Here is a 72,089-nt window from a genome sequence, read left to right as displayed (position 1 = left end):
TTGGAATGACTGGGCTGGGCAACACAGGAAAAATATTCAGAAATGCCTGAATTCCAGGAAACAGAAACTCCTCTGTGAAAATGTCTTTTCAATCAATTGTAATTACAGCTGTCCACTGATAACCTCAGGGCTGGGATGAGACATTAGATTAATGCCATCAAGTTGCTGGACTTCACAGCCAGACTGATTTAATGAGTTGCCTCAAAAGGTGTTATAACGGATGTGAGTTAATCTCCTCACTGCATGACTGGATCTCGTTGTTCCAAATCAAGTTCCCTAGTCTGGCAGACAGTGCAGCCTGGAACATTAGCTTAGCAAGAAGGGCTAAGCCATTGGAAAGCATCTTTTCTACAGGCAGAGGTAGAAAATGCTGCTTAAATACTATTTTATTAATTCTTTGATTCATGAGGACAATAGGGGATACTGCCAAGTTTTTAGGACAAACACAATCAAAGTTTTTTTTAGTATTGATCTTCTCAGGAGAGCAGAAAACCCTACCTTGCATGAAGTTTGCCTATTTCCTCACTCCTGTGTCCTCATACGTTTTATTTAGATACATACTTCACATGCCACCTTCCCTTTATGAATGATCAGTGGGAAATGCACTTCACTCCCAGAAAAGCATTCCTTACATTTCTTTCTTTTGTTAGCTCTGTCCTGACACAGGAAAAGCCAACATGGAACTTCTTGTGTGCACTGGAGGACTTGCGAGTGGAGTGATCCTGAGTCAGTGCTGGGAAAGAGATGTATGAGATGAGACTTAAACAATATGCCTTTCTGTTCAAATTACACTCCGCCTGTACCATCAGAAGACCCTAATGAAAGGGAAAAATAAATCAAGGGTGTTGATTTTTGCACTGTCAGTTGAGACTCTGTCCAGGAAATGGAGCGTACTTGATAATATACACTTTCGTAGATACTTGAAGTGTGTTGGATTATGTTGGGCTTTGTTAATGGTAAAAATTACCTTCTTAATCTTTTGTAACCTTGTTATCACTGTAAGTAATTGGGAACTTTTTCACTGAAGTTCACCTGATAATTTTGAAGCATTTAGACAGGTTTGTTTCAAGTTGCTATTATCAATGTCACTAGAATATAAAGTATGTGTCTGATGCATAGTTAGGCACCAGAAACAAGTCAAGAAGGCCAGCTGTAGAAATAACTTCTTGGTTATCCTTCATATTCCACATGGCTTTCTGAAAATCAAAAGGCTTTATACATGAATGGTAAAAATGTCTCACTTCATGCACAGGTTAATTCCATGTTTTTCTCTTCATTCTGTTTAATAAAAGCTGTAGTTTAACATTAGTTACATTAGTTTTGCACATTTTGGAAGCTATGGAAAGATGAAGAGCGGCAAGCAGATGAGATGCTCAATGGTTTTGACCAAAGTCATCCCTGTGGCATCTCTCTGCCATATGCCCCTTATGAAAAATCCAGTAATTCAGGTTACTTTTTTGATAAAAGTTTTTGCTTCAGAAGACAAAACATCTGCTCTGAGTCTATGCAAGGAGTTTGTGATCTTTGCCTGTCAGAAACACCTTGTGTACGTGGCAAAAGGTTGGGCACTTTCAGGGAGAAAAAATACAGATAATGTCCCAAATTCAGGCAGTGGTTACATACGTTTTTCCACCTTAAACTGCTTAAGCTGATGTGATGATGCATTTTGGAGCAGTATTGCTGTGGCATAGCAAAACCCCTTGCAGCTCTTCCCCTTAGATGTTTGTACTCTCATGCAGGTAGTAAGTGCGTTGTTGATTTATGTCTGATTCACATTCTTAAAGCGCCCAGGAGAAATCTGGGAACAGAGCATGGAGTAATAATTCATTGATGAGTCTGGCCCATGGATGAAAACCAAGACACCAATCTTTCAGCAAAAACTAGATGGCCTAGGATGAAAGCCTAGTTGGACAATTTAAGCTAGATATCTAATTCTTGGATGGCTGTAAAGAGAAAATATCTATCTAAGTTCTCATATGTTGGCCTAATCTAGTTTCATACTAGAGTAATTCAAATTATACATGCAGGCATGGGAAGAGAATGAAATCCTTAAAATAATTACAGATTTGTAAATATGGAATATAAAACAGGTTTTATCTCCTGTCTTTTAATTGTGTGTTAGTTCTTTATGCAGCTTGAAAGCCTCATTCAAGGGTCTTGATAACATTAAAGCACCACTTTTACACTGTAGAGTATGAGACTGTTGCCTCTGTCTACTTTACTATTTTCAAAGGAACATTGTGTGAACTTAGCAAGAACCCGACTTCAATTTGAGTTTTTCACTTTCAAATTGTGGCAAGTTGTGCTTGAACTTATTATAAATGTAGCAAAGGAAGAAACAGGCTTTTTTCTACTTTTTTTTCACAGGCATGACTTTGTGTCTACTGAGATAGTTATGCCAGGAAAGAGTCAAACTTTAGTTTGGTGGGTATGGTCTCGTTTTCTAAAGGGCAAGTGGTTTTAGAAGTCTCTACTTTGCATTTTTTTCCCTGGGAGGGATGAGAGTGTGTGCCTGATTTGACAGCTCTCTACATTCACATGCATGACATCAATCTTTTTTTTTTTTTTTTCATTTGGGCTTTTCACACAACATAGCAGGGAAAAAAGCATTTCTTTTAGTGAAAAATATGCCTGTGAATATGTAAATTATCAGCAGGCTACAGGCACAGTTTCCTGTCTTCTAAAAGTAATAGTAACTCAGTTCTACATGGCAACTGATATTGCCCACTTAATTCAGCACAGAAGTTTTATACTGATTTCTAAAGCATCACTTACAGTTTCATTATCTAACTTAAATAGCAAAAAACAACATAGATGAGTTATGCTTGACCCTGAGGAAGCACTAAAAGAACATACGCTTATTAATAAGAATCCTACTAAGCTATTTTTACAATTGCTTCCGAAACTGGAAGTATGTACTCTTCAAATGAGCCCTTTTCCCAGAAGCTGTTTAGAGCTGTGGCTGAAAAAGATAAATTGGCCAACAGCAGGCTGAAGCATGAGCGAAGTAGTTCTGAGATGTAGTTATGCTTCTTTCTTCCTCATGGGTAAAAGCCTCCTAATTAAGAAAAATTGATAGCAGTATTGACTTACTCATAGACTATCTGTGGGTGAATCTTGCACAGAAAACACAGCCAGTTTATTCTAGTCTACCAATATCTGTCTTAGGAAAGCATGGTTTTCTCAGCTTTTAGTATTTCAGGAAATTGCAAATTATCTTTACTACCCATTCAAATGTAAAGTTAGTGGTTTGAGATACAACCATTTTATAAAGCATATTAAATTACATATTTGTACACAGACTTTGTCCTAATATATATTAATAAATCTCATTATATCTGGAATAGTAATGAAAATTGTTTCTGAATTTTGTAAGTCTGTCCTACTATTTATTGTAAAACATTTCTTTTTATCCAAAACCAAAATTCCCTATGCAAGTTTTTTGATTGGTTGTTGTTTGGTTTTGCATTGGATTTTTTTTTTTTTTGCCTGAAGCCAAAATTAATGGACCACTCAGAAAGAAACAAGCTGTCAGGAAAAATACAAATCAATCATCTATGCGTTGCTGATGTCCCCATATGGTCGCTTGTGCTGGACAGACTAAGGTGGATGGAAAAAATATCCCCTTCTGCTGACTTGCTCCATCTTGAGGAGGGCAGTTTGCCATTTCCTGCCCAGTGGAACTGTCTCCTTTCCTATCCTACCCTTCAGAGCAGGGTTGTTCACTGTCCATCTTGCTCAGATTTTTAAATATCAGATTTATTTTAATCTGTTTTTTAATCTGGGACATTACAATGTGACACCACAGGTTTTATTTTCTCTTAATCTCTACAGTTCTCCATTGTCATCCATTTGCAGCCCACATTTCCCATCACAGCTATGTCTGTGTTTCAGTACAGTTTCAGAAGTCTTTAATAGAAATTCTGTGTTAGCTGTGTTTTAAATGGCTCTTTAAAACCCTGTCTGGCTTGGGAGATGCTGTGTCATCACAGGAGGGCTGTGGTCAATCAGTAGCTCTCACCTTGCCTAAGAGCACAGACAATTTATTTGCCAGTTCATCCCCTCAGCTCCTCCTCAGGGAAACAGCCACGACTATATTTTCTTTTGCTTGTTTTGCAGCTATTCTATGTAAGACCATAAACTCCATGGAGTTTGCAATCTTTTGCACTCCCCAAAAAATTTAGCTGTCTCAGTGTTACTTTTACAGATGGCTCTAACAACAGTTCTATCAGACCTCCTTGAAACCTGAGATCAGGCCTAATGAAATACAGTTATTTGAAGAGGGGTTTATTGCTGACACCTTTGTCACTAGGCTAAATCCCTCCACTATTTTCTGATGAAAAACCCTTCTGGTTGCAATAAATAAAGCTAAGGCCTGATGTTGCATTGCCTTAAGCTAGGGATAGTGGCTTAATTGACTGCCTTTTGAATTGTCGTATTTTGAACAGGCACCATCTATCAGCCCAAGAATGGAAAGAAATGTGAGCATTTCTTAGTTTAGTTCTCTTGAGGTGAAACATTCAGTGTTTCTCTGCAGAGAAGACAGCCCATCTTTACCAAGGCAGGCGTTCTTCATTTGAACTTACGGGCTTTCTTCTTGTAACAGGTGATGAGATGGTAATAAGCAAATACATTCAGCTGCAAATTTCATGTAAAATGTAGTCCATGGACCTTTGCAATCCAAATAATATAAAAATCCAGTTGGAAGCAGCACAAAGAGATCAGCTGAACTCTGCATACTGTCAAGACCATGGCATCCCCATTTGTGTGACTGGTCATGTGTGACTAGTTTTATATATATATATATAAAATACTAGAGCTGGAATAAATGTGACTGTATGGTAATACAGTAAATTAGAATACATGCCCTTCTTGGAGACATATGGTACTTGGCTATATATCATCCCTATTGTCTGACCCTGCAAACAGGGTGTATGAATGCCCCATCCTGCTGTAAAAGGGGAGTTGGGGAGGATTCCTATTGATAGACCTCTCAGATGAAAATAAAGCACAAGCGCAGCAATATTATATCTGAGAACTGTTTGTTGATAAAGCAGGGTAGGTGCTGCTGCCGAAGCGGGACAGAATGCGGAGCAGGGAGGGGAGAAGAGAGAGGGAGCAGGAGCAGCAGGCCGGGCCAGGCCGCTGCCGCCGCTCAGCCCCAGCCGGGCGGGCGGAGCGGGCGCTGCGAGCGGGGCCGGGCCCGCGCAGCTCCGGGCGCGTTCCCGAGCGGGGCAGCACCGCGTGCCCGCGCCGCGCCGGGCCGGGCCGGGATGCGCACGGGATGCCTGTCTGTCTGTCTGTCTGTCTGTCTGTCCTGCCCGGGAAGCGGCGGAGCCCGGCGGGACAGCGCGGACAGCGAGCGAGGGGCGAGGAGGGCCGGGCTGAGCCTCCGGGCGAGCCCCTGATCCCTCCAAGGCAGGAACCCAAAGCAAAATGGCATCGGTGGTGTCGCAGTTCATTGCCTTAATGTGCTAAAGCTCCTCCCGCAGCCCGATTTCCCAGGCGGTTTGTGCCAGGCACCCGGGCATCAGCATCGCCCCCAGCAAGTGGGGTCACTCGCAGCCCGAGCGGGGAAGCTTTGTCTGGCCTGAGGGGCTGCCAGGCCAAGGCTCCCCGGGACAGGGCTCCCCACACGTGTGCAGTCCTTACAGTGATGTTTCACCTCATATATACCACATGGTGAGCCATAAATAAAAATCAAATTGGTCCCTCTCACCATGGGGTTTTTTTCACTCTTACCCTTTCCAGTCTCTTCCCCATCCCACTCTGTAGAATTTCAATTTGCCTAATTACACATGTGAAATTATATCTGTTTTCCTAATCCTTTAACTTACTGTCTACACTCCATGCCACATCTTGGAAGCTAATGGGCTTGGAAGAAGCAAAGTTTCAGGGATGACAGCCTTTCCCCAGGAAGGATGTGTACTGAATGTGTTCATCTGCAGATTGAGCTCAGATGAAATGTGAGCTGGCTGACTCTGGTAGCACATGCAGTAAAGGCAGGCACAGGCCACCTCCCGGCTGCAGCCTTTTCCCAGTGCTTTGTGTCGTGGTCAGAGGATGCCAATGTCACAATCGGAAGAGGGGTCTGGTACCATGACAGCTACTCCTGACAGCCATGCAGGAAGGAAGCTGTAAATCGGCACTGAGTGAAACCCTGACAGACACCAGAGACAGACTGACGTAGGACACCCGTCACTGAACAACCTCCTTCCCAGAGCTACTCCACCTGCCAACACTAGCCTGACCCAGAAGCTGCCAGCTGAAATTCTACCCCTCAAGCAATGCAAGCTGAACCGAGACCCTTGTGGGCTGAAAGGTAGGTGCATCCACAGGTGCAGATGAGACAGAAGTGTGCATTATCCTATCTCACAGCAACTCCACAAATAATTTGTCCCCGTTGCATCTTGCAGACCTGGATGTGTATGCTGGGAGTTGACACAACTGGAAATCCTACAACATGTCCAAGAGGATCCCTGAAGGTCAAAGAGCAAGGCACACAGTAGAGAAGCTGCCCCCTTCTGATCTTTGTCATATTCAGCATTCTTTCTGTGAGACCATCTCTCATTGTAGCCCAGCTGCTTTTAGCTGCTGCTCCAGCAGGACAGAGGTCCCTCCAAGGTGGTGTAGCCAGGGGTTACCTTTGGGCCTCACATTGCTTTTAAGCAGAACTACAGAAGCAATAGGCCACTGCTTTCAACCCTGGTGTTGAAACATCCTTACTACCTCAGTGATTATGACAGGGGCAAGTTTTCTGAAGGCCTGGAAAGCCCCCTATTCAGAAGCTCTGACGCTCTGATGTGACAGCCGGCTGCAGTCTGGCAGCAAGGGTCAGACATGAGCACTGCAGCTGATTTTACAATCCACAGGAGTCACACCAGACCATTAGAGCTAAGCTCAAAGCAACACGCTCTTGCTGCCAGGATTGGACTGAGACCTGGTCAAAATAACAGATGCAAAAACACATTCAAAAGGAAAAGCAGAACAGGCACCACTGCAGCTATGGGCTTTCTATCTCCACTCGCTGTCTGAGGTTTTAACTTTTCTTTCACTACAGATAAACATCAGCCAACACAGGTGTCACAGGCCTGTTAGGCAATGGGGAGGTAACCAATTACCTCAGTGGGGGTGCCTTCTCAGCTATTCAAAACAACATGTGCTATGTGAGTACGGCCTGCCAGTGCACCTGGCACATCCCTGCTCTGAGACCCTCCCCACCTATGGGAGTTCAAGATCCAGGAGTGAATTTAACCAGCAGGACAAAAAAAGGATGTTCAAGATTAGCAGGTCTAGGAAGACCATGATAAAATTGTGTGTTACCAGTGTGGTTTTTCTTGGAGGACTGTGAGAACTGGAATCATTCAGGCACACCATATCAGAGTGGTGGCAGGGAATCAGCTCATGCACCACTGAGATGTATTTGTCACTGGAGGGAAGTGCAGCAGCTGTCTAGTCATGTACAGTAGCAGTGTGTAACAGTCTTATGCTAAGAATGCCTGAATTAATTGGACCTTTGGGGAAGCTGGGGAAGGCGAAGTGTAGTTACTAGAGCTGGAATTTATCCAACTTGAAAAAATTCCCGGTTATTCCTGGAAAAAGTATTATGTGACCTTCCACAGTGAAATCCATTGTTTAAAAGGACCCAGGATGCCGGGTTATTGTGTCCTATTAAAAGTTATCCTGTGGTGTAAAGAAATTCACTTTTCAAATATAAGATAATTGTAAGAGGCTAATCTCATGCAGGCAGGTCTGATCAATGAAAAATGCAAATCAATATATATCAATTGACTATCAGAATAACAGAGCTCTTTGCACTGATTTATAAATGCTCCATGCCTGGCTGAGGTGTGCTTACTAGTTTGTTTATAACATATGAGTAACTTAAATAAAATAAATAAGCATTATTTTTTTTTCATTCCTCTGGCCACCCTGAAGGCAGCTGTCATGTTGTAGATGCAGAGAAGTCTATTGAGAAATGATCCAGAGTTAAAGTCAGACTGTGAGCTTCTGAGCAGGCACAATTCTCTATCATTCAGTAAATTTTGCACCAGATATGATTGGTTTCTTATTTAAATTGAATTAATTAAAGAAATATTAAGGTAATGGATGAAGGAAAGCCGCTATTAGGCTAGTGAGTATTTTAACCAGTACAAACAAGGCAAGTGAGCCAAGCTGAACTGATCATGCTTTTGTGTTTAGACAGAGAAAAATGTTCAAACTCAGTCCTGAGACTTACTTTTCAGTGGCAGGGTCTCTGCAGACAGCTCACCTGGACCATGTGGTGCTCCCCATAATTTCAGTTATGGGGCTGTCTATGCAAACCTATGCAAACCACCAGCTGTCTGAGCTGCGTGCATTGCTGGAGAGCCCGTCAGCAGCCTGGCACTTGCTGACAGGATGGGCTGGTGCTGAACCTCCTGCCAGAAGCCGCCTGGGATCTGATGCAGCTTGTGTGCAGCTGACCTTCCAGCCCTGGACTCTTCTTGTCTTGTTCAGAAATGAATGCAGTGGCAAAGAGCAACTTAGGGCATGCTCTCATTGGGGCTCTGCTGTTCAGGAAGCAGGAGGACATCTTCCAGGACACAGTGTCCCACATCTAAGGCGAGTGGGACATTTTTAGTATTAGAAAGATTATTTTTATATTTGCAAGCTTAGAAAGATATATATTAGAAATATATATATATATATATATATATATATATATATATATATATATATATATGCAAGCTTCCACTTCCAAGTTTTACACTTGCTTTGTGGAACTAAAACTCAGATACTATTCATACTGGCTTTTTTTGTCACATGCTTTTGACAAACACAAACCTGGCAATTAAAACCTTTATTTAACAAAACACCAAAAAAAGGGCAAAATTTGCAAAAACGCTACTAATATTTTTCCCACATATTCATAGACAGGCTCGGGTGAGCGCAGGACAAACTTTTAGCTATCATGTGCCTATGGATAGCTGGAATTCATGGAACTCTGATATCATTGAATTACTGTTTTGTGCAGTTAGTCGTGATAGTTGGGTGTTCCATTTGACACTTAATGTCTCAGATATACATTTAAGAATTTGATCCAATTGATAGACACTTAGGCTTTTATCCACTTAAAATCTCCCTGGGACATATGGATTGACAAAGCTGATGACACTGTCCCAAAATTGGCTCTCAAGTGACACTGGGCAGCTGTTACACAGCTCAGTGCTGAAAGCTGATCTGGCTTCATCTGCAGGCAGCCATGGAATTGCCTGCCCTCCAAACATTTCAGCAGAAAGAAAGAGGGATCGTAGCCAAAGGAAATGAGAAAGTGATAGGCATAAAAAGTAGAATCAGCTCAAGTGCCACAGAGGGTGATGGAATAAGTCTAAACACAGGCACAACTTTGCTCTACTAAGAGGCTTAGCACTGTCTTCCCAGAGCTAGCTTTCACACAAGGAAGCATTTAAGAAGAAATGAAGTGTTTAAAGGCATTTCAGGAATACCAGAACAAATTCAGTGCTAACATGACGGGGGAAATAGTTACCACCAGCAAAACATTTGCTCTGCTAGCGCAGTCATACTGCTGAATTTCATTCCTTTTCTCTGAGTACATTTGAGACACACTCCAAAAATAAAAATTTCAGGGGAAGACAGAGCAATTATCTCAACACCCTTTCACCAAATCTCCTAGGAATGAATAAAAAGTAGTGGCAGTTCAGCACCAGGTTCTGCAGCACCAGTGGTAACAGGGACTGGAAATGCACAGCTACAACCATGGACGTAAACTTAGCTCAGCTCCCATCTAGTAGGAGCCATTTTCCAAACTCAGGGCTAAATGTATGATGATGAGAGAAATTGCTACAGCACACTCCTCTGACAGGACACCAGCTCCTGTCTCAGATGATTACCAGTTGCGAGAACAGACACCATCCAAAGAGGAAGCATAACACATGCCTTGTTCCCTCACCCAAAGAGTAGACAAAGGGATTTATCATTTTTTTTGAAGCTGTAATGTTGTAATGGTCTTGTCCACTAATCAGGGAGAATAATATCTTGGTCTTCTGAGGTTATTAGTAAAATTTCCATTAAATGTAACAGGATAAGGATAGGGCCTTTGATCACAGGGGATGAATCTCTCTAATACATGTTGCTGAGGAATGTTTAATCCAGTCTTTGTCCCTGTGACAGATTATATGTTTTGCAGGTAGCACCTGAATAGGAAATGTGGAAAAGATCCTGACAGGGATGTAGGGTCGGAATGAATGCTGAAACACTACTAGAAACTTTATTTGCTGGCCACAGCAACCCTGCCAAAGGCCATTGGATAACATGGCAGCTGGTGGCTCCCCTTGGCAGAATAGGGTGGGATTTAGGGCAGGAATTCACAAAAGGAAAACCAATGCCCTTACTAGAGACACAGGATCATACTTACAGTTTAAGCCCAAGGACTCCATGCCTCATGGGCTGTTCCCAGTGTATTTAACAGGAGATCATGTTATTCCTGATGATAGCCCTGGCCCTAAAAGGAGCTAGAAGTATAGAAGGAACCAAGTGCTATGCCTGGGACCCAGGGCAAGAGAGCACCTAGGAATCAATGGCACACATTTGGTGAGAGTCTGAAAATCAAAACTTCAGAACCTGGTACAATATGCTGTTCAGTGTTACTGATGGGGCAGAGCAAGCCTCTGCAAGGAAATATGTAGCATGGGGGGCTGTGGTCACTTGGTCTTCAGATGTAGCTCATCCACAAGACCTTGCCATGATTTCATGTTCCCATAAAGAATTTCTGCTTTGGAAAATTATCAGCAGATATCAGGTCAGCTTCAGAAGCCAGACAGACTCTCAGGTACTGCAACATGCCCAAGTACTCCATCTGCTAATACACCTGTCATGGTTTAATGCTGGCACAATGCCAGTGCCCACATGAAAATACCTTCTGCCCGGTGTCTGCTGTGAGATATGACCAGGAATAGAGCAAAGTAGATTCCAATTTAGGAATAGAAGGAAAAAAAATTTTATTAACTTACAATATATAAAAGAAACACACAGAACTGAGGATGAAAACCTTCCAAACAATCCTCCTCCCCCCAACCAAGTTCCCAATACATCACAGTAAGACAAAACCTTGGACTCTCAATTCAGTTGCCACCCCTCAGATCACCAACTCTTGGTCCATCACCACCCTTTAGATAATCAATTCTCAGTTCATCAAGAGGAGAGGAATCCTTCTTGTGCCATAGGCTTCCCCTGGAAACACTGTTGAAACCTTGTGTGTTTCCATGTCGCTCGTGGCACTGCCCAGAGAACATCTGCCATCGTGACCTCTTCCTTCCATGCCCAGTGCTCTCACCACTGCACATGGACCAGAGCTGCTTCTAGGGTCCTTTAAGGGTGCTTTGTCCAGTTCCAAAAGGAGCACAGTCTCACCTTTGGGACACCTGTCCCCCCCAGATTTCACCCCCTGGGGCCGAGGGGTCTCAAGAACAGAGATCTTCTCCACTGAAGATTGAGGGCACCAACCACCCTCTTCACCCGTTGTCTCTGTTCACGCACTCCTTCACATAACATCACCGCACTCCCTTGGCTCCGAGCCATTGCCTCCCCCTAAATGCAGTCTCTGTGTCACAGGAAAAAAATGGTTCTGTCCATGGCTATACAAGAAAAGTGCAGCCAAAGGCCACTCCATCATCTCCTCCCACCTAAGATTCTTCTCAACTTCTCTCGTGGCCCATTTCCTCTTATCTCATCTCTATCTCTCTTCTCATCCAGCTCCAGGAGGATTAGCATTTGCAAGGTTTCCATCATCCAAGAAAAGGGTTAAAAATCTCAGTCTCTGCCTGTCCAGAACTCCCACGGCTGCCTTGCTGGGCACCTTCTCGCTGCATCCCTCCCCTTCTCCTTCTCGGCCAGCCCTGCTATCAAATTTCAAGGTGGCCCAGGCACAGACACGGCTCTCGCTCTCTCTCTCATTCCTTCACTCCTTGGGGGGGAAGGGGGAAGAGGTGGCTGCCCAATGACTCTCCAGTGTTCCTCCACCCTTCCATTCTCGGGGCCGCTTCACGTCCCCTCTCTGTCCCAGTCCCGGCCTACCTCACCCGGCCGCATGGCTGCCCCTCCCGCCCAGCCCACAGCCGGGCAGGGAGAGCTCTGAGCTCTTTCACCACCCGAACCCAAAAGGAGTTTTCCTGGGAGTTCTCTGCTTTTAACCCCCGTGTGGTCAGAGGCGTATCCATGTCCCCAGTGGCCACACCAGGTGCCAATATTCAAATCTGAGCACCTATTGGTTTGACCACAGCATCCCAAAAAACTCACTTCCTCTCAAACCACAACACCAAAGCACAAAGGACACATGAGTTTACACACAGCATCCTTAGAAACCACACAATATTATTGGAAACAGATATTTAATAGTAAATAAGAGTACAAAAAAAAAAGACCATCTGATAGTTTGAAAAGGAACGACAACTGCAGGTCATCCAGTTGCACCCAGGTGTTGACATGAGCACCCTGGTAGACAAAGTTGTTTTTTGGCAGGCTGAGCTCACCAATGGAGTAGCATGCCAGGTAGGAGTCAGCAGAGCAGTGCCAGTGACCTCAGGAAGGCACCATGAAATGCCCAAAGGACCGCCAAGAAAGGACAGAACTAATAATTTCATCAGTGTGACACAGGCTACTTGTATAAAGCTACTCCTCAGGAAAAAAAGCTTTAGAACCCTCTGCCTAATAGTGCCCTTGGAGGCTCCTGGCAGGAAGAAACACAAGCTGATAGCACTGAGCCACTATTTACCTGTGAGGAGTGAGTCAAGAGCACGTTTTGTCACACGGCTGCAGCAGAGGAATCTGCTGGGGGAAGTGCACAGTGTGCATTTCAGATGCAACTGCATTCAGTCCTCACTGCCTTCTGGCTGTCAGCACTCGGCTTCAGCAGAGCTGCGGGGTGCTGCAGCCACCCTCTGTTCCACGGGGCCTTCAGCCTCGGGAAGTGGGTCACCAGCCTCCCAGCATGCAGCCAAGGGGGAAAGCAGCCACAGCCCGAAGGATCAGGAGGCAGAGGGCAGATAGCTACAGCAAATGAAGTCACATTTGATATTTGCTGTAGCTGCTTGCATCCAAAAAGGCTCAGACAGGACTGGGAAGGAAGTGTTTACACTCAGCCAGACTGCAACAAGGGATAAAAATCATAATGTGTGTGGCTTTGTGGAGCCTCTACAGCATAGCTCTGTTGCCATGAAACAGGGGAAGTGTTCCAAATTCTGGTCACACAGAATTTCTGGGAGCAAGGGAGAGTGAGGCAAGAATTACAAACAATAAGGTGCTGAGAAATGCAAACTGATAACCTCACTAATGTTTCTAGTTTTCACTTCCTATGTGTTATTCTAGACAAGAATATAGGGATTTTAGTTTGGGTAGCATTTTAGAAAGAAAGGCATGGAAGCACTCTTCTTCATCAACAAACATTGATGGTTTGCGTGCCTCTGAGCAGGTGGCTCTGAGCAAATGACTTGAAGGGGGCAGTCCCAGTTTAGCAATTTATCCAATGAAATTATGTATCCAAATCCGAAAGCCAATTTCAACCAAACTTGGAAGCAAAATTAATCTCTGAGGCAAGGCTTTAACCTAAGTTTCCCATGGTGTTTGAAAGCAGGGAAATGTTAGTTAGTACCCCCAGGGAAAAACAAAACACATCAGATGTTCGAAGATTCATTTCAAAGAGACTTTCCCAATTAATTCTAGTGACAACGAAAAACCTGATCTCAGTCATGTGGAGAACTGCATCCTGCTGAAAATCACCCAGAGTATTTAGTTGCTGCTGCGGCATCACCCTATTCCCCGGGCAAGCCCTTTCAGCTCCCGTTCTTTGCTCTCTTTCTCCACCCAGAGCCCTAGTCCCCCTTCCAAGCTGTGCAATCATATGCAATGTAAGGTCCAACCTGCCACCTTTGCTGTCATCCCCTCTTAATTTGGAGTCAAATACTTCACCCTCACAATTATAACTTGTGAACATGAGGCAGTGCAGAGACAAAAAGAAAAAGTAAAATCCTCCTGCATGTTTTCCCATTAGGACAGATTGTGCAGAGAAAAACAAGCTGCCTCTGGATTAATTTTCCACCCATGTCCCTACTTTAGTCCGGGCTACATCTGGCACTCCTGTAGGCTCCTAAAGACAAACTGTGGTGGTGCAGTTAGTTAGGGTCAAGCTTAACATTTGAAAGTTAACGTAGAAAGGATGGATACTCCTTCCTGCCATTTCAAGGATTTAGGGCCCTTTTCTGATTCTGTTAGGCTTTGTGGGAGATCCTGTGAAAACCTTGGAGTTGTACATGTATCAGCATTTTCCATAGTCATGGATGCAGGGATTGTTGGGCTGGCAGGAAGTTTGGTTCCTCAGTCCTCACTGAGAAGCAGACAGCACTGACACTGTGGTGCACTCAGCAGCCCTGGTGCTCAGTCTGCAAGAATCACAAATGACTCTGATGGGCAATCTCATTCAGGAGCATTAATTGGCTCCTAAGAACCTGCGCTTACAAGGTCACCTTCAGTTTTCAAAACTTCTGGACTTAGGTTAAGGCGACATATGGAAACAAATGACATGACACAAAATATCAGAAGGAAGCATATGTTTTGACTCGATAAAATTAGTGCACTCTTTGGCAAAATTGTATTGACTTTTGGTAGCTGGGAATTCAAAATGTCTATTCAAGATCCTGCTGTTTGCCACTCATTAATCTAATGAGTTGCCTGTGAAATTAACCATTAGAAAAGCCCTTGTTAAATTGTATCAAAGTAAATGGTTATCTAAAATAGACACCACAGGGAGGTTCCTAATTAGTCTGTTGTCAGCTGGGACTGGAAATGCTTGCAGCAGCATGAGGCTAATTAATTTCTCATCCTGCCACATGGCAGCTTCCTGTCAAAGCACAAGGTAAGACTCAAAACACACCAATGGCTGGTTGCTCCTTTCCAGAGACCATGACAGCAGCAGAGGAGGGTTCCAGCTTGGCCTGTGCTCACTTTCCATAGGGAGAAGGATTGAGGGTGTGTCCAAGCCAGGTGACTGTGCCTGTCTCTGATGCCCACATTCCATTGCTTCAGCTGGACATTGCTTCCTGGATGGAAAATGAAAGTTAGTCTTGGGAGGAGGGCCTTTGGAATCAACGGGAAGCCTCAAGGATGTGCTTAGGCAAGGGTCAATGCCCTGTGTCAGGGTGACACTGATGAGTTGTGCCCATCTGATTGTGGGGTGGCAGTCAGGGAGGTGGGAAGGACGCTGGCTTCTCCTGCAGCAGTGTCCTTCTCCTGCCCCTCTGACAGCTGTCCTGCTGTAACAGGGCTTCTGGGAATGGGCCAGCTAAAGAGACAGTGCCCACACACCCTGGGCGCCCAAAATGCCATCAGAACCTGAGGAACCACTTGCGCCTTGCAGGAAGGAGCAAAAAGTTACCAAAATTCTGTTACCATGTCTTTCATACCACCATGCCAATGAAAAATGTTTTCTTTGGTGGAAGTGATTTAAACTGTTTTGTACATGCTTTGGACAGTATTTCACCACAACCCACAGAGCAAAAAAGGAACCTGCCATGTGGCCCTCTTTATTGACTGGAGATCCCTCAATAGAGGATGGAGGGTACCTGATGCCTGATGCTGGATGCAGAGATGGAGCCTCTCTCACCAGGGAATGGCTGGTGATGGGCTCTGAAGGGCCAGCAATAGTAAACACTCTATTGGGTAAATACTCTCTGCACCCTCCATACCTGCTATCTCTGGAATGTAGTAAGGAACATCACTGCTCAAGTGGAGCTGCCCCAAGTGGCCTGCACTGTCTCTGCTCCAGGCAGAGTGCAGGGGAAATGACCGTGGGTAGAGGAACGGGTCTGGCCCTTCTGAGCCTGTTCTCAAGGCGTGGTTTGCATCAATCCCTCACTCCTGCAGGATGGCTGGAGACCTTCATGTGCTCTGCTCCTCCTCTGCAACATTTGTAACTCTTTTTACAGCATCCTTCCTCATCCTTCTTGTTTCTTCAGAGACACAGGTCTGTTCTACAGAAAGGGAGTGAAAAGCAGTGTATTTACACCCATACTCACAATCAGGAGCCATTTGATATCCCCTGATATCAGCATGCAAGGTTGTTATCAACTCTAAATGTTGCAAGCACTCCAAGTATACAGCAATAAAAACTTTATTACACCCCTGCATCAAATGCCTTTGAAACACAAGAACACCCTACTGCATTGAAATGTGTGTAATGCTGGCAAAGTCCTCCCCCATCACTGCCCTTCACACCTTTGTGGTTACACACCTCCTCATGTAGGAAACACCAGGATCTGGTCTAGACATAAAGCATGCCCAGAGCTGTGCTCCCAGCACAATGAACACACAACCCTTCCTTTAATACTGCTCCTGGACACAGTACAGTACCATGACTGACTCATGCTCGTTGTCATCTCACCATCTGCAATGCTTAGTAAGATAATGGATACTTATGGGTGCAGCTTATGGGAGAAGGGAACAAGTCCATAGAAACAAATATTACCATCTGTGAAGCTGTCCCCATAAGCTGCTTAACTAGTCGGTAGGGCAATAAGGTTAATCAAGTACACATTTAGCCACTCTTATGAGTGATGTCTGCACAAGTCAGTTCGTAATTTTTAGACCATGGTGGCATGCAAGGGCCATGGTGATGCACATGCATTTTTCTTTGGACAACAGAACATACAATTTTTCCCCACTCCATCACAGAGGCCTTACCACTACTACCATTTCCTACCCATTCATTGCACTATCCATGGAGGAAAACAGCAAGTTCCTAAAAACCATTTCTGCATATTCTTCCCCATAACCCCTCATGGAGCGTACCTTTGGGTACAAACTCAAGCACTGTTTCCTCTGAAGGCACTCTTCAGCAGCATGTTCACCATGCTGGAAGGAAGCCTGGACAGACTTCTGTCACTCCCTGATCTTGGTCTCTGGTGCACCCAAAAGCCAAATAAGAAAAAGGAAATTTCACAGTGTATATGTACTTTGTTCTGACCCCCAGCAGTGCTTATTGCTAGGTATCGATCACTGGGACAGCAGAACTGGCTGGTACCTGTCTCACAGCTCACCTCTCTGCCCTGGTGTTTAGAGGGGCTCTGAAAGCTCTTCACAGTGGCCACCAGCAGCAGCTAGCGGGGCTGAGGTGAGATGGGATGTCTCACAATGAAAAGTGTATCCTGAAGTTCAGATGGAACCTCCCGTGTTTCTGTTAGCACCCACTGCCTCTGGTCCTGTCACTGGGCACCACTGGAAGGAGCTTTGCTGTGTCTTCTTTGTGAGCTCCCTTCATGCACTCACAGACATTGATGACATCCCCCTGTGCCTTCTTCTCTTCAGGCTGAACAGGCCCAGCTCCTCAGCCTTTCCTCATAGCAAAGGTGCTCAAGCTCCTCCGTCATCTTAAGGACTCTTCCACTGAAGGGTCCATTGGAGCACAGGTTCTCTGCAATATGTTCATGGCTCGATTTGATCGAGGAGCAGAGAACTGGACAAAGTACTTTAGGGATATCCTCACCAGCTCTGCATAAATGGCCAGGATCACCTCCCAGCTGGCTGGCAATACTCCTTCTAATGCAGCCAGGACACCATTCTCTTCCTTTGCCACAAAGACACATGCTGTCAGTTTGGTGTCCCCCAGGACTCACAGGTCCTATTCTGTCAAGCTGCTTTCCAGCTGGGCAGTACCTAGCATATATATTTTTTTTCTCCCCAGGTGCAGGATTTGGCATTTCCCCTTGCTGAATTTCATTAGGCTCCTGTCAACCTATTTCTCAAGGCCGTTGATGTCCCTGTGATGGTAACATGACTCTCTGATATCAGCCAAGCTTTATGTTCTCTGAAAAATTCCTGATTGTGCGCTCTGCCTCATCACCCAGATCATTAATGAAGATTGTTGAAGGACCCAGTATTGACCGCTGGGATACACTGCTAGTTACCAGCATTCAGCTAGATGATGATGATGACCAATCATCAGCATTTGGGTCTGCCCATTCGAGCAGCTTTCAGCCCAGCTCACTGTCTGCTCACCTAAGCCATACAGCAACTGCCTGTCTAGGAGGATCTTAGGGAGACAGTGTCAAAGGCCTTCCTGAAGCCCAAGTAGACAGTACCCACACTCCCCTCATCCAGCAGGCCAACCATTTGACTGTGAGCTATCAGGCTGATCAAGCATGACTTCCCCTTTTGTGAATCCATGCTGACTGCTTCTGATTATTTTCTTGTCATTCATATGCCTGGAAATATTTTCCTGGATTAGCTGGTGTGTCTTAGCAAAGGTGCAGATGTGGTATGAAGTAATCATGGGTCAGGAAATCAGGACTGCTATGACAAAGATTTCATTTCTTATTTTGTATCCACAGCATAGGATGATTTTTTTAAAAGACATATTTGCACTGTTTAAATGAGCTATAGACTTTGATGATATCCATCCCCATTTAAATTTGGTTCAAGTTTAATTGGCTTGGGAAGTTCCAGTCTTCCAGAGCCTGCAAGGAACATGCACAGTCTTTTGATCAGTTCCCTTAGTTTTATACTAAATTTTCCTAAACAGACAGGAAGGATGTCAGCAAGCTTCACAGAGAGAATTAGTCATTGCAAGTACCCTAATACATCGTCATGATTATGCTTAAAACTGCTTTAAAAGTGTTCCAGCACATCAAAAATTATTAGCTTCTTCTGCAGAGGTAGGTCAAGACAACCTATTTTCCCTTCCTCTTTCTCCACAAACAAGCAACTCAATTAGAGACCCCCTTTAAGAAGTGTTTTCTAAGTTCTCTGGGACAAAGCAAGCTACCCATTATTCACTGTTGTGCATAACATGCAGTACTTGTGGGTGACTCCCCTGAGTTTATTGCATCTTGTGTGAGCAATTTTCGATAGAAGAAATAAAGTATATTTAATCAGGAGCTTCCCAAAGGGGAAGAGCACATCAGGCAGAGCGATGCAGATAGATAAAGTTCCCAGTGAATTATATTGGCTAATTTATTGCCTGATGCCGTGACTCACACAGCAGCCTGTACCTCTTCCACAGCAATCCTGCTAAGTCCCCGAGGTCACCTCTAGACGGATGCATGACTCACTACCAGGGTTTCTGAATCCCACTCCTGGTGTGATGCCTCAGTGACAAAACACAAGCCCTTCAGGCATCTGATATTTCTCTTTTGCCCCTTTTTATTGATCAGATGCTCTCATCAGCCGAGTCCTTCCACATCCGGCCAATTGGCCAGCAAGCCGCAGTCCAGCACAAATTATTGTCTACAAAGAGCAGGACCCAGGGGCTTGAGTGAACAGTCAGAACCCAAAAATCCTCCCTCAGGTGAACTTGTGCTTGAGGACATGAAGACCCAGAGAACTTTTGAGAGCAGTCCAGAAGCATGGAAGAGGCATCAGAAATGGCTACACAGACCCCATAAGAACTAGAAATGAGGTAAATGTGAAGCTGGGTAAACAACAAACATTTTCAAACAGGGGGGGAAAAAAAAAGTCTTTCAGCAGAGGCACATAAGTATCACAGGACATAGCAGAACATTACAAAAAAATTGTCAAGTATTTTCTTTTGTATATGCTGCCAAGAAAACACAATGTACAAAAAGGCCTGAAGATGGATGCTGTGCATTCAGCATCCACTTTCAGCAAGGAGTACTTGCTGCAGACAGGAAGAACTTTTGTGAAGCAGCTCTTGAGCAGGCTTGAAGTGCCTGCCAGTGACCTCAGCAGAATGACTGACTCTCTCCTCAAGCTAATGGGGTGCCTCAAATATGTGCACAAGTGCATTAGGGTAAAAGCTTGAAATTTGAGTATCACAATCCACACAGAACTTGCTAGCAAAACAAAGTCCCATGTTCCATATCCAGATTACAAATAGGACCTACATGATCCCACACTCAAAAACAGTACCAAGTTTTCGCATTACCACAGAGCTTGGGAGGTGAAAACTAGAGCCTAATTTTACCTATGATGTTATTAAGGGCCTGTGGAGTTCTTGGTATGAGGTCTTATAAGTAAGCCAGCTGTGAATTGTAATGTATTAATTCAAAACTTCATCTGCCAGATCTTTTCATTTTTAGGATACTAAAAATTATGGCACACACACTTTTCCATGGATTTTGCAGTACTGCCTGGTCAGAGAAAGTCTTTGCTCTTGCAAAAAGCCATTGTCTGAAGCAGATAATTGTATCTGCAAAAGAGCAGGTTCAGAAAAGGGTTTAAGAAAGAAGTACCATGAAAAATTACCTGTCATTCAACTGGTACCCTTTCCACCACATCCATCTTGGTCCATCGTTTTCTGATCTCTATCTTCAAACCTACATAAAAAACCAAAAGGAATGTAATAAACCTAAAGCTGCTTATCCAAATAGCTGTTTTGGTTGGTCCATGGTTATTAAGAAAGGTCAAAGAAAACGTACTCCTCTGATGAGATGACTAGAATACCAGAAACAACAGGTGAGACGAGGCTGAGATACTCAGCAACTTTTTTCATTGTCAGTCTCTCTTCCCACGCCTCTTGAGTGGATGGAAAGCAATGTCGGGACTGGATGAGAGAAGTGCTTCCTTTCTGAAGAGATCAGGTTCCTGGTCACCTGAGGAACTAGAACATATATGTCTGCAGGATCCACTGAGGTGCACCCCAGAAAGTCCTGAGAGAATTGGCTAATGTAGTTGCCAAATCACTCTCCACCATATTTGCAAAGTCATGGCAGTCAGCAGAAATCCCTAGTGACTGGAAATAGGGAATGAATAGAGTGACTACATCAGTGGGCAAGGGAAGGACTATCAATGTAATTTATCTCCTGTAAAGCCTTTAACATAGTCCCTTCAGCATCCTGCTCTTTACATTGGAGAGAGATGGACTTTTAGATGGATAAGGAATTAGTTGGACTGTCATATTCAGAGGGCAATGGTCAACAGCTCAGAGTCCCAACGGACATCAGTGACAAGAGATGTGTCCCTCAGGGGTTGATATTGGGATCAGTGTTATTTAATATCTCATTAATGACATAGACAAGGGGATTGCATGCACCCTGAGCAAAATTGCAGATGACACCAAGGTAAGTGGTGTGGTTGACACTCCTGAAGGATGGGATGTCATACAGAGAGATGTGGGCAAGAAGCAGAAGTGGGCCCATGGGAATTTCATGGTTCAACAATGCTCTCAGCTTTTCATTGTAGGAAAGATGCTCCGTACCTCTAATCATCTTGGTGGCCCTCCTCTGGACTAACTCCAGCAGTTCCATGTCCTCCCTGAGCTGGGAGCCCAGAGCTGGATGCAGGTTCCAGGTGGGCTCTCCCCAGAGCAGAGCAGAGCAGAGGGGCAGAATCCCCTCCCTGCCCTGCTGCCCACGCTGCTCTGGATGCAGCCCAGGACACGTTTGGCTCTCTGGGCTGGGAGTGCCCATGGCTGGGTCGTGTCCAGCCTCTCACCCACAGCACCCCCCAGTCCTGCTCACAGGGCTGCTCTCCATCCATTCACAGCTTGTGCTGTTATTGGGGGTTGCCTCAACCCAGGTTCAGCATCTTGAACTGAGTCCTGTTAAACCTCGTGAGATCCCCAAGTGCTCACTTGTCAAACATGTCCAAGTCCCTGTGGATGGCATCCTGACCTTCAGCAGTGTCAACAGCACCACTCAAACCACTCAAAGCAGGTTGGCTGCAAACCTGCCAGTGGTTCTCCATTATTGAGGAAGACATTAAACACCATTGTCCCAAGGCAGATCCCTAAGGGACACTATCTATTACCAATCTTCATGTGAAGATTGAGCTGGGTTGACCATTACCCTCTGGATATGACTGTTCAACTAATTCCTTACCCACTGAACAGCACACCCATCAAATCCTTCTCTAGACAATTTAGAGAGCTACTGGGTAGCTTTTAATAGGAAATGTCAGTCCAGGGAGGCTGAGACATCAGTGGTTCACAGTTCTCTTTCCTACCTTTTTTAAAGGTGGGTCCAATATTTCTACTCTTCTAATCACCTGGGACTTCACCTGACTGCCAGGACTTTTCGACTGCCGTGGAGATTGGCTTGGCAATTATGCAGTGTAATTCCTTTGGGACTCAGGAAGCATCTGTCACAGTTTAACTCCAGCCAGCAGCCAAGCCCCAGCCGCCGCTCACTCACCCCCCCTTCCACTGGAATTGGAGAGAGAATCACAAGGGTAAAAGGTAGAAAAGTCATAGGTAGAGGTGTAGACAGTTTAGTAGGGACACTAAAGTCCATGCACACAAGCAAAGCAAAACAAGGATTTTATTCTCTGCTTCCCATGGGCACGTAGGTGTTCAGCCATCTCCAGGAGAACAGGGCCCCATCATACCTGACAGACCTAGGCAGACGAACATCATCACTCCAAATGTCCCAGCTTCCCTCCTTCTTCGCCCACTTTATGTACTGAGCATGATGTCACATGGCCTGGAAATCCCTTCGGTCAGTTTGGGTCACCTGTCCCAGCTGTGTCTCCTCCCAACTTCCTCACCAGCGTGCAAGAACAAAGAGCAGAAAATTGCCCTGCTGAGCAATAACAAAAATATCTCTGTATTATCAGCTCTGTGATCAGCACAAGTACAAAATACAGCTCTATACCAGCCACTCTGAAGAAAATCAACTCTACCCCAGACAAAACCAGCACAGCATCTCATCAGATCCATAGACACATATGTTCAGGTTCTTCAGGTGATCACAACCCTGATCTATTACAGTAGAGAGCACTTTTTTCCTTCAGTCCCCATCCTGTTGCCCATCCACTCAAGAGGGGGGAAGAGAGGTTGCCATTGAAAACTGAGGTAAAAACATGGTTGAGTACCTAATTTTTGTGTACAGCACTGGAACAGAAACTTCACCTCAAAGGAGTCATTTTTCTTCTCTAGTCATGAACAGGATAGAAAATGCAACCATTTGCATTGTTGCTCAGTTGTGTTAAGTGGCACTTGCTGATCTCTTGATTTCTACCTTGGGAAGACAATTTTAACAATCGTGGCATGCTTTCCTGGAACTGGGTGATTGTTTTCCCTTTCTATCCCCTCCTGCTGGAAGCATACAATCTTGTCTTGAAATCACTCACAAAGGGACAAATTGAAGACATTTAGTTCCACCTTTGTCCTGACATTTTCTGTGTTTTTCTGTCCACTAACAGCTTTCTGTTCCAAAGTAGATGTTCCCTCTTCCATCTCAGTAAGCCTGTCGCTTAAATTTGAAGGGCCATTTTTACTCCTGTTAGATACTCTGACATGTACTTCAGCTCTTATAGCAATTTTCCCCTCCACAAATGCCACTAATATTTACATTTCTGTGTCCTTTTTCTATCTCTGAAGGACTGTTGATGAGTACAGCTTCAGGTAATTGCTTTTCCCAGGCATCATAATTTGTTTTTCAACAAAAGGACTATTTCCAATTTTTTGAAAAACTATCCAAGTGCAGTAGGGGAGTTGAAGGAAGGTCAAGGAGCAGGAACCGTGACTTTCCTTAGCATTAGTTACCAACATACTCATAACTTCATAACTTCATAACTTACAACATTTTAGTTCTGCAGGACAGGCTTGCTGAAGGTTAATCACTTCCTTTCATCCAGAATCTAGCTGATGGATAAAAAAAGGCATTATTCATTCCTAAGTAAGGACATAAAAGCTGTGTCTTGAAATAACAGCAGATGGAAAGAAACAGCAAAATTTCACTCTGGAAAATAGGAGCTGAGAACGCTACTGTCATTTCTCATACTATTAAATCCTGCACAGTGGCAAAAGTAGAAATTAACTTGTGCTGACTGGAAGGTTTTGATTTTTAAATCTTTCAGTCAAGAAAGGTATTTCTAACAGAGTCCAAAACATTCCTGTTTCAGCCCACTCTGCAACAAGTGAGAGGTTCATTGTGAATTTTACTGGAAAATTTTCTGGAGGACAAGTTGAAATAATGATCACAGTCCATTACAAACTTTTAAGCTCAAACCCAGACCATTGCCACTGATTTAAAAACTCTCCCCACTGTGTACTTCTACTCCCATTTACTCATCCTTCAAATGAAACAGTAAATACTATAACTTGACGGCCCATTTACAAAGTGTCCTGTAAGGCAAGAGTTGTTCCCACTTGCAAAATTATATTCCTGGACTTGGTCTCTGCAAGGCAAGTTTGAAATCTACAAGACAGAGGTGCTCTATTGATGTTGTAGTGTATGAGGGGTAAATAAAACACATGCTTTTCATGACCTGAGAAATATCTGAGTGTTTTCTAAACTGTCTTCTATGAGCTTTCCAAGTTTGTAGTATGAGGAAAATTAATCATGTTAACAGGAAAACTTAAAGAAACCTTGGTTTCAAAATTGTAGTTCAGAGCGTCCTTTTCTGTTACATTAACTTTCTTGAAAGCTTTCTGGTATCACTCCTTTTTTGTCTCTCAGTATCTCTGCCCCAGGTGAAAGCATTTACTCTTTTGTATCACTGGCAACCTGCCTGAAGATGCTGCTGCCTTTCCCATTCCCACCTGTTTGAGATCCTTTTCTATACTCATTCAGCTGGTGGTGCTTACTTCAAATTACCATCACCGAAGTGCATCAAATCACAGGGACAGAACGTCACCATCACAATCGGCAGGCCATGGATACCGAGGGATCCCAACATTTATGTTCATTCTTGGGGAGGGAATAACACCAGGAGAGGCTTTCTCCCTAAGGGCCACCTTCAGGATGAAATCCAGCTGCCGCAGACCATCTCCTGAAGCCTTGCTCTCCACAGGTGCCTGACTCAGGAGAAGACTCGGGGCAGGACTTCTGTCTGCCCAGGAGACAATTCCTTTCAACAACTTCGCAAGCCCCGTCCTTACCGAAGAAGCCGCTTTAGGTGCGGGGGCCGTGCGGAGGATGCACATGCCGGCTTCCCGAGGCAGGACGCCCGTCGGGGCTCCTCTCCCCTTGGCCCAAGAGGGAAAGGCTGCCCGGGGCGGCGGCAGCAGCCGGCCAAGCAGCGGCGGCCACCAGGTAGGGGCGATCCCGCCGAGCCCCCGCGCCGGCCGCGCAGCATCCCGCGCCGGGCGGAGCGCGTACTCACGGCTGTGCGGGCCCCCGGCACAGGGGCCGGGCGAGGACGAGGAGGAGGAGGCGGAGAGCGGGCAGGTGAACCCCCGCGGCAGCTGTCTCCCCGGCCGCTGCTGCTGGAAGCCGCCCGGCCTCTCTGCCCCCGGCCTTCGGCAGGGCCCGAGCCCCCTGCGCCCGCCGCCGGCGTGGGAGGGCTCGGCGGGGCCGCAGGCGGGGGAGCCGCTCCGACCGGCCCCGGGGAGCGAGGGAACGAGCGCGGGAGGGAGGGAGCGAGGGAGGAGGCAGGAGGCAGGACAGCTCCCGGCCCCGGCCCGCCCTCCGTCTGCGGCTCCGCCGAGGGGAAGCCGAGCGGCGCCGGCTGTCGGGGTGCTCCGTGCCTCGCTGCCTGGGAAACTTCGGAAGCTCGCCGGGGAGCGCCTGTCCCCTGCCCCGAGGGGCGCTCCGGTGGAGGGAAGCGTCCCCGTGCGCACCAGCTGGATGGCGCGGACCCTGAGACCCGACGACATCAACCCCCGGACGGGGCTGGTGGTGGCTCTGGTCAGCGTCTTTCTGGTGTTCGGCTTCATGTTCACCGTGTCTGGCATCAAGGGAGAGACCCTGGGAGACATCCCGCTGCTGGCCATCGGGCCGGCCATCTGCCTGCCGGGCATCGCCGCCATCGCCCTCACCAGGAAGACCGACGGCTGCACCAAATGTCCCGAGAACATGCGTCCGTGCTGTAAGGAAGTCAAGGACCGGGATGTCTTGGAGCTGCTAAGGACCCCCTCCGACCTGGAGTCTGGCAAGGGAAGTTGTGACGAGCTGGCCAGGAAAGCTTACCGCAAGGACAGGAGAGGGCTGAGGGGAGAGGACACCGTGTTCATCTGCACCACCAGCACCACCGCCGCTGCCACGGCAGAGGGCAAGAGCCTCACCAAAAAGGTGGAGCAGGAGGAGATGCTGAAATACCTGGAGAGCTGTTACCCAGAGATGCCAGAGAACGTGTTCGTGGGAGATGGCTCCACGTTCAGTGCCTTGGAGAAGAAGAGCACTTCTCCCAGCAGGGACAGCACTCCTTGCCCTGACATTGAGGACAACATTTTTGTGGCTCCTAAAGATAGTATCATTGTCTGCTCTTACAAGGATAACAGCCCTTATGACAGGTACTGCTGTTACATAAACCCCACTGGAGTCAATTCAGACCAAGAGACCATTGTGTGAAAGATGCATACTTTATGTATATGTATGTATACAAAAACTGCAACTTCAGCTTCTTGATAGGGGATAATATAGCTGACTGCATGGGACAATCCTGATACTATTTCAATTTAAAGTGGTATGTGACTGATACTCAAACCTTTTGTGCCTGAAGTACGCTTTCTGTAAGTAAACAAGCATGTTTAAAGGTTAAAGAATTCAATTTTTCGTTTTTGGAAAAAAAGAAATTTGATTTTAATTTTCTTTTCTCCCTTTCCCTCCCTTTTGTTCTCCTGCTGCCCAAGCCTGTAGGCACACTGGCAGGAGGGCAGCAGTGGCTGTCAGCTGAGATCAAGAGCTGAATGAAACTCTGGAGCTGCCTGTAGGAAAGAATGTGGTGCTCTATGGCTGAATAAGTTTTTGAAATATTGTCACTTCATTTTGGGAGGGATTGAGAGATGTCAGCATGAACTCCAATAGCTGCCTGATGTCAGGGAGTGTAGAAATCATTTGTCTCCCTTTGTCCTTGCTGGATTTTTTTTTTCCTTTGTGTCAAGGAATAGGTGTCCTGACCCCGTGGGCTCTTCTGAAAGTCTCCTAGGAACCATATAGGCTCAGGAGAGTTTTCAAAGACTAACCCTTCATCAATAGCGCAAACATAGATGTGTTAGCTTAATTTTCCACTGGTCTAGAGTTCACTGGAATGTTTCTAATACTTTTGGATTTTAGAGTATGCGCTTGACAAGGAGAATGCAACATGAACAGGACAGAGTTCTTGCAGGGACTAGGAGCAGATGTCAGTGAACTCAGGTCTTTAAAATATATTTCAGTACCTCAAAAATCACTTCAGGAACAGACTTCTGTGAGTTATGTTCTGAGTGGGATCTGACTCTTCTGAAAATGCCATTTTCTTGTGCCTTTTCTAAAATGCCAGATATTTCTGTATGGGGAATGCATGGTGACAGTCCACTCAGGGGTCTCAAAGCCATGCTTTGCTGGGAGAAGGGAACGGAGGACCTGACCAACAGATGTTTTTTTCACAGCTTATGGATACATAGCAAGAAAATGTGAAGTGGGTAATGAAGATTAACCATTCAAATTCAGAGCCTGCAGTTTACATACTGAAATACAAACCTGGCTATTCTGTCCAACTCTAAGTTGCGTGTTCCATGCTGTGCATAAACATCTTACCTGACCTCGGAGGTGTAGGGAACAGAGATGTGGTGTAACATAATGTGCATGCAAAGCAGCTACTCTCAGTGTTCAGGTCTTAGGGTAACGGTTGCTGAAGCATAGAGTAATTTGCCAACAAAGCCCCAGTTCCTGTAAGCAAACTCCCAGAACACCAAAAAGTTCCTGTGTGGTGAAAATCTTAATAGCTGCTTAGATAATTTTTGTGAACCATATGTTGTACCAGAGAAATGCATTGAGTTACCAGAGTAGGAAATAAATCATTTGTAGCAACCTGAGATGTTGTGTAGAAAATGAAAAGGAATTTTGCACTTAAATGAGGCTTTCCCTGCCCATGGAATTGTTTGGAAAGTGAATGTAAATTTTATACATATACTAATGTGTGTATTTCTTTGTTTGTTGAGAAATTTATGTGAAATCGTAACAGACAGCGAGTCTCTGAACATGTTTCCAGAAGAAGGAAACAATTTTCTGGCTAGCTTGTTGTCTTTCAGACCAAATAAGATGTTAACCTTTTGGCCAGGCTTTGGTGGGGCATCTGGATACTACTATGATAAATTAAAAAAACAGTTGCTAGTTGAAGTCAGACAGAAACTCTGAATAGGTGGTTACAGGCAGCTGTGCTGCTCAGGCATGCAGCAACTGTACTGTGGTAGTAAATGAGCACCTGCACTCTGTGCAGCCCGGGTTTGATCCAATGAGGAAAGGGATTCCACAAAAAAAGACCCTCTCGCTGACACGTTCAACTTCCTCATAAAAGCACTCAGTTGTCAGCAGCTTGCCTTCTGCTTAGGCTTAGTCACTGCAGGACCTGATTCTGCAATATGCAGAGCAAGTCTTTTGTGGCACCAGGAACTCTTATTTCATGACCTGTGAAGCCAACAGATAAAACGCTGCTGATGACCGTGATGACAAACAGGGTCTTCTGCTTTCTGTTCTAAGCAGAGCAGGTGAAGGTTCTCACTGCATGCCCAGGGGTGCTCAGCATCCCTGGAGATCGGACCCACCATGAGAAAACAGGCTACTGGGTCCTGCCTGCTGCCTTTGACAGGGTTGTGAGTAATCACTTGCCTTGCATAAGAGAGCACCAGCCCACTGGGAACCTAGATTTGTACAGTTCTGCAAATATATATATATGTGTATATATATAGGAAGAAGTCAAGTTTTTCCATTTTGTCTAGGATTAGATGTTCTCTGTCAAAAGTTACATGGGCTTTTTCAAGACAAGACAGCAAACTCTAGTGACAAATGGAATACTAAATATATAATGTGATATACAGACATGCAGATCTGAGTCGTGCTTTATTCCATTTGTAGTGTAAAAACACTATAAGACAATGCTTGTGTTCAACAAAAGTTTAATGAGAGTGAAAACTTCTCACAATATAGAAAGAAGTAAAAAAAAAGTGTTTAAAATTTAGTGTTTACAGGCAATGTTATCCCTCCATTCATTCGGCTAAGATTTCACAATAAAATACAACTTTAAGCAATATTTTTAGGCTAATATACCATAATCCTCTAGATTTGTTTATTGAAAGTGTGAGAATTTGGAATTAGAGAAATCAATTGGTACTGCCTCTGAAGCCTCTTTATTTTTCTGTTTTGTTCCCTGCTAGTTTAATAGAGGATGAAATGGAAATTGATTAATTTGGGCATTAAAAATATGGATTTTAAAATTTGAAAGTGAAAGGGGTTTAGATTTTTTGTTTGTTGAGGGGGGTTAGGTATTAATATTTGGGTTTTGTTTGGTTTTGTTGTTTTGGGGGTATTGTGGTTCTGTTGGTTCTATTTATTTTATAATAAAGTGACCTTTTTATAGTTTTGCCAGTAGAAATCGAATGGATATTTCATCACACAATCATTACATCAATTTCCAGTTTTTTATGCAGATTACATGCCCAGATCAGAGAGCACCTGGGATTTTATTTTGATTCAGCTCAAGTGGACACTAGAACTTGTGGTACCAGTGCTGATCTTAGAACAAGCAGGAATAATCACTTTGCTTTTAAGAGGCAGCTTCTAGTCTGAACTTGGCTTAAGGATACCACAGCTTGAGGTGTGATTCCAAGCTGTGACAAGAGATGAGAGCTTCTTTCTGTTCTTGCTACATTAAAAAACCTTCAGGTCAGAGTCCCACTTCTCTTCTCAGTGCTCTCTTCCAAACAATGCATGAAGTTGTAGGGGGGCTCAGTTTGGGGGATAAATATCTTGGGGGATAAATGTCTTGTGAACCACTTTAGTCCTAAAGTGGCAGGCTGTATAAAGCATTTAATGGAAAACAGTAATTTGGACATTTAGAGAAGTTTCCTAAGATATATAAACTTTCTTTTTGGAATAGCATTTATCATAGTGCCACAGTGTAGTTTATCTTCTTTTAAGAGACAATATGATATGCAGATCAGCAAAAAGCAATTTTGTGTGGCTTTGTTTAAATTTCTGTTGTCATAAGTAGCATTGTTAGTCATACAAGCTAATCTCTGCAGAGTCTTTATGAGACAATTTGAACTTTCAATTGGTGTGCACTTTGTCCTCTTCAGTGCCAAAAAATAGCTGGTCCTTTCGGCCTGGAACTGAATAAGCAAGAGGTGAGTGTGCTCAGAGTATGTGTCCCTCTGGACTGTGTTGTGTTCTTGATCTGCATTCTGTAGAAGTGTCATACTCTTGCAGAGGCAGTTCCTCCTGCTCTGATCCAAACTCTCTGCAGTCCTGGCTCCAGTAACTATTTATTATGTTGTAATTTAGTGGAGTAACAGCTACTGTGACCCCCTCTCACCATATCTGCTGCTACATACCAGACTTCACGGAGTGAGCTTCTGCATTTGGCCAGGGTGGTAGAATTTTACACTACATCATCCATCCAATCTAAGCTGTTATGTTGAGACATTCAGTTATATTGTCAGTTCTTGCAGCACAAGCTTGGGATTTTGCCATGGGTCAGAGGCGGGTTGCTGTCAGGCCACCAAGCACTGGCAACCTGATTTTCATGTGTGTGGGGACCAACCTATTTACTTGCAGAGCACAATCAGTACACAAGACCTTGACTCTCAGCATGTTGGCAGTAAAGTCATGGCATAGGAAACAAAATTTTGAGTCCTGAAAGGTTTCTGTCGATTCTTCTAATATAAATTGTTTTAAAACTTGTGGAGGAGTTTCCTAATACATAGGCTAGAGGTGTTGTCTTGACACATGGCATGGGGCATCAGCTGCAAAGCAGCTCATGCTGAGCCCATTTCCACTCTGAGCCCGTCTGAACATACAATCCCTGCAGGGAGAACTGTCAGTGGGTTGGTTACTCCTCTGGTGGTATGGGCTCTTTTATGGCTCAAAACCACAGAGAGAGTGGGTTGAGAAGTCACTTTTCTCACACCTTGGCCAACTTTCATAGATAAGCATTACCTTTAATTTACCAGTCCTATTGGTGCTGGAATTCCAGAAGCTCTATTGTCTTTACCAGACACGGAGATTCAGCTTTCATTAGTTTTTAAATCTTTGTGTGTTTTGTGCCCAGAAGGGTTGCATAGATTAGCCTTGTGTCAGATACATGGAAGTGTTGATGTTTAATGGTTTTACTTGCAAGCTGCACCCTGGATGGGTGTGTGTATATATGCTATACATTTGTCTGCAAGGGCAGGAAACAGAATGCGCAATCATAACACAATAGTAATTTGAGATCTCCTCAGAGGTGTTTTTCCAACGCCTTACTCAGCTTTTCTGCTCAAGTCTATTGCTGAAATTTTAAAATTCCTTCAGTTCTTTAGGAGAAAAACCTTCTTAGAAGAACAACTCTGTTGTGGCTTTCTAAGAACACACAGTTCTTCTAGCAGAGTTAAGATATTCCTTGTCTGTGTTTCAGTATGGCCCCTGTGAATTCTTGGAAATTGAAACCTGAATTTTTCCAGTGCTTTGCATTCAGCATTTCCCCAAACCATTGGTGAATGCCCTGAACCTTTAGTCAATTCTGAAAGATGCATTTCTAGCTTTAGTTTTTCAACCTAAAGTATCCTTTTCACTCCTCAGGGAGTGAAAAAAGGGTTAAACACTTTGAAAATCTGGCTCTGTACGTGTTCTAATGAGATTAGAACAGAAGAGAGCTTCATAAAAGCAAAAGAGACCAAAAAGGCATCACACACAATATTTCATTACTTTGTCAGGTTAACTGTGTTGAATTCTTGTCACGAAACCAATATGTTTAGTGCACTGTTCCATGTGTGTATTGTATCTTTGGTAGCTTACCCAGATGGCTCCTCAAGAAGGGACAGAGAATGTTTTCCTGCCTGAAGGCATGATACAAGAACTACAGGAAAAAAATTACCACATAGTGGGGATCTGATTTTAGATCTCATCAAAACACTTATTTTCACGCCACTCTATTTTAGTATGAAATGCAGTAAAAATCAGCAATTGTGCACAGTCATGAACACAAGGATGCTCCTATATTAGCTTCATATTTGGCACTCTTGGTAAGAATTACTTATTTTGTTGTTGAAATCCAAGGCAAATTTTGCAAAGGTGTAACACTAAATATTTCATTTGGAGCTTCCAGGTCAAGCTTAGTGATGTATGAAAACTGTTGAATCCAGTCTTGGCAATTTAGTTCCAGAAAGGATCACATATGTGTTTAAGACATAGTGCAGAGGAAAGATGGTGTACAAAAAATAAGGTGGAGTGGGTTGTTTCCCTGTGTGAACCAGAGGACTGTGGTTACTATCCTGTGGGACATTAAATAACATCATGTAGACTCATGTGTGTTCTTTGGAAGTTTCAGTCATTAGGGCTCCCACACAAAGAAATTCTGAACGCCCACTCTATCACATTTCCAAACTCTGGTTGTTTATATATCTATATCAGAAAGTGCATTTAAATTTAAAATCAAATTTACCTTAGGAGGAAAAGCAATTTTCCCATATTTTATTTGGAGAGAACATTTTATTGCAAAATATTTTATCTTTGAATTCCAATTTAGAATGTATAAAATTGTACAATACAATGTTTCATACTGTGGGGAAGGGAAGAATTGGGAGAGGAATTAGGAGGACAAAGCGGTCATTATCTGAAACGCAGATGGTGCTCAGCTGGAATATAAGCAGAACAATCTTGCATAGCCTTGTCTTGTAAAGGTTTTAAAGGACAGCCCCGGAAAGACACTCTTAAAAAAACCAAAGATTTCTACTTTTGAGGTCAATTCAGATGGAAGGGCTATTAGTAATTTTTAGGGGTCTGAGTAAGTGGGAGAAATGTTCTACAAGCTGGGAAAATCTCATACTAATCAGACATTGATCTTAAAGACACTGCATCTTTGACTGCACAGTCAGGTTCAACTCTCATTTTATGCCCCTGCATTGTTTGCAAAGGACACCTGATTTCACTTCCCTTTTACTTAAACAAATTATTTCATTTGACTAATTGGCTGTACAAAGAAGCAGATAACTTTTCTGTTTGCAAAAAAAAAAAAAGAACCTGGGAATTGGGATCCCCCCCACACCAATAACAAGCTAAGTAAAATATGTTTGCTACCTATTCTAGGGGATAAAGAATAACTTCTGGTGGCAAAACATGGTCTTTTCCAATGCCCATGGTTTGAATAAAATCTAGGAAGTTTTACACTTGGAAATACATTAATGAATTTTTGGCTTTACTTGTCGTGATTTTTTAAAATATTGTGATTATTCAGTCTGTTCCTCAATATTCAAGTTGAAACAATATAGTGAAGGTTTATCAACCTAATAAAATACTTTCTTAAATCAGTTTCTGTGTTGTGTGATTTTTTTAAATGTTCCTGCCTGCATTCTCACTGCCAGGTAGATGGAGCTGTTATAAACAATAATCAGAATGCACAATCTTTCCAATAAAATCACCACATTGTGAATAGAGTCTTAGTATCCTCTGTATTATCTTGCATGACTGTAGAAAATGAATGGCCACTCTGTGAAGTGATCTATAAAGTACATATCACCTTCACTTCTTCAGCTCTATTATTGCAATTGCTTTCCCATTTTCTGGCATGGATAAAATCATCAAGAAAAGGAAGAACACATCTCATATTTCTAGTTTATAGTGCCATTTTAGAAAAGAATGCTTGCTAGATTAGCTGACTAGTTCCAAATCTGGGATGTGAATCTGTGGATTTAAAGCATCTCACAAATGAGCACTGTGCCGGTTATCATACTTCAGTTTTACAGGCTGGTAAATGCTTTCCTGCCTCTGAAATATGGCTGTTGTCACTGACTACACCTGTCAAAATGCCTGAGATTAATCTTAAAATACTTGTCAGCTGATTGAGGACACTTCTGTTTGTGTCTGTAATATTCACTACTGTACTTCTATCTTCCAAAGTCAGTCATATCATCACAGTCGTCAGACAAACTGACATTAATAAGGACTATTGCTTGAAGTTGCAGGAAAGATACGAGAGATTCAACAGTCAGTAGAAAATAATTCTCGGGAGATGCTCTGTTGAAGGAGAGGATCAGGAAGTAACAATAAATCTGAGGTAGGGTGACCCAGGCACTCTTCAGGCTGTACCTCTTTTATAGAAAACTACCAGGCTCTAAGATTCCTGAAGTCAGCAAGAGTCTCTGGTGTCCCCAGCAGAACCTGACTACCCAAAGACTTGTCAGTGGTTAAAGCTGCCAATCCAGCAAACTTGCTGTTTGTCACTCATCACTCGTTTCTATTTAGATTTTAAACTCGTAAGACACTTTGAAAAAATCTTTTAATTCTATAGACAACATTAAAATAAAGCAGAAGAGTTAAAACTGAAATACTAGGGACAAAGCATACACTTTCACATCCACATTTGATAAGGATATCAACCTTTTTAATAAAAATGTAAACAAATGCAAACTCATTAAAATAATTATGTAAAATATTTAATACATCAAAAAGCACTGTCATAAAGTAGAGAGTTTCACAATTTCTAGATATCATTTGGATAAAGGAAATGGTTGTATTAGAGGATATCTCTGGGCTACTGATAACTGAAAGGTTTATTCTACTAAGATTACAAAACCAGTAATTGTACTATACCTTCTACTATGAAATTTAAAAAGATAAAGGAAGTTTTAAGCTTAGAAAAAATGTGAGACTAATTAAAAATTTTGATTTAAAAAAATTTGGCTGGACTTTATGTTGGGATCTCATGTGCCAAAGTCAGCTATGTCTATGTCCCTCACTGCGATACACAGACTTCTGAGACTTACTTTCACTCAGAAAGATATACATCTTTTCTCTATAGTTCTAAAAAACCTCCCATAATTTGGAAGTACTTAACTTTCTACCTTTGTTAGGCATCCCTGAAACGTCTATCATTACGGCTGCGTTCACTTCTCACAGAAGCTGAAGAAAGACTGCAGTGTGACACTCCTATCACTATCACACATACTTGGATTTGAAAGTTGTAGCTATGCAATGTAGCTATGCTAGCTATACAGAAACATGAACAAGTAGTTAGCTGCTTGGTTAAACTCCACAAATTTAAACCAGAAATATTGCAACTACATGCATGTTTTTGTACTTGTACCTAGGATCAGGGACAGACTGGAGGGTAACGGAGAAGAATAAGCAGGATTAAGTGGTGCTATGTCACTCAAAGTCCTTCCTTTTCATCTCCTCCCAATTAACTTTATCCACTGGAGCTCACATTATGGTGGAAATGCTTTGACCCTTGATATCCTTTGTCTCTCAGTTTCACTTATTCTGTTAGATTGTTTGTTAACCAGTTGAACTTGAATGGGCTAAACTCTTCAAAATAGACTAGTCCTGAAAGGTAAGTCTATTTTCTTTAAAGAAAGCCAACACCAGCAATGCTCACAGAATCATGCTCATCTAGAAATTATTCCACTTGTAGTGATGTAGTTCTCTCTTTACAGGAAATGCTGGCTCGGGAATGACCTTTCCTAAACTGTGTCCTAAATTACACAGTGACTCAGAGGGCTGCCTGATTTCACTGACAGACAGCTATCCAGCAACAGTAGGTTCACCACCGCTTTAGTCAAAGCAAAAACTAATGTTAAGAGCTGTTTTTCAGAGAAATCCCGGAGAAGCTGTAGCGAACTTTACCCTGTTTAGCAACAGCATACAACATCTTGCATTTCTCTACCAAGATTTTCCACAACAAGATGCAGGTGTCACGAGGAATTGCCTGTATGGAAACACACCAGACTTTCTTCTTAAGTCCTCTTTCTATGCCCCAGAAAATGGAGATTAAATGGAAGTAAGAGTACAAATTCTTGTTTCAATTTGTATCCACTATAATTTCTCTGCTCTTTTTTTCATCCTTCTCTTTTGATGGATCTTGCTTCCTCACACAATACACACCTCATTTGTCCCTTTCACAGCACAAGACCAACCATGCCCACAGGGTTTATGATACCACTAAACATCAACACTATTCCATATCCTTTCCTGTGGGAGCACCTCACAGGCTGGAATGTCCAACGAGCTGATTTTGAGGTCATGGTGGCTGCTGGCTGAGCATTTCCTATTAAAACCACATCAAGAAGTAACACTGGGAGCTACTTTCTGCTCTGGTACCTGGTGGGCCATTTCTATGTATTATTCCTAAAGATGAGTTTTTGCTTTTTTTCTATTTTCAGTGCCACTGCTGGGAGAAACACCTGTACATAAAGCCTGAGCTAATACATTCACAAGGCCAAAGGGGTGTATTATCTCTTTTCAAATTTTCTAATTCAGCACGATGACCTAACAGACTGAAAGCAGAAGGGATACTGGAGTTAATGAGTGACTAGGAAGCAGAACTTCAGAGAGGATCACTGGGAAGGACACCTGGTATCAGACTATATGAAAATCTGTTGGCATCTTGAGGAGTCACAGAAATGCTGGTGACTGCTTTCTGGGCGACAGAAGCTTTCTTACCTTCAAGCCAGTATGTGACCATATCTCCTTTCCCCTAAGAAAGAATATTAGTCATGGGGTTATAAACTATCTGTTATTTATGAAATAATTTTTTACTACAACTCAAAACAAGTCCCAAAAGGAGAAATATGTGCCTGTCAGCCACTTTACATAGAGGAAAAATGAGGCATAAAACCTTTCCTTAAAAGATAATAGCAGTAATATCAGTTAAAAAAATTCTTTGAAGTCCCATGCAAAACTGGGTCCACAAGTATGTTAATTCTCTTGTGGAACTCACATGATGATTTGTAATGTCTCTGAAGGACCTTTTTTGATTTCAAGCAGTCATGACCGTGAATGTGCCATACAGGACTTCCAAGCTTGACTAAGTCCTTTGTGTCTGACTTACCAGGTTTGTCCCATGAACAAATCCATGGAATTGGTCCTGGCTTAAAATATGAACATGCTCTCTTCAGGTACAAGAATTAGTCTAACCAAAGCACTGTGAAATACTGAGGACTAGAAAATATAGGAGACTGCATGGGTTAAAATTCAAGGACTTCAGAGTATTTTCACACTCTCCTCTCTGAAAAGCTGAGTATAAATGTTGCATACACACCTTGACTTGTAAATTCCCACGGCATACTAACACATACTCTCCAATCTGCTCCAACAGCTGGTATGCACTTGTACTGCACTGTATTTTAAGAGCTGGAAAGAAAGGTAAATATCATATTAAACAATTTATACATGTAAGACAGGTCCATCTCCCAAAATGTGTCAAACATTTCAAGACTCATTAATGAACTCTCCCTTGGGGTTTTTTCCAAGTCTTTCTTTCCATTCCTTGTTATTTGTTATTCAAAATGTTTGCACACAAGTTCCAGTATCCTGGCCTGTTTGTGAGAGCGTCTCAGGGTAAATATGGGGCTGTCAACAAACACTACTCTTCACATTCTGCATCTAACAATATTTTTGTACTCTTCACAGTTGTCTATCTGTGCTACTGATGAGCATCCTCTGCCTGTGGTGAAGAAAACCATACACTGTTCTACTTCCTGGTCAATAAAGAGCCAGTGCTTTCTAAGCACATTTAGTTTTCAGCAAAGTCTAAACACTAAAGAAACAGCACCATTGCTCTGACTCCAAACCTATCAATTTAAGACAGTTGGAAGAGATGATATTAACAAAACTCCATAATTTTTTAAACATTGTTATTTTTCCTTAGTTGAAATTTTATCTTCATGTAAACCATGTAAACCTCACTTGTCTTGCCTTTTGCAAATGATCGAGGAAGGACCAAGAAGGACAGACAGAAGAAATTCTACTTTTGCTTGAAATCAAAATTTTGCCAAAATTTAAAAAAATTTAAGAAAAGTTTTTTTTTTTCCACCTGTAACATTCTGTGACACAGAGCCAATCATTATGCTTTTTTGTTTAAAAAACATCCTAGGTGATAGTAGGAGTGGCTAAGATTGTCTAACTGATTTTTGTTACATCAGAAAACAACAGTTCTATAAGGTCCACTTTTATTTATTTAAGTGTTTTTTAGAGTCTTAGAACACTGCCTGTAGATCAGGAGATCTAAGTTTCAGATAGATACATATCTCAGAACTATTCTTTGAAGAGACATTATATTTAAGCTTGTCATCTTGCTTGAGGACAAGACACTAGCACTCAAATTCCAGGTGATAGCATTTTTAGTGTGCATTGCTAGTCAAAGCAATCATCTCAGGGTTAAAACTTGGTAATATAATTTGAGGTCCTCAGATGTATGTGTCCTGAAAAAAAGGGAGAGAAAATAAATGCTTGAAAGATAAATACTTTGTCTTTATTTCTAAGTCTATAGTGCTGATGCACCATCTGAGAAAGAGACTGGCATACAGCACAAAAGATAACCTATGAATGATGGAAGCAGATTTTGGAGGTATTAGTTTTAAAGGAGTTCAGATAAGATGACACAAGGAACATGAATGGTGTTATCAGGGAGACTGACAAAACGAAAATGAAGTTATATGTGTTCCATCCAGGTTAGCATTTGTTTTGGAAAAATAAAAATGGTGAGAAGCAATGGATGATTGCTAGTGATTTTCAAATCCTTTCAAAAGTTTCAAATCCATAATTTAGGACCATTTACCTACCTTTCTTTCTTGTTTTTAGGGGATCATGATAGATGTTAAAAGTATCCGTTTTTACCATGAAATTAAATTTGAAGAATCTTGTATGTGCCTAGCTCATTTACAATTCATTAAAATGTGGGCCATAAAACTACTCAACTTCGTTTCATGACTGTAAGGAAACAAGCCATCAAGGTTCTGTGGCATGGAATCACTAAATCTGTTAAAATATTTCAGAGTCTGAGTTTCAAATGTTCATGTTAGCTAAAGACAAAGTTTTCTAAGTAGACTTGGAGCTCTGTTATCTCTCAGGAAGAAGCAGTGAGAATACCTCCACAAAATTTCTGTTTAAACTCCTTTCTAGAGGGCACATACATAATCTTCTATTCTGGTTGAAGACAGACACAGGTCCCATGATATCCTCCTGTTTCTTGTGTTCTCCATTAGAGAAAATTATTAGTGGCAAAAGAGGAGTAATGAAAATATTTTTACCATAAATCCAGCTGGGTGCCAGGAACAAATAGAAACAGTGAACATAACCACTTGCCTCTCATTTTGTTTTAGTCCAAACTTTTTCTACTGTAGAGAACTTCAAAGCCACAAAAATCCCTTCCCAAGACTTGAGAAATAAGGGGATCTGATTGCAAAAACAGTTCTAGAGAATATCACTCAAATAATTTGTCCCTAGGCAGACTGGACCCAGAAATCAAGAACCTCTTTATAGGATTCAGAATTATTTGAATAGGTCAGGACTCAAAACTCAGCCTAACAATTTTTAAGAACTAATTCAGGGATGATTAAAACCCCATCTGCAGTTTGTTCCTTATTACCTTCACTGGTAGATTCCATCCTGGAAGCTGTGTTCACAGTATCTCCAAATAAACAGTACCGTGGCATCTTGGTTCCAACAACTCCAGCTACAACTGCCCCTATTAAGAAATGGAAAGCAAGATATTTTGTGTTTATAAATCACATAGTCAGTCATACAGCCTTGCGGTTGCTTCCTACACTACCTTAAACCTAATTTGTTCACCATATAAAGACTGAGTGTCAATATTGTCCTTACATGGGTTACAAATCTGTCTTACAAGTGATTTAAAACATAGAGGATATGATTTCTTGGTAAGACAATGTACGCTGATTAGTTGGCAGATGCTGGGCTGCACAGGACATGTCCAACTCCGTCTGTCTATCAAGCCAGAGTTGGGGAATGTAAGTATTACTTATATATATATAAGTATTACTTATATAAGTAATATATATATATTGTGCAGTTAGAGAGTGTCCAAAGGAGGCCACAAGGACGGTGAAGGGCCTTGAGGGGAAGTCATGTGAGGAACTGGAATCACATCAGATTAAATCAGGGAGCTAGGAGTCCGAGAGTGAAGCCTAGATCAGACTGTCAAGAAACAACTCACTGTTTTGAGAAGAGAACAGCTGATAAGGACAGGTTACAGACACAGAATAGCAGCTCTAACTCACATCATCAAAGGCAGAGGGGCTATGGGATGTTTCCAATGTTGTATTCAAAACTGAGGTACCAATATCCCATGCATCCAATAAATTATTCTGTTGGAATGACCTCTACGTTGTGTTCCACTGCTTATCAAAAAGTTAACTTTATTTTTAATGGAGAGGAAATGGCCACTACAGATGCATTTGTAAGGCTAGAGAAGACTCTTTTGCAGCTTTCTCAACATACCTGAATGTATTCCTGCTCTTATCTTTAGGAGGGTATTAGGCTTGTGTGGGATCTTAAAAGTCCTGCAGACATCCAGAAGGTCTAAAGCCATTTTTGCAATCTCACCAGCATGAAGGATCCCGTTCTCCTTGGGTACTCCCGACACCACCATATCTTAACACAACAATGCAAATGTGTTAACCTTTGCCATTACACATAGATTTACTAAAGTATGCTGCCTATAATAAAAAAAAAAAAGGAAGAAGCCCTATTCCTTCATATCCCAAGGCACAATTGCACCTGCTGAGCAAAGAAAACCAGAAACAAATTAATGCTAGGGCAATGGCTCATGTACCTTAGGTATGAAAAATGTTGTATTTCCTTCTTATTTTGACATGAGATTTGTTCCCTCCAATCCTTTCTCTCTTCATCCTCCCCTCCACTGAGTAAGGTTAAAGTGGGACAGACAGTGCAAATGTGGCAGTTCAGTGCCTTCTGTCATTGGGCAAATATTATAAAAAAAGGCAATGACTCCAACTAAAAACTGATGATGGGAAACTGGGGTCCTAGAGTACTAAGCTGGACAACCATGACTGTGAGAATTATAAACTCCACTAAACCCTGAACTTATGTGGGATTTGCTGCTCTAGTTTGAGCCCTGTAAATCTATGGCACGTGATGGGATTCATCCCAATGTACTCAAAGAGCTGGTGAAGTCATTGTAAGATTTCTGAAAATGCGTTTTGAATGGTCAAGGAAATCTTAAGAGGTTCCAGTCTACAGGAAGCTGGCAAATCTGCCACCTTTCAAGAATTTTTCCAAGAATTTCAGGAATTCAAGAGGGACAACTCTGCAAATTACAGGCCAGTCACTTTCACTTCAGTGCCCAGCAGAATTTTGGAGCAATTTTTTTCTGGGAGGTTATGAAAAATGCCTGAAGGACAACACAGTCATTGGTCATAGCCAGCATGGCTTCATGAGTAGAAAGCCCTGATTGTCACATCTGATTTTCTATTATGACAGGATAACCCACCAAGGTGATCAAGAGAAGCCAGTTGATGTTATCTTTTTGGATTTCAGTAAAGCTTTTTATACAGCTTCTCCCAGGATCCTTCTGGACATACTGTCTGGAACACAGCTGGATAAACAAATTATGTGATGGGTGAGCAACTGAATCAGGGGTCAGGCAGAAAGGGGGTGCCTGAATGGGGAGACATCAGACTGGTCACCTGTCACCAGGGGGTTCCACATGCTCAGCCCCATGCTCTTCAACAGCTTCATAAATGGCTTGGACACAGGACTGGAAGGGTTACTAAGTCTGCCAATTAGGGTTACTAAGGGTTACTAAGTCTACTTAATTGCCCCATAAGCAGAACGGCCCAGCCAAAAGACCTTGAGAAATCAGAGGAATGGGCAATCACCAACTTCATGTTTAAGAAGGAAAAGTATTAGATTCTGCTCCTGGGATGGGGCAACCCTGGATGTACAGACAGACAGACGAATGACAGGCTGGAAAGCAGAAATGAGTGCAGGAAAGGGACCCGGGGATCCTGGTTGAAGTTGAACATGAGCCAGCAGTGCCCTGGCAGCCAGGAGGGCCCCCATGTCCTGGGGGGCATCGGGCACAGCATCACAGCCAGGCAAGGGAGGGGATTGTCCTGCTCTGCTCTGCACTGGGGCAGCCTCACCTCGAGTGCTGGGGGCAGTTCTGAGTGCCACAATATAAGAAATACATATATATTGAGCTGTTAGAGAGTGTCCAAAGGATGGCCATGAGGATGGTGAAGGGCCTTGAGGGGAAGTCCTCTGAGGAGTGGCTGAGGTGACTTGGTATGTTCATCCTGGAGAAGAGGAGACTGAGGGGAGACCTCACTGCAGTTACAAATTCCTCATGAGGCGAAGAGGAGGGGCAGGCACTGACCTCTTCTCTCTGGTGACAGTGACAGGACCCAAGGAAATGGCCTGAAGTGGTATCTGGGTTGTGTTTAGGTTGGATATCAGGAAAAGGCTCTTCACCCAGAGGGTGGTTGGGCACTGGAAGAGGCTCCCCAGCACACTGGTCACAGCACCAAGCCTGACAAGCTCAAGAAGCATTTGGACAACGTTCTCAGGTACATGGTATAACTCTTGAGGATGGTCCTGTGCAAGGCCAGGAGTTGGACCATATGATCTTTGGGGATCTCTTCCAACCAGTATATTCTATGATTCTGACACTGTAGGGCAATAAACTGGTCTTCTAGGGATCTATGGGGTGCATTTGTTCAGGAATTTTATGCTCAAGAATGTGTTCAACAGTTCCACAAAGAAAAAAGAGTGGGTTTTTTTGTTTCCCATCTCTTACAGGAATTCTGTCTGTCTCATCCAAAAGCCCTGTTAGATTTTCCTTAGGTTTTAAAGAACTCAATTTTAATCATAGTCTATCTGCAGCAGATTGCCATGGTAGCAAATACAAAGCTATTTTCCTACAAAAGAAAAGATGAAAAAGAGAAGAGGCAGTCAAGCCCCTACAATGTATTAGGAGAAAGAAGATTGCTATGGTCTTTGCAAAAAAGACAATAAAGCTTAGGGTATGGCATGCATGATCCCATGTAGAAGACAATTTTTTTAGTTGTGTTCCCGTAATACAGAAGTCTCCATCTGGGATTAATCTGCTGCCAAGACTTAAAGTCATATCTCACTAGTAATAGGAATCAAATAAACAGCAGTGGTATTTTACTCCATTAATTTGCCCCATTCACCACACTTGTTAAACACACAAATGATGAAATGTATGCAGGAAAATATTCCTAAAGTTTGCTAGGGCTCTGCTAGAACTCATCTCCTAATTGCTTTATTTGGTCTTCCCACTCATAAGAAGCTTTCCAAATCTCCTTCAGCTGTTCTTCCTCATCATCAGGGAGTCTCTATCTTGACCCAGGCCTCATCATAGTCCACAGCTCAAGGAACTTACAGGCATCTCCTATTGTCTCCACCTTATAGACATCATAGTTATCTATGATTTCATCAAAAATGGTATAAAGCTTGTTCAAGAGATCTACCACTTGATATGGCGTGCTGCTGCTGGACAGCTCAGTGAAGCCAACGATGTCACTGTTAAAACACAACAGAAAGAGCATAATCATCCACTGTCCTAATGGTTGCTAATTAGTAATGTTAAACACACAGCAAACATTTCCCAATGCAATTACATCAATTTTCTCTTTTCAATAATACTTTCACTAAGATTCTTATTGGATAGTTTTGCCTTCATTTATTTAAATTTACAAAAGACTCCTTCCATTTAAAAGGACAGATTGACCCAAGTCTTTTTTGCTTAGCAATGCAATAAAACATTTTGAGAGGTAGAGTTTAAATCTGTAACAGACTAAGCATTCTTCTGCTTTGAGTTATATATAAATTTAAAAAAAAGGGGAATTTGATATCTGTTCTTTTATGACAAGTGAAGGCATGCCATTTGTATGTTGTTTCCTACACACAAAAACTGTAAATCCATGTGGACTCTAAGGGTTGGCAAATTTTCTTTACGCAGGCTAAATGGTAGATTCTTTACTTAGACCTATTTTATGAAACATAGATTCATGCATGCGTAACACATGTAAAGTGATGTGCTGCTGTTTGTTACAGCTCCAGAGAATTGTAATTTTTTACTTAAGTAATTCTAATCAAAAATAGGGAGAGAGTGTGAGAATTTTGAAAGACACTATTTTGTAGAACCACCTATTACAACAGGTGGCAGTTTAGATAGAAATTCTGTACTTGGTTAGGAGCTTCACCTCCACCAGAAGCCTAGGAGTTTCTTCTGTAGGAGACAGTTCTAGTCCTACCTTTCATCTTTTATTTACCTGAAGAAGATAGTGGCACTTGAGTAACTTTGAGCTTGTGCCTGTTTTCCCTGTCTGAGATCATCTGCTATTTGTTTTGGCAACATACCTGTTGTAGAAAGTAGAGCATTGTAATCTTTTTACATGGATAAATGAACATATTAAACATAACATGCTGGTTTAAATGCACAAAAAGTGTTCATAAAGGCAAAATATTATGAAGGTGAAAACACACCTTGGCATCAAAATCTGCTCTGCTGTAATATGAGAAATCACAATAAATCTCACTGTTAACACATCCAGATTCTTCACATGGGCCATAACTTTTAGGCCAAACAAACCAGTATGGATACTTTTCAAGAAAGAGTAAGGTTATATTCTAATGGTGTGATCTGGGATTTTACTAATTCTCTCTTTGTGACCTCTTTGTTAGTGTTTTCTACCTGTGTTAGGTTTGTTTATTATCTCTTCCCTGATTTGTTTTTTTTTTTTTTATTTAATTTGTTCCCCCTGTCTTGGACTTTCACATCTCTTTGTTTTTTGCTTTCTTATATGCTATTCCCATCTCCTTATGCCTTTCTTACAGAATTCTGGAACATACACTGCCATCAAAAGCAGCCAACTACCCTTCCACAACATTTACAACTATGCAAAAGGCCTGCCACAACAATGGCTTTGCAAAGTCAGAGCACTATGGATTTTGGGCCATAGCTCTCGGATGAGTGTACGGATTTCTAGGGGGGAAATACAGAAAGTAGCTAAATATTTTTCCAGCTTTGCAAGAAACAAGTATATTCATTCTTTGCTAGCTAAATGTTACCTATTAAATTATCACCTATCAAAGGGTTCTTTTTTGTTGTTAGAAAGCTGAAATAAAATTGTTATTGAGAAGAATAACCAGTATTTTTTTTCTATAACTTACTATACAGCAGACGATCAGTCTTCTGTTTTTCATGCATTAAATCCTGGGTTCTCTCAGAAACTAGTATCTCCAGATGTTTGTTATATTTCTCCATCTAAATAACAGAGAACTATGTAAAATTTCTCAGAAATTCATCTGTTGACTGAAAAAGATGCCTAGCTGGATAGGATTTAAATATTGGAATGATTCTGCTTTGAAAACATTCAGAGATTCAGAGATAAAAAGGGCACAGGCCTAAGACACTTAACACTTTTTTACAAAATACAAAGATCAGGTTTCTCCTCAAGTAAATTTATGAATTTAGACTTGAGGTTGTTGCTTACACACAAGACAGCAGAAGGCAATTTCAGGTTGTTGCTTACACACAAGACAGCAGAAGGCAATTTCAGGTTTTTCAAATTTCATGCAAACTTGAGGGGGCAAATCCAATGCAGAGAGCAGCCTACAGACAAAATCTTAACAAAACAAAAGGTATCTAAAGTCTCAAACTTTTATCAAAAACTCACAATGCTTTCATAAACTATCTTGCTATGCTAGTCTGTGCTTTGCTTTTTGCATCCCTCCTCTGTGTCAGGCAATAGTCTGGAGGCAGATACCTTCTTTCGCTGCTGATGAGCTTCAGATACTCTGCTCAAAATGATTTATAAATATGCTATTTGTAGCATTGTATTCAAGGATTCTATATCCATGGTACAGTAAGAGTGTTGGGCCACAGGAAAGGGGGAATATAGTTTGCAAACAACATTTGTCAGACAAAAAATGTTCAGCCCTGAAGAAATTGAGAAAGTTAAAAAACTGAATGAGAAGAAAAGCGGGGTTCCAAGCAGAATTGCAGCTACAGTGACCCCAACAGAACTGAACAAATAACTGTGGATATTTTTTCCAAACAAGGGGTATAAGATTAAAAAAACAAAAAAACAAACCTGAAGGATAAAGGTGAAAGTTATTGAAAGTGAGCAGATTGGATTGGATTAAAAAGCTAAATTTACCAGAGTCATCATCATGTCAACAGGGCTAACAGGATTCATCTTGTACAACATTTTCTTGACTTGTTCAAATGTAGGCCTTTGGGATGGATTATTTTTTCTGCACCTTTCAATTAACTGCAGAAGGGAAAGAAAGTGAGAAAAGCAAACAGCCTTTTATTATTCCAGGCACAAGCAGTATTTTAAGTTAATACTTCTGTTTTCTTGGTGCCGACTGCCTATGTGAAGCTCTATCTGCAGCTGGTGAAGTGCCAAAGAGATAGTGAAGCTTCTGGAATTCTACAGGCTTTTGCTGAATGAAGGATATTAGTTCATGAAAATGCTGCTGTGGGAAATCATGAGTAAGATATGCACGTTCCTTCTGCTGAAGCTCTTGTCTTGTGCTGTAAGAGAGTTATGCTGTTGGAGTCACATCCTATTTTCAGAGGACTCGTCTGTACATAAATTTCACAAAATATTAAGAGCTGAAGTACCCCTTAAGAATGTTACCTTCTGATTAGAAAACAGTGCTGCTAAGGAGAAGTTTTTTACATTTATGTTGCTACAAACCAGCAAAGGTGAATTATATTGCATTTAAACGACAACTGAAATGAGGATGACCCCATCTTGTTCTGATTTAATTAAACTGGGAGGGGGTGTACTTTATTGAGGCTATTGAAGAGAAGGATTTGTTGCATAAGAAACAAACCAAACTCATAATTTGCCTGAGACAGACTTCATTATGTGAAAGCTCTCTGTCAGTAAGCTAGATATTACCAACATAAAATATGTACGGAATTCAACACTTTACAATAAAATAAGATTGCACAAAAATCGATGATTGAATATTAAAAACATAATCGATTACACTGAAAAATGGAGGGGACAATTGAATTTTTCATTGTTACAATGACAGGTTTTCTATTAAGGATATTAGATATTATCATTTTGCCTTGTTTGAGGCGTACTTCTTGATTTCTGGGTTATTTATATTTATCAAAGGTAATATCACCATAAAACTACTATGACATGTTGTAAATCCACTTCAATAAATGATTTTTGTATGCAATATTGTACTTTGCTCACGATTTGTACTTCACTTACATTATTGTATTTTACTCACCTCTACATAATCTGCAGGACAAGAATTCTCAGTCTTTCCTGAAATTAATTCTGCCAAAGGTGGGCACCAGGAATATTCACCAGAATGCACATCATCTTTCTAGAGAAAAGGAGATTAAGCAATGTTGAAACAAGCGTTATGGTTCTCATGCCAGACACTGAAAAGATATTACTATTATCATCACCACTTTTATAACATCTTTCCTATCACTTCTAAGTCAGCTTTTTTTTACGTAAGAGCACAAGGGAAAAGAAAGGATAAAAAATATATAACCCAGTCTAAAATGGGTCAACTTTTCTAAAAGTTTTTAATGGCTGACAGGCTTCAATCTTAGTGTTTATATGACATAAACAACTTTGGAAACGAATATCTGGCAAGATATTGGGAAACTTTAGGAGACCACAAGGACTATATTAGTCTATTATCATAAACTGTGAGAACTGGAAAAATAGTAGTTTTAAGTCTTTATTGTTACAACTCTTGATGTAATTACTTCAGAGAGAATGTGGTTACATATCAAGACTATCTGTTTCCAATTTCAAGGTGCATACTTTTTGTGTTTGTCATTTAGCACTGATCAAACGACATATGCAAAACAGATATTTTACTCATGGAGAGCAGCTAATTTGCTTTTCTAGGTTATTCTTTTTACTGGAAGATTCCACTTAAAGGGCCTGTAAAAGACAGGTAAAGGAAGAAGCAGGAGAAAAAGGAAGATATTAATACATACATTCTCGCTGCATCCACCTAGCCATTAAGCCTCACAAAACTAATCAAAAGGCAGTTTTGGAGCTACATTAATTTTATCATATATTCTTCTTCAAAGCTCTGAAATGGAAAACTGGTAAATCTATGAGGAAACCCTGACTGGATGTTCCATGGGAACTGAACTGGCATCCATAAAATCATGAGGAAAATGCATGCTCATAAAGTAACTCAAAGGTGCAGTAACTCAGAGTTTGGTTTGTCCTCAGCAGAAACAGAATCAAAGTTGTGCAAATCCTACAAATTCTATTCTCTGAAGATAGTTCATCTTTACTTACTGCCAGAGAGTCACTTCTTGTGGCAATTTCTAGTAAAATGATGGCATAACTGCAGAATAAAAATGAAGAAAAATCTTAATGCAATAATAGTTAATTGAGTCAGTGATTTCTTCTTTTCATGATTTCTTACTCTTCCCTATCCTATGGCTGAAATCCCAGTATCTCAAAAGGAAGGATGGCAATGGTGCTGCTACTTGTTACTGCTTTGTGTTTTCAGGGATTTGTTACTGAATGCTTCATAGCATTTGCCTCTCATGGTTATAGGCCCCAGAGACATTTGAGTTTGATGGACAGCAAAGCAATTCTCTCTGTAACTATTAATGGAATCCAGAGGTGATATGTCCAGGTTTATCTACATGAACCCTACCAGTTAAACATAAGGGTCTGATTTTTGCTCCAGTCAAGGGTCGGGAGCAGGTTCATCAGAATCACCAATGGGGGAAGTGGCTTTTTTTCAGCCACCAAAAAGATTGCTGTTCTAGAAAATTTTCATAAAGTCTGTGATCACATAGTGTGTTGAGAGAAGATATTCTATAGTAAGCATTTCTGCTTGTTTCTTCTGAATTATATTCTCGTGGTCATTATCTTTCTCAGTTGAAATAAGGTCTAATACATTCATCAAAGATGAAGAGTGGAAAAAGACAGTAAAAAAAGAGAATTTAGTCTTTTATCTGAACTCATTGGAGATCTTCCAGAACAGTGATCTCTTAGAAGCAAGCACCTCTTTCAGCCAACAGGCTGGATAAAGATGTCTCTTTATATAGTAAAACTATGTAATGATTTACGCCTGCATGACTCTCAGCTTGGTAACATTTACTTTTGTAGAGAATATTAGTTTTCAATCTGTTGTGTCACTAATGGTTGCACTGTTCTGTAAGACATTCTGTTGGTAACGGGATATGTTTATCTATCTTTCAGCCCACCTGTGGACCACTACTGGAAAATAATGCATACAAAATATGATTAATAATTTAGAAATTAATCTGATGATATTTTTATATTAATTTTGTGGTGATTTGTTAGGAGAAAGCAAAATCAATCCTGGTAAGGCAGCAAAACTAAAACAGATTTTCACAGATAGCAATTAGATGATAGTAACTCTGATAAAGCAGCATTGATTTAATTAATCTTCAGCTGCACCGCCCAATAAAATGCACTATCCATTGTGGATAGAGAAATCCATATGATGATTACAAATCAAGAAGAACAAATCTAGGAGAAACTGTGACTGGAAACAGCCTCTTCAGGTCAAAACAGGAGCTACGTTCATACTTCTCATTTCCATTTTAGCTTTCCCATCTGACCAACTCTTTCCTAGAGAACTTTAAAAGAAAGTGATTCATCTGTAAGAGCACACTAAATTACAAGTCCCTCTCCTGCAGTTTCTACTCATTTTTTATTTGGGCCTCACCTTCAAGAACATTAATGGATTATTTGCACAGATAAGAACTAAGGATTTCAAGACTGGATCAATGCTGCCTGGCCAGTGAGGCCAAATACATATACCAGGAAGGCTTACCTCCTGCTCATATAATCAAAAATAAATTTTTTTAAAATGCAAATTCTAAAGAACAGCCAGAGAAGAAGACAACTCTTTCAATGGTACAGGGTACTTCTCAATCTTCCCTGCCTGCATGTTGCTCTTCTCCCTTTTCTGGTGTGACCTCTCACTGCTTTTTCTTTTTTTAATCAAGAAATTAATAACTGCAGTGTCACAAAAGAAGATGTAGATTTTTCAGACATGTGGGTGGGACAGCAAAATAAATCCAGGAAACATTCACTGAATTTGTCAAAAGTTCATTGTAGACATATAGGATGTGAGCAAATCAGATCTTAGGACTATTTAAAGGGGAACCCTTGGCAAGAAATGCCTTCAGGAGGCAAAGTTGCCTGTGAAGTCAAATAATGATACCTATCCAGAAGAGGATCAAAGTCAGAACAACAAGCCAAGGAAACATTTTCTAGGATACATTTTGGCTGCAGGGCAATGGTAAACTGGAATGTATAAGACAATCCTAAAATTACTGTTTAGTTGGAGCACAGTTCTTTCAAAGACTACTTAATGTTGAAAAAGTACAGATACAGGACAAATGACAGTAGCCAGAAATACCAACACAATCCCAAACTGCCTTAGCTGAGCTATTTTGGAGAAAATTCTAAGGCCATATTGAAATGTCCTATAGGCAGAAATACTACTGAGACTTCAATTTGCTCAGTTAATCTGATAGAATAGATAAAAAGTAATGATGTTCAAGCACATATGCAGACATTTGTTTACAGTTGTGTTCCCACTTATCTGAAAAGTGATTGGATAGAAGCAGTCCACCACCAGGAGGGAAAGCCACTGGAAAGCAATCTTCTATAAAGGCTTTCAAAAGGAAAGGAATTGAGCTATTTGCTAGTGAATCAATTTTTTCCTCTTCTCTTTATTTTTCCACTGTAAACCAAATATTGTCACCATGTATATGTCCCCAAATAATTGTATTGACATTCTGTAATAGAATTACAGGATGCATATGTGCATTATGACATTCTAGAACGTTGACGCTATTAACTTCTAAAGTACTGCCATTGTTGAAAATAATTCTACTTTTCATAAGAAACAACAACAGAAAGAAAAAGGATAATTAGATAATAGCAGATCTTTATGCCTTTTTATCTTACCAGTCAAGTGACTACTTATAAATCACTGGGCCAACTCTGCTTTTAAATAATGTCAGTGAATTCAGTATTTGATTATCTACCTTGAAAGAGAAGATCCTGTGATATCTATGTTGTTCTCTATTCCAGGACCAATCCTTTTAAAAATACAATCAAACATATACCTGGAGTGACAACAGAATTCCACCAAGCCTAACTGTTGCTAAAGAATACTCAAGATTACTAAAAGTGAGATCAGAAAAAGTTAGCTACCTGTAGACATCAGACATAGAATTGGGCTCAAAATCTGAAAGAGTACGTATTTCAGGAGCTGTGTAAATCTGTTTCAAATGCTGCTGGGATGAATTTGATCCATCAGAAAAATCTTCTTTTCTATATGACTGCAAGCCATAATCTGAAGTGGAAGAAAGCAGGAAGCAAACTATTCAGTGGATACTTCCCTGAAACAAGTACAGTAGTAGACAGTAACACAGCTAGTCTAAATAAATTAATTTTCCCTATTCTAAATACACATCTTAGTCTAGAAACAGTGGGGTTTTTGTGGTCTTGCCTCCCTAAAATATAGCATCTGGAAAACCAAATATTTAGGCAAGACTGAATGACAGCAGACAAACTGAACTTCATGACCATTGCAATCAGAATTATTTTATAGTTTTATGCAATTATTTTCAGATAATATTCTCACCTCAGTGCAAGAGTTAGCATGTAAATACAGGTTTCTGTTCTACTTTGTCCCTTGATCCTTATCTCTGGTGGCAGGTTGCTCAAGTAATTACTAGTTAGACAGACTAACAACTGAAAATCAGATGGTGGGTGTTACTTGAACACCACTAGCATGAGAACAAAGGCAGCATAGATGTGAAACATCTTTCCATCTATACTTCTAGCCTAATATAGAAGGAATTCTTAGCATATGACTCAGAATCAGGAAGAATGAGAAAAAAACAACTGACTTCTGTTTTCTTTCTTACGTAAACAGTGCTGTTCTGACTGTATGTGAAGGCTGGATGCAGACATCTGGCTTGCTCTGGAGTGACCTCTAATTAAGATGTTGCTAGGGATTGAATGTTTATGTGGAGGTCATTTTTAAAATAGCTCCCACATTTGTTATTTATGAGATTTGTTTGACATGATTGCATCCAGATAAACCATGAAGATTTGAAAACCCTACAGCTTGACACAGAACAGAATCAAAACAGAAGTTGCTGAATGATTTCACAGATATCCTATTCAATTGAGAGGAGATGTGCTAAGGTGATGCAGTGGATATAATCCAACTATGTCTAATTTCTATGTTTTTCTCCAGAACAGGCTCCAAGCAGAGTAGGTAGAAGGATACTGAAGGAGTTGGAGAAGCAAGCCTGGCCCCATGTAGGAACCTTAGTCATAGGTCACATACCACTAAAAAAACAATCTGCTGCTGCTTTCAGGATGGCTATGGGTTAAAGAGTATGATGACTGCTCTGGGCAAAAAGTAGGAGATGATCATTGCCTTAATTCCCTTTAGCAGCTGCAAACTAAACTACACTCTCCAGTGATTTTCCTGTTCCCACAAGCTCTCTTGCTGTACCGAGAGTAGACCTGACCTGCAGCTCCATCACTGGGAGAATACAATTCAATGCCATGAACAAGACTTAAAAGCTCTGAGTTGAGTCTGCTTTTCTCCATTAAATGACCTTGTGCTTACCAATCAGTCAGCATTACTACATCTCTACACCATTCTCTATGCCCCAGGGTTCTTTCTCTATCAAAAGAGAGAATGAGGCAGAGTTTCTGCTCAGATGTTGACAGGCTGAATCATTTGTGGGATCTAAAGTGTGCATCTGTGACACATACTAAATTACTTGACTTGATATTGTAACATGAAACTTGCTAGTGAAGTCTGGTACAGTTAGCAATTCCACATGATATGTCAACATGAAAGCACTTGGGAAGTGTTGCATGTGAAATCTAAATTAGAGGGTTAGCTGGGCAGTTTTGAAACTTTTTTCTAGCTTTCTCTTTACCTGCAATTTTGCAAACCCACCGGTCATCTATCACACAGTTATTAGACTTCAACCGTCCATGATACATTTTGTGGTGGTGGAGATAGGCCATTCCTTGAGCAATATCAGTAGCAAAAGAAAATCTGAAAATCAAAAATCAGTGAGCTAGTATTTCCAATTTCCCTCAAAATTGGCTCCAAAGTCTACTGAGGTTTACAGAAACTGTAGTTTTCAACTTGTGTGCCCATGTTCATTTTTCCAAAACACTTAAGGTGACTGTTTGAAAACCCATACCTCCCTGAGCTCACAGGCCAAGTTCCTTCTAGAAATTGTCAGTACTTTTTTATCCTTCGGAGTGCTTTCACATGTTTACAAGTGAAACAATTTTATTATCTTCCTTGCTTTATTTGGAAGGTTTCCTTCCTGAAAACAATTTTTCTTTGCTGATGGCAAGCATAAAGCAGAAGCAGAAAGGACATGACAAGAGGACCAATCTGAAAAAACAATGTCACTGCCTTTGTGAAAGCTTCATTGACAATGTGAACTCATTTCCTCTATTGGTAAGAATAATGAACCACTTGCAGGTATGCTAATCATTTCATCCATATGTCTTCACAAACAGAAAGCTGACAAGTCATTGCCTTAGCATTGCAAGGACTAATCATGTAATTTCTCAAAACACCCAAAAGACAAATTGGTCTGGATATTCAAATTTCCTCCCTCCGTCCCTCCGTCCCTCCGTCCCTCCGTCCCTCCCTCCCTCCCTCTCCCTATATCACAGTACAGGCTTGTCTAGACAAGAGCTTTGTCTAAAATTAATATCTCGTCCCAAACAGCATATAGCATGGTCTATGTCATTTAGCTTTTCAAAAATTGGATTTTTTCACCTGAAACCCCAGTTCAAAGGAATATCTTCATTGAGGAGCACATCACTAAGGCTGCCTTTGGGGCAGTACTCTGTGACAATTGCAACATTTGGAACTTCTATACAACCTCCAATGAATTTGCAGAGATTGGGATGGTCAAGTTCCCTGTGAAAATCAACAAAAATCACAGCATAACAGTAATTTTCACAGATGCCCATACTGATTTTGTAGTGCAACTGGAAAACTAAGTGTCTTGTCTCACAATGTAGAGAAAAAGTAAAACAGACATAAGGAAATTTTAATCTTTGCTCTCTTTCTAGCAAAGTTTGAAAGAAACAGGAATATGAATTTACAGTCACATCTGGAAAGATTTTAAGCCCTAAAAAATCCGTGTAAAAATGGAACAACATACAGTTCTTAGATTTCGCTTCTTACCTCACTTGCTTCACTTCTTTACGTATGGTTTTAGACAGCGTGAATGACTTCTTCATTATTTTCTTTATGGCCACTGTTCTGCCATCACTGAAACAGAATGAAATGCTGTTTACAGTTTTAGGGCAACTTCAGAAGCCAGCAATACTACAAAAAGGGACAGCATATATTTTGTATCAGGGAATAATTCCACATCTCTAGACATGAGGCAGAGAATTTAAGCATGCCCATACGTGGTTGTAACTGTGAATCTAGGACAAGAGACAGGATCCTGTTTCTTTTGATAAAGGAAGCATTAGTTATTATATTCAATCTGAATCTGTGGACACCATTTGAAATGTGAGTGTTAAAGTCAGTTGGGGCAGTTTGAGGATGGAGCAGCAAAGGAAATGTCAGAGCTAGAGAAATACATACAGCCACCTCCCATCTATCCATTACTTCTGACTACTGTTCTGCAGATTCTTCACTGACATTTAACAAAGTTTTGTTCTTGTGGGGTTGAGGATTCTCAGCAAAGAAGCAGCTGAGTTTCATTAAGAACAAAGAAATTTTCCTTTTTAGAGTAAAGGAATTCAGTGGAGATACCTGCAGGAATTTTAGTGATGAACCATATAAATACAGAGTATGGGGTATTTAGTGTAGCAGTTGTAGATGCTTCACCAATGAGACTGAAAGCCCCATTATACCCATGATAAACACTTTTGATGTTGAGTCATCTGATGAAGGGGATGATGATGATGATGATGATGATGAAAATATCACCACTCAGAAAGAAGCAAAAAAGATCAATGCTGAATATTTAATCAATGAAGTGACTGTGATTTTCCACAATCTATGCTGAAGGCACTTTCTCCCCAGCCAATGATCCCAAGTAAGCTTCTTTGTCCTGCAAAGCACAGATCCGTCTCTGTTTATTCAAATGATAAGTACCACTTCCAGCTTTGCATGTGTTCAATTGCATCTTGAATGGCAGGATATATCTGTAACATTTGTCCTTATAGTTACATGATATGCAGCTTTGTAATTTGATTCAGAGGTGAAATGCTCTGAATCTTGAGTCGTGTCAGCTAATTAAAGGACAAGATTTCTAATGTGCTACTGTAGAGGATGCCCTTCTTTAGAGCAAAGAACCTAGTTTGCTCTGCCTGCATTTCAGAAAAAAGGAATTTATAAAAGTCTTGGTTACTGATACATTTGAACAGCAAGGGCCATTCATTAACAGATGCAGGACATCTTATATACCCACAACCTTTCAACAAGACCCTAAGATTTAAGGAGAAATGAAAACCAAGCCAGAAGCCTGGAATGTTAAAATACTCCACAGCCAATATGCAGTATAGAAGTCAGATGATGATCTTAACTTTCCCAATTTGGCCTGACAAGATAAATTCATGTTTTTTTCGCTGCCTATCAATTGAAAGTGGCAAGAATCAGAAATCAAGGTGAAACTAATACAGTAGATACTGCAGTAAATGAGTAATATATTGACTTACTATCTCCCAGTCTGGGTGAAGTATTTCCTCCTGGGCATGCTGGCAGCTACTGTGCAGGAGCTCAGAGCAGTAACACAACTGACACTGGAGCCACTGAGTGCTGGGGGAGCGCTCGTCATGCTTCCTGTTGCTGTCCGTATAATGCAATCTAAATGGGACGTGGGATGAGAAAAGGCACACGAAGATTCCTATTTATGCACAGGTGGAGACTCCAGACACAAAGAAATGCAGAGAATTTTCAAAACCTTGCATCTCATCTGCTCTTGTTAATACTTAAGAGAGAAAGCTATTGCTTGGGATGGGACTGCTGCATAAAAAGTAAAAAATGTTTCAAAGAGGATTCATTGCCAGAGATACTTCTCACTAATCCTCAGGACTTTATGCAACTTTCATTTCTCTGCACTTGAGATGGTTAGCCCCTGCTGCTACACAGAAGCTGAGGACAGAACCCAGGGAAGGAGAGTAAACCCTGTGCCATATTTTAACAAGTCTATTTGGAGCTCCTAGAAGACTGAAAAGTACAGGAATGTGGGAAGTGATTCTGACACCAGAGAGAAGTCAGAGAATAGCAACAATACAGTAAGAGGAAAAAAATCCCAGTGATTTTCAATGTACATTTTTTAATGTCTGTTGACCAGCTCACAGTAAAAAAATGGACTTCAAAACAAATTTAATGAGTTACACGTCATGTCATAATCTCCAATCAAAATCCAGATTTAGCCAATTATGCTTGGAATTGCTGAGACATCTCAACTCTCTCTGGTAGAAATATCTTGCTGAGGAAGTTCAATATCTCACCTTGAATCAGGACTGCCATGTTCCCACACCATAGTATTATCCATATGCAGTTCAAAATTGCATTGACATTTGAAGCTTTCTACAGCATTCCACCCAGAAATGCATTGCAGATCCCTGAGATAGTTTTGAGAATAAGACTGCATATATATCTATATGTCTATATACGGTCCAATACACCAAAAAAATAAATTATTTTAAAAAATAAGGTTCTTTTTTCATACCGAGTGCTACATACCCAGGGTGCAGCACTGCTGATGTGTTTTCATTTAGATATCTGTGCATTTCAGGCTACTGTAGGTAGCTCTGAATAACTCTATCCAGAGAAGACATACTGTCTGTGACCTTATAATGTTATCAGTCCTCATTAAGTTGTTAATCATCACTCTTAGAGCAATACTCTGAAACAGCATTGCTGCATTGCAGGCTTTTTTCCAAGAAACTTACATCTTTCATCTTGGAGTTTTCAAAGTAATTTTAATCTGTTATGTTTTGATCATGCTTCTAATTTCCCTCCGTCTCTTTCTATTGCTTTCCCTCACATGTGGTGCTTATGACATTTTCTAATTTACTTTCAGCTGAAAATTTTGCTCATGTCACTTTTTGCTATATTGAAAAACCCTTTTCTCCATTTCTGTTTTCAAAAATCTGGATTGCAATTTATTTTGGTTCCTGTAATCAAATTAATTTCTAAGCCAAAACCTCTTATTTACAACAACAAGGATATCTATCTTATCAAAAGTATACAGAAATTAATGTTCAAGTCTCAGCCTGAAAGTATCTCTACTGCATATTATCACAAGAACATCTTGACACCAGCAACCCAACAGAACACCGATAAAGCAGACATCTGCTGAGCAATTTCTCCCAGAGACAGAAAATGAGTGTGTGTACAATCAGCACAGCATACTTCTATAGATTTACCCTTTCTGAGGATATAGGTACTGTTTTCCTTCTGAATGCTAAAAAAGGAACAGTAAAGTAAATAATCTATATGTATCTTAAGTACAGCATAATAAAGCATATAATAACACCTGAATTTATTCTTAACCTCTTTAATTAGAACAAATGAAATAATATTTTATATCAGGAGATAACATAGAAAAAGAGTGCTCCATACCTCTCGCCAAAATTAATTACTTTTTGTAGCAAGTCTGCCACAGACAGGACACACTGAGAGAAATTAAGATAGTACTATATCCCTCAACGTATTTGTGCAATTCCAGCACAATTTAATGAGATTAATTATACAGAAAGGTATCTCCACTGAAGCAACTGTAATTTGGTTCATCCAACTCCAGAGCTTATCTGTTTATTATGGGGTAGGCTTGTCGTCTTTGACTAACAAATCAACACAAATAAAAAGAAAGAAACTATTTTAAATAACTTTGTCATCAAACTGTTTGATAAACAAAAATATGAGAGAGCAGCTCCCAGAGATTACAGGGATGAAATATTGGATATGTCTTTCAAAAACAGCTTCACTTTTTGCTAGACCCTTAAAATAGGAACAATAGAATTCAGATTATTTTTCAAAATTAATAAGTAAACTGATCACAGTATCAAGATTACAAGTTGCTAACCTTGTTTGATGCAGGTGAAGTCTATAATCCAGCTTTCATCCCAAAGCATCTTTTGTTTCTGATATTGAAACCACTACAAGAGTTAAAAAAAAAATCATTCCTAATGTAGCCCTCCTGTCTTTGAAGAAATTGACTCAGAGATTATTTTTATAAAATATGAAGTATTTTATAAAGTATACAAACTAAATCTGAAGTGTAAACATTCAGCATATGTCTTAAAGTAACATTAGAACCAAAAGTATTAATAACAGGCTTGGAAGAAAACAGCATCTAATGAACATATTAAAAATTGTACAAGCTATGTTCCAGAACTAATTACATGTAATATTTTGCACTGTCTATAAGCTCTCCATTATTTTTAACACGTCTGCATTTACATTTCAGCCTGGACATCAGATGAGGGGTTTACATCATCTCATCTCATGGAAGTGCCCTATGTTATATAGGTACATGACAAGAACTTCATCCCAACCCTGAGATAAGGAGCAATGCACCTTATATCTTGAGTAGAATTAGCCCATGACCTACTAATTAGGCCATATTATGTCAAATACTCTATCATAAAGAATATTAGGTAGGGATTCTGTGGCTACTTTGTAAAGAAGGCATTGAGCTAATAGCTGATTTTCAGTAGAACTGACATACAAATCTAACATTTACAAAGTGTAAACACATGCTTTCAAATGAGCTACAGATTAAATTATGCAACTGCAATCAATGCCAAAATGTCAAATCAAAGCATCATTTTATCATCATTATACCATTTTCTATAGTCCAAAATTTAATATTAGGACTGATGGATTCATTGAAACAGGTAATAAAAGTCCAGATAATGAACAAGGAACAGGTTGTGGAGATTGTGTTGGTATACTAGTTGAAATTGTGACAAATATAGAGCTCACTGAATCAAAATTAAGTCATCCCATTTATTTCAAAAGGCTTCTGAGGAAAGAAACCTACATTTTATCTTGCAAAGGTGTGACTGTACAAAGATATATTAGCAAGAAGTGAGTACTAGGCTTGCTTCCTTTGACACTGATATCAAAGGAATCCTTTCTGCTACTTGAAGCATTAAAGAAGGCATTAGTTTCCCAGATGGTTCCTTTTACATTATATCAATTCCTGAATTAGAAAAAATAATCTCTCCTATCTTATTACAGTAAAACCATTAAAACTTTAAAACACCATGATGCCACTTTTGAAGAGTTTAGTAGGAATATATCTACAGAAATGAAAGAAGCAAAACAGACAACTCCAAACATACAGAAAAAACAGCAGAAATAATAGACTTTTGCTACAAGAACTTTAAATAAACATATGCAAGGCCATGAATCTCTGTTGCTCTTTCTGAAAACCTGTAATCTAAAACTGAACTTCTGAACTTCTGAACGTCTGAACTTCTCATCTGTCCAGTTGCTTATTTCTATCAGATCATGTAGTTTTACTGGACACTTGCTATAAACTCATTGTCACAACTACCTTGAGGATTCCATTGAGGAATGCTCAAATAGCTTTCAACAGTACTTCTTTCCTGACTCACAAAGTCACACAGCGACAAACAAACAAATGTGATTCAGGCCTCCTTTAGAACCTCAATTTGTGGGCCATCAGCTTTCTCCTACTCATTCTCTATCTGTGCAGCTGCCTACCTCAGATGCTCACTGCAACTGCAGTATAAGATGGACCGAGAAGGAATCCCTGAGGAAGCAGAGGCCTATAGTTTTACAGGATATACAGGCCAAGAGCTAAATAAATTACCCTTTATGAACATAGTTAATACAATGACTCTACAGGTGCCATATTCACCTGATAAACCTCTGTTATGAAACTCAAAAATGCATTTTTTTCAAGACGCAGACACATAAGGAATGTAGATATTCTTTCCCAGAAGCACTTAAGTAATAAGCATTTTAAGTAATAGACCATAATACCATTCTCTCTTTATACAGGCATTTTCATTCAAATACTCCCAAAACTACTTCTCCAATATTGATATACTCCTCTCTTCTCTTTTTGTTTTTCCTTCATGAGTTTGCTATAATAATTGATTATTATTATGTAAAATTAATCACTTTGAAAGGAACCAAGCTGTTTGTTACTAAGGAAACAAACCTATTAAATAAATCAAGCAACCAAAACAGAAAAAAAAAATTACCCTCTCTGCATGATTCTTTTGAGAATATCCCAACTTGAATGTTTTGCTTCAAAGTTCTGTTTGGACTCTGATATTTAATGGTCTCATGTGGAGCTAGTTCCTAAATCAATTTACCTAATTTGATTTTGAAATCTTTTATAATTCTGCCTTCTATAAGGTTTTGAAGCTGTTAATTTCATAACAGATTTCTACTGTAAGTGAAAAGTACTCTGCCAGCATCCCCTACTCCCCATGTAGTGGAAAATTTTTTTTACCTTTACCATAATCTACCCATTCCCCCATTAGATTCCACCTCAGGAATGAAAATTCCTAGTACAGAATGAAAATTCCTAGTACAGTGGCTTCCCTAATAAGGAAGGTTTACAAGTAATTTCCCTTCTTTCTGCTTTTTTCCATAGCACACAAATGCTGAAGGCAGAAGAAAATCTCTCCCTCTACTTAGAGAGAGCTCCACTCTGTCTAATAAATTCATTGAAGAGAAAGGAAATAAGAGTAGAGAACAGGTACTTACCATTATTGTCAAAATGAAGCCAGTGCAGACAAAACATATTGGTAAGGCAATTGCTATCCTAACATCAACAGAAAGAGGGCATTCCCCACAGTCTGCTGGACAGATAGAGCAGCCTTCCTCTTCCTCACAAAAGCCATCTCCACAGACTGATTAGAAAACAAAACATTTTAAGGCAGTTTCATCCACCCACAAGACTGTATTCAGATTTAAACATGTGGTTCTTGACCTGGGATACCTCAGAGTCCCAGAAAGAATAAATTTTGAAGAATTCAGGGACATCATACCAGCAACTGAAAGAACAATCTGAATTTCTGAAGTAATACAGGGTCTCTTTCATCAAGGTAAATGTGAATTACATGTGAGCCTTTGACATGTTTTGTGTATAAATCACTTCATCACTATTGTGTTTCTCATTATCTACACTTTTTTTCCTGAAACTCGAAGTTCTTCAAGGCCAACATTTTCTTTTGCATTCTTTATATTTAATCCAGCACTTGTGATTCCAGGAAGCCAAGGACCCTTCCTCAGCAGCAGCAAAATACACTGGGAACTGCAGAAAAAATCTTGCAACCCACACTTCAATTATTTCCTTTACTTACTCCAAGGTCTTACATAAATTATCAGCAATATTAGATGTAATTTAAAACAAAAGTCTTAAATAAAAAAGTCCCTCTCCCAGGTTTTGAAAGGTATTTCAATTTTACCTCTGTGATTAAACTAATATCATGCTGTACTTCAGACTTGAGAGGTGAGCTGAAGGTATTATTCTGTCATTATGTAATTTTTTTAAAATTAAATAAAAAACTAAAAAAAATTTCTACTGCTCAGTAATAATTCTGTTTCAGCCTCACTAATTCCAGTATAATACCAAGATAATAACAGAAGTCACTTTCTGTCTCAGGGGTAGAGCTGCATTTTGTAAAATTTCTTCTCTGATATATTGTAAGTTTCCAGGAAAATTCAGCTGCAGTTATTTGGAAATGAGTAGAAAATTCTGTAGATAAATACTTCTATTCACACTGGAGTTGCTTTGTGTTTTTTTCCCCATAACATTGCAAAATATATTCTCACATTTCCAGAAGAGTAGATATCAAGAGTATTGTGATGACACTTTTGTTTTAGCCAATAACTTCTCAGGTTGTTTAATTTATCAAAGAAGCCCACTTTTACAATTTGACATCACTAAGATAATTGTTACAGTCATTTCTGCTTCCCTCCATACAGGTATACTAAAGAGAATGGAAGACTGATGCCCTTGGGAGCAATTTTGATTGTGAACAAGGGAACCAATATGGATTTCTGCCTTTCCAATATGTTTAAGACAAGTCTGCTCCCCTTCAGGGGAAAAGTGTCTGGATTCTCAGAACACTAGCTGGAGGAATATTCTCAGATTCCCATGAACTGCAGACAAGCCTTGTAGTACCTGAAGCCATTGGTCATGGTATTTGACTACTTACTTGACAAGAGTGACTTTCTACTGTTCTAGATTAATACAACTGTTAGAAGCTCAAACACTTTTTCAGACTTCAGTGTTATGTGAAGAAGAATTTCAGGAAGACATTTGTGTATTTTCAAAGGCTGGGGTAAGAATTGCTTTTGCTCTTGGTAAGTATGCATGAATGGTAATAGCATTGAGATTTGCAGTCAATAAGAAGTTAGCTCACATTTTCATTTTATATCATACCTACTGCAGGAAGGACTGTGGTTTTTGCTTCCAGAGCAGCTTGGATTCTCCCCACTCTGATGTGTGCAATGAGAGAAGTCACACCCACATGAACTAAAACAACCTGTGAAACAAGTGAACAAACCACCAAGCATCAAAACTTCGCTTGCATACAGAAGGCTTTTATAACAAGAACTGAATGACTGTGGTATCTGCCAAAAGAATTTGTGCATTTCTTTCAAAATCAGGAGAGATAGCTCTTTAAAGAAAGACTGGTTTGATTCTCTTCCTGATGTGCCTTCTTCTCACCAGGCAGAGCTATCAGCCCTGTGCATTCTGCTGTGCATGCCTTCCTGCTATTTCTTTCAGGTTGAAGTTCCCTAATGGTCACAGGAACCTGCATCACACGTTCATATCCTGTCAGTAGTGAGATGTATTCTTAGTGTAGACCTCAAATGGACAGATTATGCTATTCATTTTCCTGCCATCTCCACTCCTTCCACTAACTACCCAAGCTGTAAAGGTACCTTACTTGACTTCCAAGTCAAGTCAGTTGGGAATTGATAGTTAGCTCAGCTATATGCATAGCATAGATAATAACACATACATATAAATGAAATGGGGAGCATGTTCATGAACTGCATGAAATTAATAGCAAGTAAGCTCCAAAAAGAGCAAATGAGGTAAAATCCTATATGCAATAAATATACTTTACCTTGGCAGTCCAGTTCCTTTGGCTCATTTTGCCAGCAGTAGACAAAGTGTGAGTAAATATCTGACCATCATCTGGGATCCATGGACCACATATTCCTCCTTTAGCCTTTAGTAGACATATTGGTTATGTCAGCATACCATAACACAATGAAAGTCCTAGCTCCTCCTCTCTTTCTTTCTCAAAATTACTTATGTTCTCTAACAGCAAATAAAATTCTGTTTTAAAACCAAAACTATCAAATTGCCAAAACATAAGAAACACTGTTTGGTGACAAAATAACAGAGAAGCAATTGCTCCTATATTCAGTTAAGATCTCACATATATTGTTATTTCTTAAAATATGAGCCTCAGTAGTGCACTCAAAGAATGAGTGTTCTTATAAAGTTGGTTCACTTTTTTTGATTTCCTGTGCTAGAATCAGAACCAGATTCGTATTCCACTTTTAATATTTTTCTCAAGAGGTTTTACTGAAGTGTCACTTTTGATAGAGCAGCTTTTTTTCTTGCTTTGCTTTTTTTTCTTTTTTTCTGTCTTTTATTCTTTTCCCTCTGGAAGGGAGGCACTGCTTCAGAGTCTGTTTGCAGAGCACTTCTCAATAAAGCCATTAAAATGTAAACCTCCTACAACTGCAAACATGGAGGATTAATTTTGGCTGTTTTGTTTACTTGAAAGGATTAAGCTTGTCTCCTAATTCCAGATAATTCTTCAGACATTTCTTTTGAAGGACTGTAAGCAATACACCTAGTTAAAAGAAATGGAGCACATTAACCAAAATAAAATGTTTTAGAACACATGACACTGAAAAAATAAAGCAATGAAAACCCAAACTCCTCTCAAACAATGGAAAAACTTACTTTGAAGTGTATGTTCAATCTTATGCAGTGATACTCAACTCTGTAACAGACAAATAGCTCAGTTCCTTTAGGCAGAAACTCTAACATTTAGAGTACTATGAAGAAACCAGATGATGCATGTTGGTGAACATGCTTTTGCCATTTCCACACCATAATTTCAAGCAGAAATAATTGTGAAAATAGAAATAATAGAGAGGTCACCAAAGCAGTGGGATGTTCAAGTTTTTTACTATGATTCTAGACAAAAATTTTGATGTGATGCTTCCAACAGGGATTCCTATTTTAAACCAAAATCCTGGTGCCAGCTAAGGCTTTTGGGGAATCATTAATAAAACAAGTCCTCAAGAACAGATTGCCAAGAAGCAAACTAGAGCTGTTGTGGAGTCATTAGACCTTCACACAGATGGGCATATGAAACAGCTGCAAGATGTGTAGGCTAGGCTTCCTATTACACCACCTTTGATCACGAAGAACGTGTCACATTTCCAGAAGGGAGATTAACTAGAAAAACTGGGCAGCCGCATGAAAGTTCTTATGCAGGGTAAGGCTTACCTCACAGATTAAAAAAAAAAAAAAAAAAAAAAAAAAGGTGTTCCAAACAGTATTTTTAGATCAGAACTTTAAGTAGTTATTCAAAGAGGGACAGGCCAAGAAGACAAGCTAAGAATGGATCTTGCCTTCACTGTATGAACAAAGTTTGTTATCTTGTATTTAGATTCTTTTTTGCTTTGCTCTGATACAATGAAGAAAAATCATTCCATCTCAGGACACAGGTAAATAGGCTTCAGTTCTACAGGTCACAGCCAGTAATACTCACCCTCCTCAACTCCAGTAATCCAAGCAAATTAATCACACTCACTCTGTAAAACAGAAAGACTGGGATACATCTAACTAAAAATTTGCCCTGCTTGTTTTAGAATGCAGTGATCTGTCTTTCTTTCTCTCTTGGTTGCACAGTAGTCCAAGTCAGGTAAACTCAGACAGATGAAACTTGTCCTGCTAATGAGAGATTCTGAATGCTGCCTTGCAGCCTCAGCATCCAGTGCAAAAAAAAATTCCAAAACTGACAGACATTGCCATAGTGGTTTTAGTGAACCATAATTTGTGAGTATATATCAAACTATATAAATTTGGTCTAATTGTAATCACAGAAATTCTTCACGAACTTGAACCTGCTTATTACAATGATGTCTCAGCCAGCAGCAAGAACAGAGCACATGATGCTGCACCATCCCACTAACCATGAAGGCCAAAGGACAGGAATGAATGTTGGCATGGTAGACACAGCAGTTGTCCCCATTTGCGTCTTTCCATCTGGCAGGACAGTCATGCTCCTCACAGAATTCCTTTGCAGCAGTAGCATTGCTAACCAAGCAGGAGAGAGAGAAAAACTTTTACATCCATTCCTCATTCACAAAAATTGCAACAAACATACGAGAGCTTGCTCTTTATTCTGCACAGACAAATTAGCAGCAAAAACATACGCAGTGAAATAAACGCTGTTGAACCATTTCTTTCTTTTTGTCTTCTAGCTGAAATGCTCCTGGAGCACTAGAAATTGTTGTCAACTGGACCTCTGCTGACTGCCATGCACTAGGGTCTTCTAGCAGATACTGTGCTGCAAGCAGGGACCAACCTCCCCTACTCCTTCCAACCTGACTTCATGACCAGGTGGGATTACTTTGCACTTCATCTGGCACAGGCAAAGACACTATTATTCTACTTCCACTCTCAGATATATGTGTCCCTGGCTACTTCCAGTCTCAAAGTTTCCAATCAGAAACCTTCATCTATGCATGAAATTTAGCATCTATGCAGACCATTTAGCTCCAGTCTTCACAATCTAAATTGCTGAGGAAAATAACTATAATGGTCTTATACACCAGATACAATTTCCCAAACCACAACTTTAGAGCAGACTTTCTGAACAGGCTGTGCTGCAAAACAACTTTTGAAAACTTATTCCTGAAAGATGCATGTATTCACCTCAAAATGTGTGATGCAACACTGTTTCCTCAGTTACACTTTCAGTCGTTATCACCCTAATAAATTTGGCTGTAAGATAAAATTGTTTTCTGCAAAAATGATTTACTCAGATACAGCCAGAATAACTGCAATTCAGCTGAAATGTTATGCACTTGTGTTGGATCTTTAGAAAAAAATTTCAGAACACAGGATTTATTTTTTGGCTTGTTCTTAATGAAAGAATTAGCCAATAATGGTTAGGTCAAAAACAGTAGGCTTTGTTTATTATGAGAAGGCTGTTAATTATGATAAATAAACAAAACGACAAAGGATTAGGTTAACATTGATTGTACTCATGGCCAGATTTACGAGGGCAGAGGCATATTTGAAATATGACATAAGTAAATATGTCAACCTCCAAAACACCTAAACAGATAAAATATTAAAATTTACTAGCCTTTGAGTTCATACTGGAAGTTAAGAAAAATACTTAATTAATTTAGTGTCTAATCCATCATGTACTTTTCTTTCCTTTTCAAAATTTATCCAGTATTCTGTATTTTTTATTCAATAACTTCATCATGGCTTTATCCAATTACACTGATGCCCATCCAATGACTTGCCAACCTCAGGTATATTTGGGTCAGCCACTGTAACCTTTAGTGTCAACCAGATAACCTAGACAAAATGTGAAGAAAATTTAATCCCTTTGAAAACTGAAGCATAGATTTATCTCCCTTTTTATAAAATATTTGCCATCTGTCTCTATTTTCAAGGAGACTTTTCCAAGTTCCTTACTGATTTGAGGGAGTGGGTCTCCCAGGGAAGACTAGAAAAATCAGATTCATGCCAAGCAGTCAAAAAACCTGCTTCATGGTTAAGTTCCCAGAACTGTTAGCAGCCATACATTTCAGAAGATGTGATAAGAAAATTTTAAGTACTTTTTAAACATGGTACATAGATGACCAAAATTTAAAAAAAAATCCATTTTTTGTGGATGCAAATAGATTATGGATCATCTTTCAATATGAAAAAAAATAACTCTGGATAACAGCTCTTATAAATTGAACTTTGCAATGTGAACTCTCAGGCAGAGAAAAATGTTCTGTAAATATCTCTTACACAACAGCACAGGAAAGTGGGGTCCCACCCTCTGTCTCAGGTGTTCCTATATAGGAATGGAGAATTGCTACTTACAGACAAAAGTATGAAATCAGAGCGTATTGCCCCCAGCTTTATAGATCCAGATCCGTAGATCTGGAGCTGCACCCCTACATACTCTCTAACTGTCCATGTCCACAGTCACTAACACAGTGTGTGAGCTGACATATACGCTTTTGGAGTGATTTTAATCCCGCAGAAATCAAGCACAGTTGACCACTGAATTTAATGGATCGTTTTCATATCCATGTTGTGCACTTGAATCATACTTATCATTAAAATGAGTATAAGATACAGAGAGCCCGTGACTCATGATGAAACTTCAACTTCATAAATTCAATGTGTAGGGAAGGCAAGAAGTGATGTCCAGCATTGCACTGTGACAGTAGCGAGGTGCCCTGTCTCTGACCTAGCAGGCAAACATGCCATAATGGCTAGTCTGAGAGCAAAGGGAAAAACAGCAGGGCAAATAGAGCTATGAGAGATCTCAGAACATGGAAGGAATTAATGACGAGCTCCAGAATGTCTGCTCCAATTATATCGCTGACGAGCTCCAAAATGTCTGCTCCAATTATATCACTGAATATGTACACACAAAATCCTCATATACTCATGATCATTATAGCATTTTTATAAGAAGTAATACCTGTGGGAAAGGATTCCATTTTGAACAGCATATTGATAAAAACTGTCTGAAGCAAAGACGGCATAGGTCACGTTGAAAGACTCCCCACTCACAGCCTTTTCTGGAGGCCTATGAACCCATGTCATCTCCAGTCCTAGAAAAGCGCAATCATGGGTCATAATATTTGATACAGATTTTTACTTAACAGATACATACAAATATAAAACTTTCTCTGTAGTGACTTTCATCTATTCATAGGATCACAGAGTGGTTTGGATTGGAAGGCACCTTAAAGATCACCCAGTCTCTCCTCCCCTGCCATGGGCTGGGACAACTTCCAGTAGACCAGGTTGCTCAAAGCCCCATAAAACCTGGCCTTGAACATTTTCAGAGATGGGGCATCCTCAGCTTCTCTGGGCAGCCTGTTCCAGTGCTTCACAACCCTCTGAGCAACCCTCTCAGTATTCTCCAATTACCTTTTATGAGCCAAATAGAGTAATTTATTTTAATGGCTGTATTGGTAAATACAAATGCACATTATTTGAAGAGTTCTGACACTCAGACCAAGCAGTTGGATAAACGCAACAAAAAATCTGCTCATCTTGTGTAAACTAACTTTGCTTCCACTATATCACATTGATGTTTGTTCTGGTATATTTGCTTTCCTCTTTTGATCAGACAATATTACCCTTAATTCTTGGCTGCTTCCACTGAGACACACCTTATTGTGGAAGAGAACAGACAACTCTACCACACACAAAATTCAGTCAAAACCCTCAAACTCATGAAACATAAATACTAATAATTACATATTTAAGAATGCATTATCATGTGATGGAATCATATGGCATATAGAACAGAGGACAGTGGAAGGAGTATATCAGACATCTGTTCCATTTTCCATTTTCACAATTTAAACTGGGAAAGACGATTTACCCCCATCATGTCTCTTGTCCTCTGTGCCTGAGAATGAAGTAGGATAAAAGTTGGGAGAAGTCTTAAATCCATAACCTTAACTCCATCAAAATCTTCCCAGTGCACTCACCTACCTGTTTGTCTATTGTTGGATAAAGGTTTTAATTTGCACCATATCAAATTACTTACATAATGAAACTGTGTAACTCAGTTTGTCAGGAAGTATTAAATTCCTTCTGCAGAGGACTGGTAAACCTGCCTTACAAGACATCTCATTTTTTGTTCTTGTTGTTCAGTTATGACCTCTTTTGTTACTCATACTTGTTTTAACAAGTACATTCTTCGCTTGCACAGTACTGAAACCACTATTTCCCCCCTAATTTACTATCAGATTTAACTAGGCAATTTGTAAAATAACCTTGATTTCCCTTGATAATCTCCCTTGAAAAGTAAAAACCCATTTTAATTGCTAACATTATGTGAAAACCATAATACAGAGATGTAAAAAAAATGCTAGTGTGATTTCAACTAAAAGGTAAGAGAGTTGAGCTTCAAAGAATATATGAGAATGAAGACAAAAGGTCAGCACAAATTTCAGTTAAATTATTTTCTACTTCCTTATAAAGGTCTCAGAAAAGTAAACCAAACTCTTCTTTCAATGACAGTTACTCCCACATTTAGAAGCTTTGAAAATCTTTTGCTAATTCCACAGCAATGAGGCTACAGTATATGTGCTTTGCTTTGTTTCTAGCAATGCCCAGAAAATGGCAAAGAAAACCTACAAAGAAAGAGAGGATAGAGTTGGAAGTTCATTCTAAAACTGATTGTAATGGGTACACATTAATTAGCAATCTACTCACATTAGTTTTCCTTGTACTTAGTAAAAATAGGTTCAAACAAGGCATCTGTAGTGATAAATAGCTGTTTCAGTGTTAAACCAAGAGTAAATTCATACAGGAATAAAAGTCTTAGTTGAAACTTCACTGTTCCAAGAGACTAATTGAAGAATGTTTAATTGTAACATTGAGCTAAGAGCGTTACACAGCAGTATATTTCCTGAAGTGTTTTATTAGAACCACCTTCTGAGGCGCTCTTGGTTATTTTTCTAAAAACCCTATTGAATGCATGTCTCTGGCCCTACCTTTTACAACATAAACAAAGTGTTCCTTTACATCAGTTATTTATTTGTTACAGAGTCACAAAATCACGAAGAGTTGAATTTGGAAGGCATCCACAGAAATCATTCGGTCCAAGCCTGTGTTGCTCAAGGCAGGGTCATCTCAAGGATGTTTCTCTAGCATTTGTCTAGTCAGGTTTTAAAAATCTCCAAGAATGGAGAAGCCACAACCTTTCTGAGACACCTGCTCTACTGCTTTATAACCCCTAGAGTATAAGAAACTTTTATATTTATATTTATATATTTAAATTGAGCTTTACACATATCAGTTGCTCATTAAATAGCTTTTCATCTTAATAAATTACCAACTTTTTTTTGGGCATTTTTTTGTTGCTATCTCATCAAGTGAATTAATTTTGGAAACTGACAGGAGTATGTTATTGAAGGTATCAGGGTTTTTTTAGCTAGTCATGGAAGAGTTTTGTGCCCGGTGGAAAAGCGTGATGTAGAATTGGTGAATTTGCTTTCTGGTTTACTGATTAAGCACAGTATGCTTTTGAAATTACAATGCAAAGTTTCAGCAAGTAGATTTGCTACAATGTTGCGCTGCCTCCATGCTTCATTTGGATTAAGTTCCAGTTGGTTTTCTAATGAGAAAGAAAAATGTTTTCAGTTTCTCTCTGGGCAAATGGATACAGCTGTTGTTATTAGTTTTCTGTTAGAACAAAGGTATACTGGACAAATAATTACTCTGAAGTATCTTTAGTTGTTTTCTTTCACTTATTTCTCTAGGAAGAGAGTTCGTCACTGATTTAGATGCATTTCATCACGGATTACATCCATCATGAGTAAGCTATTATTATGAATAGCTCAATTAGGGGATTTCAGCCATTCCCCAAGTAAGATACGCAGTCGTCTTTATGACTCACTCACCTCCACAGTCCAGCATGTTATACTCATCTGGCTTTTCCAGGGGCCAACAGTCATAGTCTTTGTTATCTAAATCATGCCACCCTTGCACTAATACCACCTGCCAGAAAAAAAGAAAAAAAAAAGAGTCAAAAAAAGACAGGATAAGAAGAAGGAAAGGATGGATTCCATCTCCTAAGTTTATAATTCTTCTACAGAAATCAAACAAAATGCAGAAACATAGGCTGGCAGATTTTGATGTCTCTAACTTCTGGAGGGAAAAAGTAAAAGAATTCCATACAAACACAACCAGTACATTATTTTGATTTTTCCAGAAACTGGCATGAAACAGTTAGTGGACTTAACTAACCTTTCTCTCCCAAAATGGTTCTTTACAAAGATCAGACAGTTCTAGGACCATATGCAGAGAGACAGTTTATTTAACAAAGGTTTTTTAGAATGGCACTCCCCCCATTCCAAAATGCTCCGTTTCTTTTAATCTTTCAAACCTAAAATTTATGAAGGAGTAATTTTTGTTATACTTTTAATAACACAATACAAATTTTATCCATATAAATGTTAATATGCACAATGAAATATAAAATAAGAATTGCATAAGCCTATTACAGCATCATAATAGCACAGAAATTGAATTGTAACAGTAATAAAAGATACACTATATATGTATATATAACAGATTATATTAGTCATGTATTAAAAAATACACTTTAGGGTGTATGCTAACAGATCTGAACACTCTATGATAATGCACTCTGGGCTTATTCTATTTCTAGTAAAAGATAATAGTTTCTACTCATGCAATCTGCTATTGTTTTTCTACATATAATTAAAGCATAACCATCTACTGTACTGTGCAATTGCTTATCACAACACAATGTGAATAGAATAAGATGGAATGGTACAACTTATTTTTCCAATATATCTTCCATTACTCTTGGTTTCTACATTACTAAAATAAAAATCAACAACTAGCATAAATAGCTGTTTCACTGTAATAAGCCATATACAGTTCTTTCTGAACACACAGATCAGAGGGATAAGTTCTGTTAAGCAGATCTAGGTAGACCTACCAAAAAAATGAGGAGGCTTCGGAGCTCTACGGCTGGTGATTTGACAGCTCCCATGCTCCCCAATGTGCACCCAGCTCACCAAGTGTCAGGGCGGCTTCTGATGTTGCTGTTGCTTCTGAATTAGATACCCTCTTCTAAGAAGGGGGTTGCTAGGCAAGCTGATCCTGGCAACTCCAGCTGCTGCAGCTGTTCTCCCACTTCCTTCCTTCTTCTTCCACTCCACAGTGCAGGGTGAAAATACCCCTCTGCGCCTCTGCTGAAACCCTTCAAAAAGTCCCCACTTGTTTTAGGGGCAGCCCCATCCTCCTGAAATTTGTGCCCCTTACTGCTTAAAAGTACAAAACCAACTGGGGGGATTTTCTTGCAGCGCTTTGTCAAATGTGAGCAGCATCCGACTCTCAGGCAGATGAATTGATGCTGTGGACATAAACACAGAGACACAGCTGAGCCCAAAGAAGATGCACATAAACACCAAGGCAAGCAAAGGCTACCAGCATAAGATGAACAGTAAGGCTCACCAGCTTCCTGAGCTTCCTTCCAGCCTGAATTGCATGAGACCCTGTGACTTCTCAGTCCCTGAAGGTGTAGAACAACTTCTATCCGTGTCCTGCTGCATGCACAGGTGAAACAGACTTCTGTGTAGCTATGCTGATACAATATAGAC

The 72,089-nt window shown here is 40.5% G+C and overlaps 2 protein-coding genes across 2 annotated transcripts; one reads left to right on the top strand and one right to left on the bottom strand.

Annotated features, from left to right (window-relative positions):
* Positions 1 to 25,505: 25,505 nt before the first annotated feature.
* Positions 25,506 to 26,355, top strand: TMEM215 (transmembrane protein 215). Its single transcript, XM_058044304.1, has one exon. The coding sequence runs from the start codon at positions 25,515 to 25,517 to the stop codon at positions 26,235 to 26,237; it is 723 nt and encodes a 240-aa protein (XP_057900287.1). The 5' UTR covers positions 25,506 to 25,514; the 3' UTR covers positions 26,238 to 26,355.
* A 9,807-nt stretch (positions 26,356 to 36,162) lies between these two features.
* LOC131096208 (atrial natriuretic peptide receptor 2-like) lies at positions 36,163 to 71,479 on the bottom strand. The gene is made up of 23 exons (XM_058044524.1): positions 71,426 to 71,479; positions 70,359 to 70,455; positions 67,411 to 67,547; positions 64,884 to 65,012; positions 62,789 to 62,893; positions 62,095 to 62,197; positions 60,411 to 60,556; positions 57,745 to 57,817; positions 57,282 to 57,315; positions 53,877 to 53,963; positions 53,463 to 53,606; positions 52,597 to 52,718; positions 50,843 to 50,984; positions 47,933 to 47,978; positions 46,887 to 46,985; positions 45,788 to 45,901; positions 44,799 to 44,892; positions 43,898 to 43,985; positions 43,006 to 43,145; positions 40,077 to 40,229; positions 39,205 to 39,303; positions 36,877 to 36,968; positions 36,163 to 36,312 (listed from the first exon to the last, which is right to left on the bottom strand). The coding sequence occupies exons 1-23, from the start codon at positions 71,477 to 71,479 to the stop codon at positions 36,163 to 36,165; spliced, it is 2,448 nt and encodes an 815-aa protein (XP_057900507.1).
* Positions 71,480 to 72,089: the final 610 nt, after the last annotated feature.

This window comes from Melospiza georgiana, chromosome Z, assembly GCF_028018845.1.
Source record: "Melospiza georgiana isolate bMelGeo1 chromosome Z, bMelGeo1.pri, whole genome shotgun sequence".
Taxonomy (NCBI): Eukaryota; Metazoa; Chordata; class Aves; order Passeriformes; family Passerellidae; genus Melospiza; species Melospiza georgiana.
This window is presented reverse-complemented; position numbering and strand designations above follow the sequence as displayed.

Bases quoted from the DNA above. Each gene is read 5' to 3' on its own strand.
- TMEM215 (XM_058044304.1), top strand. From the start codon at position 25,515: ATGGCGCGGACCCTGAGACCCGACGACATCAACCCCCGGACGGGGCTG.
- LOC131096208 (XM_058044524.1), bottom strand. From the start codon at position 71,479: ATGGGAGCTGTCAAATCACCAGCCGTAGAGCTCCGAAGCCTCCTCATT. The intron at 40,230-43,005 runs GTAAGTTCCTTG...TGTTGTGTTAAG, and splicing joins GGAGACAATAGGAGATGCCT to ATATGGTGGTGTCGGGAGTA. The intron at 36,969-39,204 runs GTAATAAGGAAC...CTTTCTTTCCAG, and splicing joins GATGGAATCTACCAGTGAAG to CTCTTAAAATACAGTGCAGT.